The sequence below is a fragment of the Sus scrofa genome, chromosome 12 (assembly GCF_000003025.6).
Source record: "Sus scrofa isolate TJ Tabasco breed Duroc chromosome 12, Sscrofa11.1, whole genome shotgun sequence".
NCBI classification, from domain to species: domain Eukaryota; kingdom Metazoa; phylum Chordata; class Mammalia; order Artiodactyla; family Suidae; genus Sus; species Sus scrofa.
Genome location: NC_010454.4, coordinates 26563611 through 26635368, shown reverse-complemented (window position 1 = coordinate 26635368; position 71758 = coordinate 26563611). Strand labels below are relative to the sequence as shown.

General features: G+C 45.9%; 1 protein-coding gene and 1 long non-coding RNA gene across 7 annotated transcripts; one reads left to right on the top strand and one right to left on the bottom strand.

Annotated features, from left to right (window-relative positions):
* On the top strand, window positions 12428-48323 carry LOC100515340. Of its 4 annotated transcripts, none has more exons than XR_002337176.1 (4): window positions 12428-12559; window positions 15199-15427; window positions 27562-31933; window positions 48305-48323. It is a non-coding gene; the product is annotated as an uncharacterized LOC100515340 (long non-coding RNA). The 4 variants fall into 4 exon arrangements; XR_002337175.1 differs by lacking the exon at window positions 48305-48323 and adding an exon at window positions 33807-37733; XR_002337174.1 differs by lacking the exon at window positions 48305-48323 and having other exon boundaries at window positions 27562-27754; window positions 28148-31145.
* LOC100514982 (leucine-rich repeat-containing protein 37A2) lies at window positions 28127-51213 on the bottom strand. 3 transcript variants are annotated; one of them, XR_002337173.1, is made up of 10 exons: window positions 39951-40349; window positions 39307-39381; window positions 35841-35956; window positions 32226-34030; window positions 31558-31662; window positions 31251-31300; window positions 29584-29638; window positions 29357-29496; window positions 28819-28988; window positions 28127-28514 (listed from the first exon to the last, which is right to left on the bottom strand). XR_002337173.1 is itself a non-coding variant. In XM_021067160.1 (10 exons), the coding sequence occupies exons 1-10, from the start codon at window positions 51158-51160 to the stop codon at window positions 28886-28888; spliced, it is 2541 nt and encodes an 846-aa protein (XP_020922819.1). In that variant the 5' UTR covers window positions 51161-51213; the 3' UTR covers window positions 28805-28885. The 3 variants fall into 3 exon arrangements, 2 of the variants coding, with proteins under 2 accessions (XP_020922818.1, XP_020922819.1); XM_021067160.1 differs by lacking the exon at window positions 28127-28514 and adding an exon at window positions 51141-51213 and having other exon boundaries at window positions 28805-28988; window positions 39951-40022; XM_021067159.1 differs by lacking the exon at window positions 28127-28514 and having other exon boundaries at window positions 28798-28988.

Sequence of the window (71758 nt, the reverse complement as noted above, 5' to 3'; positions counted from 1 at the left end):
TCCAAGCCACGGCTGCAACCTACACCACAGCTCACCGCAACACCGGACAGTTAACTCTCTGAGCAAAGGTAGGGATGGAACCCGCAACCTCATGGTTCCTAGTCGGATTCGTTAACCACTGTGCCACGACGGGAACTCCCATTTTTGTATCCTTTAGAGTAAAGGTCTTAGTCTTAACAGATTTTTTTTTGGTGCATGTGTGGTCTTTTTAGGGCCGTGCCCACGGCATGTGGAAGTTCCCAGGCTAGGGGTCCAATCAGAGCTGCAGCCTATGCCACAGCCACAGCAAAGTGGGATCCAAGCCATGTCTGTGACCACAGCTCATGACAATGCCAGATCCTTAACCCAGCAAGTGGGGCCAAAGATCGAACCCACATCCTTACGGATACTAGTAGGGTTCGTTTCCACTGAGCCACAATGGGAACTCCAGATTTTTTTTTTTAAATTGCAGTATATGTTGAATTTCCTTTTTTTTAAAATTTCATTTAGGATTTTTACATCTGTTTTATGACAGAGATGGACCTATGCCAGAGGCTGCAAACTGGTGACTCATGGGAGTTAAGCGATCAGCACAAGGTTTTGAAGCATTTGATTTTGACTTTTTATTTTATTTTATTTTTTTGCTGTGCCAGTAGCATGGGCCAGGGACTGAACCCACACCACAGCAGTGACCTGAGCCACAGCAGTGACAATGCAGGATACTTAACCCTCTAGGCCACTAGGCGACTCTGATTCTGAATTCTTGAATAAAGGGTGCACATGCTCTAGGTCCTACAGCTCCCACTTTTTCCTGAAATTTCACACACCAACCAACTTCACCCATTTATATTACTTTCTGGCTCTTAGAGACACTTGAGTTTGCAACCCCTGGTTTATCACTTTCTTTTCTTTTCTTTTCTTTTTTCTTTTTAGGGCCGCACTCTCGGCATATGGAGTCTCCCAGGCTAGAGGTCCAATTGGAGCTGTAGCTGCCAGCCACAGCCACAGCCATAGCCACGGCCACGCAGGATCCAAGCCATGTCTGTGACCTACCCCACAGCTCATGGCAACGCCAGATCCTTTACCCACTGAGCAAGGCCAGGAGTCGAACCTGAAACCTCATGTTCCTAGGCAGATTCATTTCCACTGTGCCATGACAGAACTCCTAAAATTGGTTTTTAAAATGCACATGGTGTTTTAAAAAACAAACAAACAATAGAACTGAGGATATAAAAAGAAAAATAAAATCTTTCTCCCCCGTCCGTTCCTTGTTCCAAGGTTGCGTGTGTGTGGGTGTGGGTGTGGGTGTTCCAGAAATTTTCTGAACTTTTTTTACTTTGAGAATTCCACCACCACGGTGTGTCTAAATGTGGTCTTCATTCCATTAACTTTGCTCAGGATTCAGAACATACTCTCATTTCCAACTGAGTTCTTTGTGTGGACCAAAAATTTCCCTCCTCTCATGTCTTTGATTATTGCTTTTGGTGTATCTATTCTTTTCTCTCCGGAATTCCCATCATCCCCAGGTTATACCCCCTGTGTCTGACTGCCTGTCTCTTTCCTTTTCATCTCTTTACCGTTTTACCCTTGACCATGTTAATTCTATTTTCTCCAGTGTCTTGGCTGCTATTTACAGCCTGTATCATGGGTTTTAACCCAGCTATTGTGGTTTCTGTCTCCCTGCTAAACTTCCTGCTCTTATTTTTCTGCCTTATTATGATGATCATTTCTAGTTTCTAGATCTTTTCCGGAGGCCCCTGGAATCTTATTGAGAATTCAAGTCAGACATTCAGATGTTTTGTTTTTTTTTAAAAAAACTTGTGTTGCCATAAATATTTTTTGTTTTCCCCCTGGGAGGTGGTTTGCTCAGAACCTTTAACCTTTAGGGGTTGTTTAGCTTTTGAGCTGCAGAATCTTCCCAGATCTGAAGAGGAATGTCTGTCTGCCCAGCAAGGCGGTGAGGGGGGAAATCTTGATTTCTCTGGTTTCATTCCTCCATATGGGGATGAGGTCAGGAGTGGGGGTGGGGGGCAATGTCTGCCCCCCATTCTCAGAGGAATCTGATTGGTGAATGTGGCTGCTCCTTAGAGTGTTTGCTCTTTGCTGGCAATAATTGGCTTGGCCCTGCATGGGGCAGTGTATCAGGGCCTGATGGCAAAATGAATCTAGTTCAGGTGGCAAGGACTAGGGAGCCCATTTGCCTAAGGAGTGGATGTCACATTCTCCAGTCCCCTTTGTTAGTGAGAACCCTGACTGTTTCACACCCATTTGCCTAATTCCTGTCACTTTTCTTCAGATGATCTTGCGCTCAGGAGGGGAAGAAAGGGAATAGCATTTTTTGGCCTATCCAACAATGACTCAGGTTATATAAAAGAGCAGCTGTCTGAATCTTCCCCAGAGGGTCATTAAGACTCAGATCAAAGGAATGGAGGCGTTCCTGTTGTGGCTCAGCAGTAACAAACCCGACTAGTATCCATAAGGATACGGTTCGATCCCTGGCCTCGGTCAGTGGGTTAAAAGAATCCAGCATTGCTGTGGCTGTGGTGTATGCTGGTGGTTACAGCTCCAATTTGACTCTTATCCTGGGAACTTCCACATGCCAAGGGTGCAGCCCTAAAAAGACCAAAAAAAAAAAAAAAAAAAGGATCGGGGGAAAATTGACAGGAGACACAGCAGGAATGGACATTTCAGATGTGTGATGCCCTGGAGGAGTGGGAGAAAGCAGGAGCTGAGCTCCCACTGCTAGAGATTTAGTGCTTCCTACATGGATGCACTTTTAGAAAAGGGGGGAAAATGGACTTACTTTTAAATTCTCCAGAAGACATAACCTCTGCAAATAAGTTCATAAAAGGCCTTTGGGAATTCCTGGCAAGGTTCTGGCATGCTTCTCTGCTTCATGGAGCCACCAGCTGCTTCTCAGGGGTTCTGGATGGCTGAGCCCAGGAGTGGCCGGCCAGGCACCCAGGGAGCACTTGGGGTGGTGCAAAAGCTGCTGGGGTGCACTCTCACCCCATCATTCCTGAGCCACCCTGGCTTCCAGCCCTTGCCCGCTGAGCGCAGGGGACTCCCCAGGCAGCCAGCATCTCTTATTTGTCCCAAACACATGGCCCCTGCCTGATAGGGTAGCAGGCTGCCTTCTCGCAATGATGCCTTCTGTTTCCGCAGTCTTGCAGAAAGTCCTCAAGTTTCCTTGTTGTGGATGGCTAGTGTCCAGTGCTGTGCAAGCCTTCCACTTTGCTGATGGCTATTTCAGGGGTTTTCAGTTCATTCTCACCCCAAGAATGATGTCGGGAGAGCCCTATGCCAGCCACCATCCTCCAGGAATTCCCAGCTAGGTACCACTCACTCTTGCACAATTCTTTGGTCTACCAGAACACTTGAAAACAAGAAACTTAATTTTTCCTCTACTCTAACTCCATATTCCAGGCTTTTTGGATCTTTTTCTCCCAGTTACCATGACACAATTTTCTGATGATTAAAGGCACTGAAGATGAAGACTTCTACATGAAAATGGTGTTGGATGGAGTTCCCGCTGTGGCTCAGCAAGTTAGGAACCCAACTAGTATCCATGAGGATGCCAGTTCAATCCCTGGACCTGCTCAGTGGGTTAGGATCTGCCATTGCTCTGGCTGTGGGGTAGGCTGGCCGCTGCAGCTCCAGTTTGACTCCTAGCCTGGGAACCTCCTTATGCCATGGGTGCAGCCCTAAAAAGACAAAATAAAAAATAATTTATTTATAAAAAATAATTAAAAAAAATAAAAAATTATCATAGACAGGCTAAAAGAGCTAAAGCAATTTTCAGGTCATTGAGCCTCCCCCATGTTTCTGCACCAGAGGAGATAATGCAGGCAAATCTGCTTCCCAACAGCAAAGCCCAGGGCAGGACTGTAACAGGGTGTAGGGGTGTCATGGTGGCCTGGAGGCCTTGTGAAAGCTTGATGGCAGGACCTGAAAACACTGACTTTTTTCTTTTTTTTTTTCTTGTCTTTTTGAGGGCCACAGCCATGGCATATGGAGGTTCCCAGGCTAGGGGTCTAATTGGAACTGTAGCCGCAGACCTAAGCCACAGCCACAGCAACGCAGGATCCTTAACCCACTGATCAAGGCCGCAAGGGATCGAACCCGCAACCTCATGGTTCCTAGTTGGATTCGTTTCTGCTGCGCCACGACGGAAACTCTAAAACACCGCCTTTTGAAGAGTGGAAGCAGTTGTGCTAAACACTTGAGTTCACATTTGTGCCAAGGGGATTGTTATTCTGAGCAAAACACCAAGAGGAGATACGATTTACATGGATGAATAGCAAGTTCCCACTTGTCCTGCTGCGGGTGCCCCTTGAGTCACTGACCACTTCATGCCTGAAAATGAAGTGAGTGATCTGCTTCCAAAAGTTAATGAGGTGCATGTCTGCATGTAACAGGACCTTGGTCTGCAGACTCACAGCTTTTCAGAAAGGATTTCAGGTGTTCTGTTGTGGCTCAGCAGTGAGGAACCCATGAAGATATGGGTTCGATCCCCGGCCTAACTCAGTGGGTCAAGGATCCGGCATTGCCGTGAGCTGTGGTGTAGGTTTGCAGCTGTGGCTCTGATTCGAACTTCCTGGGAACTTCCATATGCCATGGATACAGCCCTGAAAAGCAAAAAAACAAAGAACGAAGGAAAGAAGGAAAGAAAGGAAGGAAGGAAGGAAGGAAGGAAGGAAGGAAGAGGAGTTCCCTTCGTGGTGCAGTGGTTAACGAATCCGACTAGGAACCATGAGGTTGCGGGTTCGGTCCCTGCCCTTGCTCAGTGGGTTAACGATCCAGCATTGCCGTGAGCTGTGGTGTAGGTTGCAGACATGGCTCGGATCCCGAGGTGCTGTGGCTGTGGTGTAGGCCGGTGGCTACAGCTCCGATTCGACCCCTAGGCTGGGAGCCTCCATATGCCATGGGAGCGGCCCAAGAAATGGCAAAAAGACCAAAATAAATAAATAAATAAAAAGAAAGAAAGAAAGAAAGAAAGAAAAAGAAAGAAAGAAAAAAGAGAAAGGGTTTCAACATGTCTGTGTCTATGCATGTGTGTGTGTGTGTGTGCGTGCGTGTATGTGTGTGTGTGTTTCACACACCCACAGATCAGGGCATCCAGGCTCTGAGGAAGATCATAGGCTTAGCACTATATTTATGCTGATTGGCTGGAAGGAAACTGGTTTGGATTTGACAGGGCTTGACTTTGGCTGGCCCACTGATGCCCTCACGGAGCAGTCTTCAGTGCTAATGACCATCCCTAGGAAGCATCCTGATGTTGGAGAATCTGTGTGGGTTGGCTGGGCCTAAGGGCTAGACCACACCCTGTGGCATTCCCCCCCTGAGGTGGTCAACAGTTCCACCGTGAGGCAGGCTGGGAAGAGCCAGATCCCGTCACAGTACCTCAGAGGACAGGGCTCAGCTGAGAGGGGGACCTCTCCTCCCTGGGGTTGGTGGTGGCTGGACTGGGACTCCAAGTAAGGATTTTAGTTGAGTACTAACATTCTGAAAGTTGGGATACAGCAGGGAAGAGAACAAAGCCCTTGCTCGAATGGGCCTTATAATCGCCTGAAGGGATACATGGTACACAAGCAAAAATAAACAGACAAGGAGTTCCCATTGTGGCTAGGTTGGCTAAGAACCCAACATTGTCTCTGTGAGGATGTAGGTTCAATCCCTAGCCTTGATCAGTGGATTAAGGATCGGCGTTGCCACAACCTGTGGCACAGGTCGAAGATGCAGCAGGGATCTGCTGTTGCTGCAGCTGTGGCTGTGGCAGAGGCTGGCAGCTGTAGCTCCAATTCAATCACTGGCTTGGAAACTTCCATAGGCAACAGGTATGGCCCTAAAAAGAGAAAAAAAAAAAGAAAAAAAAAGAGTAAAATTGACTCAAATAATAGCAAGTGTTATGAGGACCATAAAACAGGCAGAGGTGACAATGAGGGGCTGGATGGCTATTGCAAATGCTGGGTTCAGAGAAAGGCTCCTGGAGTGACATTAGGAAAGGCAGTAAAGGAGCTCCTGTCATGGCACAGTGGTTAACGAATCTGACTAGGAACCATGAGGTTGCGGGTACGATCCCTGGCCTTGCTCAGTGGGATAAGGATCCAGTGTTGCCTCGAGCTGTGGTGTAGGTCGCAGACGCGTTGCTGTGGTTCTGGCGTAGGCTGGCAGCTGCTGCTCCAATTAGACCCCTAGCCTGGGAACCTTCATAGGCCACAGGTGCGGCCCTAAAAAAGACAAAAAAGAAAGGGAGTAAAGATCAGAAGAGGCCAACCAGGCAACAAATATCCTGAAGTAGGAGTTCCCGTCGTGGCGCAGTGGAAATGAATCCGACTAGGTTGCAGGTTCGATCCCTGGCCTTGCTCAGTGGGTTAAGGATCCGGCATTGCCGTGAGCTGTGGTGTAGGTTGCAGACGTGGCTTGGATCCCACGTTGCTGTGGCTGTGGTGTAGGCTGGCAGCTACAGCTCCGATTAGACCTCTAGCCTGGGAACCACCATACGCAGCGGGAGCGGCCCAAGAAATGGCAAAAAGACAAAAAAAAAAAAAAAAAAAATATCCTGAGGTAAATGTCCTGCAGAGGGAGTGAGCCGGCATTCTTGGAACAGAATGAAGGTCTCAGGGGGCTGCAGGTTGATGAGCAAGGAGAGGAAATGATGCAGGAATGATGGTCAAGGCCAGGCCATGCACCTGAAAGCAGCTGCCCTGTCCACGGCAGCCAGCGGGGGGTGGTCCAAGACATGGTAGAGGCCCTGGATAAAGGGCCCAGGGTCAGCAAGAGGCAGTCGAAAGTGGTTCTCTCTCTTTGCCTTTCCTCTTCTCCCCTCAAATATCCAGTCAAGTGTTTAGTAGTGGGAACCTAGTCTCCTGCTATTGTGTAGAACTCCACGAAGAGTCTGGGCCAGGGCTGGGGATGAGGAGGGCTGGCCTGAGGGCGTCTGGGGACAGACTGAGAGAGAACAGGCAGTGGGTGACTTCAGAGAGCAGAACAGCAATAGGGGCAGAAGGCCAAGGGAGACGACGAGGGGCGCAGGATGGCATAAGGACAGCGGTCACCATCCCCCATGGATCCCTGGTGTACATGGGAGGCTGGACTTCCAATAGTTGAGTGGGAGGGCGACTGGAGCCCCGGTGACTTGGGCCTAATGTGTGGCACAGGCTGCTGAGGTCCGGGCATGCTGATAACACAGCTATGACCACAGCATCCTCCCAGAGCTGGGTGTCCTGGCTGAGGCCAGCTGAGCTGTAAAACTGGTGGATTGGTGGACTGGTGGACTGGGCTCTCTTTGACATGATACGCACGGGGACAGGGCCTTTCCTGCTGAGGGAGGAGCAGAAGGATTTCTTAGATTCACTTTTTTTTTTTTTCCATTCATTCTCCAAAATTTTGTCTTGTTTTGTTTTCCCTTTTTAGGGCTGCTCCTGCAGCATATGGAAGTTCCCAGGCCAGGGGTCGAATTGGAGCTACAGCCACCAGCCTACACCACAGCCACAGCAATGCCAGATCCGAGCCATGTCTGTGACCTACACCACAGCTCATGGCAACGGTGGTTCCTTAACCCATTGAGCGAGGCCGGGGATTGAACCTGCATCCTCATGGATGCTGGTTGGGTTCGTTACTGCTGAGCCACAAGGGGAACTCCTGCAAAGTTTCTTGAGCATCATTATGTGCTGGGTACTCTTCTGGGTGAATGAAATGGCAAAAATAACCCCTTCCTCATGCAGCATGCTTATATGCACATGTGCACACGCACCCGCACACACACACGCACACATGCACACACACATGAAAATCCAGGACTAGGCTGGAGCCTCCATATGCCATGGGAGCGGCCCAAGAAATGCAAAAAGACCAAAATAATAAATAAATAAAAAGAAAGAAGAAAAGAAAGAAAGAAAAAGAAAGAAAGAAAAAGAGAAAGGGTTTCAACATGTCTGTGTCTATGCATGTGTGTGTGTGTGTGTGCGTGCTGTATGTGTGTGTGTGTTTCACACACCCACAGATCAGGGCATCCAGGCTCTGAGGAAGATCATAGGCTTAGCACTATATTTATGCTGATTGGCTGGAAGGAAACTGGTTTGGATTTGACAGGGCTTGACTTTGGCTGGCCACTGATGCCTCACGGAGCAGTCTTCAGTGCTAATGACCATCCCTAGAAGCATCCTGATGTTGGAGAATCTGTGTGGTTTGGCTGGGCCTAAGGGCTAGACACACCTCTGTTGTGCATATAGGAGTTCCCCTTGTGGCTCAGCAGTAACGAACCCAACCAGCATCCATGAGGATGCAGGTTCAATCCCCAGCCTCGCTCAATGGGTTAAGGAACCACCGTTGCCATGAGCTGTGGTGTAGGTCACAGACATGGCTCGGATCTGGCATTGCTGTGGCTGTGGTGTAGGCTGGTGGCTGTAGCTCCAATTCGACCCCTGGCCTGGGAACTTCCATATGCTGCAGGAGCAGCCCTAAAAAGGGAAAACAAAACAAGACAAAATTTTGGAGAATGAATGGAAAAAAAAAAAAAAAGTGAATCTAAGAAATCCTCCTGCTCCTCCCTCAGCACGAAAGGCCCTGTCCCCGTGCGTATCATGTCAAAGAGAGCCCAGTCCACCAGTCCACCAATCCACCAGTTTTACAGCTCAGCTGGCCTCAGCCAGGACACCCAGCTCTGGGAGGATGCTGTGGTCATAGCTGTGTTATCAGCATGCCCGGACCTCAGCAGCCTGTGCCACACATTAGGCCCAAGTCACCGGGGCTCCAGTCGCCCTCCCACTCAACTATTGGAAGTCCAGCCTCCCATGTACACCAGGGATCCATGGGGGATGGTGACCGCTGTCCTTATGCCATCCTGCGCCCCTCGTCGCCTCCCTTGGCCTTCTGCCCCTATTGCTGTTCTGCTCTCTGAAGTCACCCACTGTGGGGAGCTGAGAAAATACAAGAAGCCAAGGAAGGGAGCTTGCCTGAACAGTGCAATTCCAAGGGCAGTCTCCTAATAAAAAAAAGGAGGCCTGCCTGAACGGTGCAGTTCCGAGGACAAGCTCCTAATCAGGAAAAGGGGCCTGTCTGAACGGTAGGTACCATTCCGAGGGCAGGTTCCTAAACAAGGGGATGACTGCCTGCACGGCACAATTACAAGGACAGGCCCAAGAAGACAATAAGGCTCGCCTGCTGACATAGGTGGAAAACTAAATTTCCCAGGAAATAATTTCCATTTTGTTCCATGGATAACTTAGTCTTTTCTGTTATCCACTTGCTATTCAGTTTTTCTCAGTCCTTCCTGATTATGTACTTATTATTCTTATTTCCCATTCCTATTGTCCTATGGTGATTTGTGACTTATCAAAATTCCAACAACAGTATAATAAAAATTTCATCCTGAAGGACTTTTCCCCTATTTAAATCCAACTTAGTTAAAACATAGTGTTTATCTATTAAGTAGTTATATAGCAACTTTAGAGTTAGGATTTTAATGAGGTCCATAGAAGTTAGCCATATCTTATCCAAAAAACCTAGCTGTGAGTTTTGGCTTTGATTTTAAAAGCTTTCTAGTGATAGCTAGTTTAATTAAGGTGGTTTATATTTACTCACACTGTCTCCCTGCCATAACGCTTTGAAGATAAACACCAGTCTACAAACAAAGTTTGTAAATGCTAAATTCTTGTGTTTTATGGCCTCTTCAAAGTACTCACTAAGTTTAGTTAAGATAGAGATCTTATACCTTAGAAATCTATACATAGAACTTCCATATGACCCCGCAATCCCACTCTTGGGCATCTATCCGAACAAAACTCTACTTAAAAGAGACACGTGCACCCGCATGTTCATTGCAGCACTATTCACAATAGCCAAGACATGGAAACAACCCAAATGTCCATCGACAGAGGATTGGATTCGGAAGATGTGGTATATATACACAATGGAATACTACTCAGCCATAAGAAAGAATGACATAATGCCATTTGCAGCAACATGGATGCAACTAGAGAATCTCATCCTGAGTGAAATGAGCCAGAAAGACAAAGACAAATATCATATGATATCACTTATAACTGGCATCTAATATCCAGCACAAATGAACATCTCTTCAGAAAAGAAAATCATGGACTTGGAGAAGAGACTTGTGGCTGCCTGATGGTAGGGGGAGGGAGTGGGAGGGATCGGGAGCTTGGGCTTATCAGACACAACTTAGAATAGATTTACAAGGAGATCCTGCTGAATAGCATTGAGAACTATGTCTAGATACTCAAGTTGCAACAGAACAAAGGGTGGGGGAAAAATCTAATTGCAATGTATACATGTAAGGATAACCTGACCCCCTTGCTGTACAGTGGGAAAAAAAAAAAAAAAGATAGAGATCTTAAAACAGGATGCATAGCTGCTATACCATGTAATAGTTAACCAATGTACTTTTAACACTGTAATGTAATCTATAGTGAAAAACTGCCTATATAATCAACCACTGTTGCCAATAAAGTTTGAGCAGTCCAGCGCCCTGAAAGAAGGGACAAAGAGGCTGTCTCCGTAATTGTACATTCGCCGACACGCGTCCCTCTCCGATCGGGAAGTGCACGCTCCCTGGCGCCGGAGCTGGCCTCCAGCAACCCACTGCCTGCTCTGTCTCAGTCTGTCCCCAGACGCCCTCAAGCCAGCCCTCCTCATCCCCAGCCCTGGCCCAGACTCTTCGTGGAGTTCTACACAATAGCAGGAGACTAGGTTCCCACTACTAAACACTTGACTGGATATTTGAGGGGAGAAGAGGAAAGGCAAAGAGAGAGAACCACTTTCGACTGCCTCTCGCTGACCCTGGGCCCTTTATCCAGGGCCTCTACCATGTCTTGGACCACCCCCCGCTGGCTGCCGTGGACAGGGCAGCTGCTTTCAGGTGCATGGCCTGGCCTTGACCATCATTCCTGCATCATTTCCTCTCCTTGCTCATCAACCCGCAGCCCCCTGAGACCTTCATTCTGTTCCAAGAATGCCAGCTCACTCCCGGCTGCGGGACTTTTACTTCAGGATATTTGTTGCCTGGCTGCCTTCTTCTGACCTTTACTAGCTTTCTCTCTCTCTCTCTTTTTTTTTTTTTTTTTTTGTTATTTTTAGGGCCGCACCTTTGGCCTATGGAGGTTCCCAGGCCAGGGGTCTAATTGAAGCTGCAGCTGCCAGCCTGCACCAGAACCACAGCAACGCGTCTGCAACCTACACCACAGCTCGCGGCAACACCGGATCCTTAACCACTGAATGAGACCAGGGATTGAAACTGCAATCTCATGGTTCCTAGTTGGATTCGTTTTTGCTGCACCACGACAGGAACTCTGATAATTAAAACAATTTAAATGAACGGGAGCTATTTAGCTAGAGATGGGCTGGGGCCCTGCACAGACTTACAGAATTGGAGAATCTTATTTACAATTTTTTTAAAAATTTAAACAATATTTAAATTAAGGGGTATCCTTTTGAATGGCAAACGTTTGAATGGCAAACCACAATAAAAAAAAATAACTCATAAAAAATAACTCATAAAAAATCTTCCCCCAAAATAGGAGAGATAGGATCCTATTTCCATGTTCAATGACATATCTCAGCACGTTCCACAAATGCAGAACCATATGAATAAAAGGTACTACCAAGGAATTTAAGTTATGAAAAACTAATCCAACATTCAATTTCCATAAATGCAATCTCTAACCAGATCTGAATAACAAGGACTGTGATACTACCGAATGCTATCTCTAGAGCATTTTCTATCCTAAAAATATGGTCTTTAATATAAACCAAAATCAGAAGAAAAGAAAAAAAATCACAGTGTAGCAACAACAAGATTTGGGTCAATCAAGAGTAGGAACTGACAGCCTTCAGGAGAAGTGAGCTATTAATTAAATTTTTCTGACGATTTTAGTCCAGTGGCGGATCCTTTCAAATTGCTCCAAGAGATCCTGTTGGTACCGCTCCTTCACCTGCCAGCCCATCATACCACATGTTAGATCTTTTTTCGTACCCGCCCTGACTCTCCAACTCAACAGTAAACACCTATGTGCACGGGCTCACTCCCCACCAGCTCTACCGATATGGACCAGAGGTGGCAAGTACTGAACAAAGTATTCCAAGCTGCAGATGTGACTTTCTCTTCACCCAGTCTACCCAGCAGGTAGTCACTGCCTCGAAAATCTGACCTGGGCATCCCGCCCGAGATTTAACGCTTCCGACCTGCCCCCGCCCGCCCGGACAGCGCCCAGGTGAAGGACTGAGTCTCCCTCCTGGCGGACGTCTGAGGGCCCAGCCCGCCTAGGGATGGGGCGGGGGAAGGCCTCACCCAGCCTGGCTTGGTCCCCGCCCGTGCCCGACGCGGCCCTCACCTGTGCGTTTGCTGCTCCAGCAGCTCCACGTTGCCGGCTCCGCCAGGTGGCGCTCCGACTGCCTCCGAACACGTCTTCACGGCCCCACTTCCGGCTTCCGGTTGCAGGACCCTCCCTCCGCTAACGGCCGGCCAGGGTGGCCCTAACGGCCCGGGTGGCCCTAACGCAAGCCCTACTGGTGGTGGCTGCGAGAAACGCAAAGGGGAAGGAGAAAAGAGGCCTGAAGAAGGGTAAGTGAAGTTAAATGCTGTGCCTTAGACAGGGGACGAGGATATATGGATTTGGGCAGGAGGCTGTTTGCGGCATCGAGTCAGTCACTGGCAAGGGCAGTCATAGGGTTGTGATCTGTGTCCCGCTGACGGAGAGCGCGTCTCTGCTGGAGCGAGGTTAGGAGGGTTCCTGCTTGACTTTACATGATGCTTTTATTTATTCATTTATTTTATTTTTGTCTTTCTGCCTTCTCTAGGGCGGCTCCCCAAGCATATGGAGGTTCCCAGGCTAGGGGTCTCATCAGAGCTGTAGCCGCCAGCCTACGCCACAGCCACAGCAACACGGGATCCGAGCCACGTCTGCAACCTACACCACAGCTCACGGCAACGCCGGATCCTTAACCCACTGAGCGAGGCCGGGGACCGAACCCGCAACCTCATGGTTCCTAGTCGGATTTGTTAACCACTGAGCCACGACGGGAACTCCAACGTGATACTTTTAGTTGTGTGGCTGGAGATTTTGCTCTTCACTGAAGCCCCTGGCGCAAGCATCTCCTATCTCGCCCCCCCCCCATTTATCCGTCTAAGAAGCCCAGAATGAACAGTTACCCGGTATCATATGTTAGGACATGAGGGATTTGGACACTTGGGACTCCCACTAGACATTATCCGTTTATCCCGTAGCCGTTTAATCCCAGGTTTATCTGCAGTTCCTCCCAAAGGAGGAGATGGCCCTCTTCCTTTGATGCTTCTATTTTCCTGTGTCCTGGTCCCACCCAGTTTTGTGTCCCAAGAGACTGTCCACCCATGTACATTCTTTCCCTAACATTTATTTTCCCATTCTAGTATTTATTAACGAGCACCTACGCTTAGAGGCACAGATACTGGGGGGAGGAATACAAGTAAGACATAGCCCATTGGAGTCCCCCTTGTGTCTCAGTGGGTTAGGAACCCAATTAGGGAGTTCCCTTCATGGCTCAGTGGTTAACAAATCCGACTAGGAACCATGAGGTTGCGGGTTCGATCCCCGCCCGGCCTTGCTCAGTGGGTTAAGGATCCAGCGTTGCCATGAGCTGTGGTGTAGGTCGCAGATGTGGCTCGGATCCCACGTTGCTGTGGCTGTGGCGTAGGCTGGCGGCTGCAGCTCCGATTCGACCCCTAGCCTGGGAACCTCCATATGCTGCAGGAGTGGCCCAAGAAATGGCAAAAAGACAAAAAACAAAAAAAAAAGCAAAACACCAGTTATTATCCAGGAAGATGTGGGTTCGATCCCTGGCCTCACTCAGTGGGTTAAGAATCTGGCGTTGCTACAAGCTGTGATAATAGGTGGCAGATATGGCTCAGATCTGGTGTCGCTGTGGCTGTGGTGTAGGCCAGTAGCTGCAGCTCAGACTCGACCCCTAGCCTGACAACTTCGATGTGCTGCGGGTGCGGCTCTAAAAAGAAAAAGAAAAGAAAGGCAGAGCCCTCAAATCTCTCATGTCTCATAGTCTCTTGAAAAGGCTATATTGTAAGGTAGAATAAGTGCTACAATTGATACAAAGTCCTGGTTTTCTGGAGAAGAGCAGGAAGGTTTCAAGGACTAAATAGCGTGTGAAAAGGGCCTTCAAAAATCAATAGAGTTTAGGAGTTGCCTGGTGGCCTAACAGGTTAAGGATCCGGTATTGTCAGTGCTGTGGCACAGGTTCCGTTTCTGGCCTGGGAACTTCCACATTGAGCAGAAGAAAGAATTGTAAAAGCCAGTGGGCAGAGTGATGGTCTCAAGTGGGGAAAATGTGCATGACTATTTCTAGAGGACTGCCTGTTGAGGGGCCGGGGTGACCACCCTTAAGAGACTGAGGTAGGGGAGTTCCTGCTGTGGCGCAGTGGGTTAAGAATCTGACTGTGGCAGTTGGAGTCATCGCAGAGGCTTCAGTTCTATCCCAAGCCTGGTGCAGTGAGTTAAAGGATCTGGTGTTGCCATAGCTTCAGTGTAGATCGGAGCTGTGGCTCTGATTCAGTCACTGGCCTGGGAACGTTCCAATGCCATGGGTGTGGCCATAAAAAAGAGAGAGAGAGTGATGGAGTAGGGAACCCCACACACAGGGCAATGTATGCTGCCACCCACACCATACTGGTGTGCTAGAGCCTGGAGGCAGCCTTGTGGTCAAAACATAGGCTGTCAAGAGCCATGGCATGGCCCCACACAGGTGGCTCAACCCCAAGGGCGAATGCTCAAAATCCTGAACTCATCCTATAGGCAGTGAGAATAAGAAGTACCCCAAACCCATGAGTCAGTACCATTCTGGTGGCCACAAAAGCAATACCAGGCTGGCCAGTGAAAGCAATCTGCCTGTCAGATTGCCCTGGACAATTCATAGGCATGAGCCCTGAAGCTTTTGGGGTCACCTGGTCCAGCCTGTGCAGGGAATGAAGAGTTGGGGAGTACCCTGAAGAGGAGAAGCAGACTATAATGATGCCAGCCACCTAAGGGGGACTTAGCAAAACATTAAGATAACACTCCAAAGTGCGGGACCCCGTGAGGCCCAGGACCTGGGTCAGGGACTTTGCCTGCCTAGGTCTTAGGAAGACCTTGTGTGGTAGAATAAAGATGGTTTCATATTCTTTGCTACTGCTCCCATTGAAAGGTGGAGTCTCATTCCATTCCTCTTTCATCTTAGTGACTTGCTTGACCAACAGAACGTAGCACGAGTGAAATTCTAAGATTTCCAAGGCCAGGTCATAAGAAGTCTTGCAGCTTCCACCCAGCCCTTTGAAGAACTCACTCTGGTGATCCTGAGTCACCTTGGAAGAAGTCTGACTCCCTTCAGGTCATCATGCTAGAGAGGCCACACGTGTGCCAGTCAACATGCCAGCTGAGCCCAGTCTTCCAGCCGAGGCACCATACTGGTAAGTGAAGCCATCTTGTACCCGCAATACTAGCCTATCCATCAGCTGACACCCACCAAGGGACCTCTGTAGACTCCACATGGAACAGAAGAATTGCCCAGCTGGGCTTATTCCTGAATTCCTGTCCAGCAAACAAAGAGTCATAGAGTAGAGAGGATGATGTCTTGAGCCACTGACTTTTCAGGTAGTTCATTCTGCAGCAGTAGATACCCGACCTCAAAAAGTTCATCAGCTAGTTGAAGGGGCAGGGTACAGAGATTATGAAAACGTGACAATGCAGAGACAATGGATGAATGTGTAATGAGTAGTAAAGACAGTCAGGTTCTGTCATAATGTAGGGAAGGAAGAGATCCCTTTCACTTGGATAATGAAGGCAGACACTCCAGAAGAGGTGAGCTTTCCACGGACCCTGGAAGTACAGGGATTAAGATGGACGGAGGCACAGGGAGTTCTTGGCAAGCAGAGAGGTGACGTTCAGAAGCCATCGGCAGTCCCAGGCAGTCCGTGTGGTTCCTTTTGGCTAGAGCAGAGGGTTTCCGCAGTAGAGCAAGACGCTGTGGGCAGGAAAGATGCTTTGCCTCCATCCTGGGCAACATCTGGAGGGCTTTGAGTCGTGGGTGATGGAATCAAGTGATATTTCTGGGAAATCAATATGATGACTTGATGCCCTTTCCTTTTGTTTGCACTTCAAGCGGTGCCCCCACAGTTCGGCAGTTCCAGGATTTGGTAAATTAATTCATCATCAGCCTGTTTGTTCTCTTTGTGATAGGATACTCTGAAGAGTATTTTTTGTGGACTTAGACCACTAAATTTTATTTATTTGTTTTTAATTGAAGTGCAGTTGATTTATAATGTGGTGTTAGGTTCAGGTGAACAGCAATATATATGTGTATGTATGTATATATTCTTTTTTCAGATTCTTTCCCATTATAGGTTCTTATAAGGTACTGAGTGTAGTTCCCTGTGCGCTACAATAGGTTTCATCTGAAGGGTATTTTTGACGTATCCATTTTGATGAAACTTAGTTCTTATCTCTGAAACCATTCACCTGTTGTGTTTCTCTAGTCAGGTCAACCAGGTTGAACCCAACAATTCCGTTATCTCTTCTGCCAAACCATCACTGCCCCCTGTGCTCCCCCTGCCCTGGTCTCTGCCCCCTCCCAGGGCACCTCCTAATCCTGTTGGCTCCGAAGCCCCCCCTTGCCCCTATTGTCTATCCCACCTGCACAAGTGGAGCCAGCTGGGACTCTATCTCACTTCCACTGCCAAACCCTGAGGGCCTGTGGAGAGGAGCTCATCATTCCTCAGCCACTCCCTCCCTTTTCCAGTCCTCTTCAGTGTGGCTTTGAAAGATCTTTTGAACACAGAGAGTTGATGTCATATATATGTTGAGCCTTTTTTTCTTTTTTTTTTTTTGGTCTCTTTTAGGGCCACACTGCGGCATACGGAGGTTCCCAGGCCAGGGGTCTAACCGGAACTACAGCTGCCAGCCTACACCACAGCCACAGTAATGCCAGATCCAAGCCGCATCTGCGACCTACACCACAGCTCAGGGCAACGCCGGATCCTTAACTCACTGAGCGAGGCCAGGGATCGAACCCACAACCTCATGGTTTCTAGTCGGATTCGTTTCTGCTGTGCCACGATGGGAAGTCCGTGTGTTCAGGCTTTCGATAGCTCCCTGGTGCCTAAAGAACACGGTGACAAAGTCTGATCTTGGCAGACAGAGCCCTCTTCACTGGCCATATGTCTGGCCACCTCCCCCATCCTAACTAGAGTAATTATATTCTTCTCACAAGGGCTTTTGTGTCCTCTGGCCTTTGCATGCATTGTTCCCTGTGCTTCAAACACCCTTCCTTCTGCCTCAAGCCTGACTAACTCATTCAAGTCTCATCTCTGGTTACACCCCCTTGGGCCCCTGACACCCAGGCTGATTGGAACTCAGCCCTGGTGCCCCTTCTCAGTGCTTATCACAAGTAGCCCCAGTCTCTGTCCACCAGCCCGGGAGCAGGAGATGTGTCTTTCATCCCTGTATCTTCCTAGCATCCAGCTCAGAGGTTGGTACGAGTTAGGTGCTTATTACATATCTATTGCCTTGAAATGGACTCCATCTAGTCACACCCCCCAAAGTATTCCACCTGCCTGCCAGTTCGGAAGCCCAGCTATTTGAAAGTTGACTGTTTTTTCTTGACTAGGAAGGGCCGCACTTGTGGCATATGGAAGTTCCCAGACTAGAGGTTAAGGTGAAGCTGCAGCTGCTGGCCAATGCCACGGCAACACCAGATCCGAGCCACGTCTGTGACCTACGCTGTGGCTTGCGGCAACGCCAGCTCCTTAACCCACTGAGCAAGGCCCGGGATTGAACCCGCATTCTCACAGACCTTATGTCAGCTGCTTAACCCACTCAGCCACAGTGCAAACGCCTGAGAAAGTTGACTTGTAGCTATTATAAACTGCCTGCATCAGGAGAGCCATTTGTGCCGAAAGCCTCGTCACTTGGAATCTGAGCAGAGGGCAAAACAAAATTGCCTCCTCTTCGAGCACCTTCACGACAGTTTCTCATTCTGTGCTCACAACCACCTGACTGGAGGCAGGACAGGCGGCAGCACCCCGGTTTTCTGCACAGTGTACTGAGCTGCAGAGACACGCTTGCCCGCGCTGACCGCGGCAGAGGGGAGCTAAGTCCAGGCTGCAGTCTCACACCCCCTCCGGCAGCTGCTCTGTCATCCTGTCTTTTTGACTCCAAGAGGGTCTTGCCCAGATAAGTACAACACCTCTGATGGCTTCTGTTTCGGACAGCCACAAAACCCTGGTCACCTCCTGTCCCCAAAGCCAGAAACGTAATCCCACTGCCTCTGATTTTCTCCCCAGCCCCTTCAGTTAAAGCTGAGCAGACAGAAATTATGACATCTCTGAATTCAGAGGCTGCAATGAGCTGAGAAAAACAAGCATCTGTGGCTCCTTCCAGGACCCACCAGGTGGAGGAGATGTTGCCCAGGGAGGGGGGTGGCGGGGGGGGGATGGTGAGGGGGAGGTGGGGAGGAGGCACCAAGGAAACTGCCCTCCCCCCACCGCAGAGAGTCCATTGTAAATTGTCTCCTATAGCCAGAACAGCCAGGAGCAAGGTCAGGGGAGCAGAGTTTGGTCTGAGGAGAGCCAGTGTATTGTCAACAGGTGATAAGTGGGGTGGAAAGCCCCACTTATCACTGACTAATGTGTCCCCAGGTCCTCGGGAAGCTGGACCCCCACCAGTAGCCCTGAGTGCAAAGGAATTCCCGATGAACCCCATGGGAATTAGATCAGGAGCAGAGCCAGGGCAAAGCTCTGGCTTTTCCCCTTGCTAAGTGAGCCCCATGGTCATTAAGCCTTTGTGGGGCTCAGCAGAGTTTCTAGGGAGCCCTGAGCCAGATGGGAGAAGTGTCTCCTGGGGTCCCCTGGAGCAGGGCCTGCATGTGGGCATCCTTGGAAGGAGAGGGGTCTGGAGGAAGGCAGAGGCAGTGGGAGGCCGGAGGCAGTTGCAGGAGCAGCTTACTTTCCTGCTTAATCATGGAGGTGGGGAGGCTTGAGGGTCAGCACATGGAGCAGTGGGTTGGCTAAATTTGTTTACGTTTATTCTAGCTGATGTACAGTGTTCTGTCATTTTCTGCTGTCCAGCAAAGTGACCCAGTCATACATATACATATATATACACACACACACACACATTTTTTTTTTCTCACATTCTCTCCATCACGTTCCATCACAAGTGCCTTAATGTAGACTTCAGGGACTGACCAAGGGCTCCATCTCTCTGGACCCTAATGATCTCATTCATTCCCTACAAACCCCTTGTGTGCAGGTGTCTTATAGCTGAGAAACCAGAGATTAAGTCAAGTGTCCAAAGTAAACAGTGTCAGTGGCCCGCTGGGAACTGAACTCAGGCCTGGCTAATCCCAGCCTGGGCACTTCAGGTCAGTTGGACCAGATGCCCCACATCGGTGTTTGAGTGTGAACGCTTCCAAGGGATGCTTGGATGAAGTGAGTTCAGCTTTTCTCTGTATATACATCACCCCTCCAGGGGGCCTTCCGTGGTCATCTCTGTCTCCTTTGGGGCCCCAATTTTCCTGGGCCCCTGAGCATGGCATAGTAGCAAGAGTTCAGAGTGTGATACAGAGAGTGTGGGTTTGTTTTTCCAACTTGTGCCCTTTCACCAAATCGGTTAATTCCTCCGAGCCTCAGTTTCTTTATCTATTAGGTGGGGACACTAGTAGTATCTTCTCTCAGTATTTCACCAGGTTGAAGGAGGATTAAATGAGAAGGGCTCTGCCCATGATTTGAAGGCTAATTATATTCACAGTGATTGTCGTGGGACCTCCTGAGTGAATTTCTTGCCTCCAGTGTTCACCCCCTCGACCTCCTGTCTCTCAGGAATATTGCCTTCAGATTCACCTGCCTAAACCTCACGCAGCGCATGTCTCCTGCTCAGGAGCCATCCGTGGCTCCCTGCTACTGCCTCCTTGGCTGGGAACTCACCTTTCCAGGACTAGCTCACCTACCACTCCCAAACCTGGGGCCTCCACTCCCCCACCCCACCATGGGTTTGAGTCACGGATGCTACTTGGGGTGTCCAAACACACTGTTGTGTTCTCATACCTGTGGGCCTGTGCTGGCTCCTTGAAGAGATCGGTCCCTTCTCCCAAGCTGGCTCGGATCCACAACCCCTCCTCCAGCTGGCTTCCTGACCACCTGTCCTGTTGCACCCTCACTGCCCTTCTGTCTTCATCATTCTCTGTGCCTTGGCATTCACCTCCTGGGGGAGATGGCTTCCCAGGGATAATCAGTCTCCTCTTTAGATCATAAACTTCTTGAGGACCAGGACTTGCTTATGTCTTTCAGTGAATCTCCTCAACTAATGTAGGCTAGAGGGGCAGTGGCCTTAAAGGGATGTCCTCAGGAATCTATCCATCTACGGGGCAGGAGAGAGGGGCTTACCCTACCACGTGAGCCCCTTGAGCAGAGCTACTTTGAGGATCTGGCTTACTGGAGGGCTCAGTGTACACCCATGCATTGACTCAAGCCATGGCAGGCCAGTGTGGAGGGGGCAATTGTTTTTGGCAGGTGGCAACTCTGTGGGGCCGGCAAAGAGTACCAACCTAGAAGCCCTCGATGCTATAGCCCTGTAGGTCTTGCCCCAAGCATACAGGAGTCCCTGTGACATCTCCTTTCATCTCTACCATTCGATGAGTCCTCAGGGTTTCAGGTATGGGGTGGGAGTCAGGAGTATGGAGGAATTTTCCTTCCATGCCCTTGATAACCAATGAACTGATAGCATTCAGCGTGCTCATCTTCCTAGAGAAAAGCTGAGGATCCAAAGAGGTGTGTGCCCTGCCCACATCAGGCAGAGTTCAAAGCCCAGCTGGGGTTGGAACCTGCGTCTCCTGACTCCAGTCCAGTGCTCAGCTCTGTACCTCACTCTGCCCCTTGGGTGACACGCACAGGTCAAGGTCCTGCAGACAGGGATTCCTCAAGGGGCCAGGCACCCAGCACCCCCCCGCCATCAAAATTGCCTTTAACCTGCCAAGAGATGGAGCAGCCCCACCCAGACTGAAAAGTTTCCAAGAAGGAATCTCTAAGACGCCTCCAAAGCCCCGAAACCTGCCACACCTTGGTGCATCCTGTTTTTTTTCTCCACTTGAAATGAAGATGCTGTCACTATAGCCCAAGCCATGTGGCTGCCCTGTCCAAAATGCTATCTGCTAACCACATGTGGCTATTGAGTACTGAAAGGGTGGCTTGTGCGAAGTGGCTTTTGCTGCAAGTGTAAGACACCCACTGACTTCCAAAAACTTAATACAGCAAACTGCAAAATACATCAGTACTTCTTTTACATTGACTCATGTTGAAACAAAGGTTTAGATGTCAGGCTTAAATGAAATGTATCATTAAAATGAGGAGTCCTCTTATAGCACAGTAGGTTAAGGACCCAGGCAGGAGCCACATCTCCCCAGAGGTCCATGGCTGAACTCAGCGCAGTCCCAGAGAGGTCCTCACAGCCCCCACATCCCATGGGCAAAACCCCTACTCAACAGACACCATGTTGGCCTTGAATGATCAAGCCGGGAATCCTCAGTAGCCAAGGCTTTCTCGCCTGACATTCAGGGCCTCTGGGAGACGAGCTGCATTCATGGCGATAATGTTGCAGCTTTGAAAGGGAAGCGCCCCAAAGCCCCTAGGCCTGGGGCTAGAGGAGCCCTCTGAGGAGAGGGCCAGACAGCAGGCATCCCTCAGAGGTCTCCGTCCCGCTGTAGGCCCTGGGGCCAACATGTCCCAACACCGACAGGCTTTCTCGCACAAGCCAGACCTCAACAGAGGGAGGGGGTGCGCCAGGAGGGTCGGGAGCTCATCCATCAAGAACCATCAAGAACCATCAAACAGCAAGGCCACAGGCTGTTTCAGGGGGCCTTCTGCACCCCCACCCCACCCTCCAAACCTTAGCCTCCTGGAATCAAGCACATTCCACTGGTGGGGGATTAGGGGGTCGGCAACCCAGGCTGGGCTGCCCCCCCTGCCACCCCAGTCACACAGTGCAGCGACCCATCTCCTATACGCCCCACCCCACCCCCAGCTGGAGCTGTGGTTAAGGGGCCCAGGGCAAAATAGAAATTGGCAGGGCCGCTTCGTCTGCCTCTGCTTTTCAGAAAATAGCACACACATGGGGACACAATCTTGACTGTCTTGTCTTTTTTGAAGTCAGAAGAGCTGGATTGCACAGAGGATCTCCACAGCTTTGTTTACACCAAGAGCTGGGGCTGGGCAGTGGGAGGGATCCCTGAAATGAAAGCAGAGGACCCCCCGTCCTGCCCACCCAGCCTGACACCTGCACCTGGCTCGGTCTCCTGAAGCTGACCAGGGGTCAGCCGGCCTCAGGTGCCCTGAGTGCTCACAGCCAGGTCCTCCCTGCCAGGTGGGACAAGAGTGTGGACTTCCCTTCTCTCCTTCCCACGCAAGGGAGCCCTGGCTGGGGGTCTGCTGTCCTGACTACAGCAGGGCCAAGAAACACCCCAAGCCTTGGCCATTGCTCCTGGAGGCATCAGAAAGGCCTGCATTGGACTCCTAACTTAGCCCCATTTCCTTAATTGCCATTCTCCTCATGCATTCTTGGTAGAGTGGAAAGCCAGCTGGCCTTCCTATCAGAGAGATGTGGGTTGGGCCAGTGGCTACCTGTGCATCCTTGGAGACTTGACTACTCTGATCTTTCTTTTCCTTACGAACTTCTTCTACAAGGATTCAGTGCAATCCAGGAATTGAAAAGACCTGGCGCAATACACAGTGGATGCTGCCATTAGATGGAATTCCTCCTTCTCCCTCCTGCCCTCCCACTTCTCTCGGTACTTTCACAAGGTAGCCCTGATCACACTAACCGCCCTAACTACAGTGGAGCTAAGGCAAAGTTATAGGCAGGGCTCCCAAGTGGTGGGCTCCTGGCAGGACCCCGTAACAGAGCCTAGTACCCTTGTGGTGCTCAGGCAATGTGCTTATGTTTATATCTTGGGGAGGTAGGGTTGCATATTAGTTCCGAGCATAACTTTGCAGCCTCAGTTCAAATCTGGACTCTGCCATTTACTGGCTGGGCAACCTCAGGCTAGATACTTAACTTCTCTGTGCCTCAACCTCCTCATTAGTAAAATGGGCATAATGATGGCACTTTGCTCTTAGGGTTGTCGTGGGGTTTAAAGAAGGTGATAATTCCAAAGGGCAAATGATACATGCTACAGGAGTGTTTTTGGTTTTGTTTTGGTTTGGTTTTGGTCTTTTCTAGGGCCACACTCATGGCATATGGAAGTTCCCAGACTAGGAGTCTAAATGGAGCTGTAGCCACTGCCCTACACCAGAGCCAGAGCAATGCAGGATGCGAGCTGTGTTTGCAGCCGACACCACAGCTCATGGCAACACCGGATCCTTAACCCACTGAACAAGGCCAGGGATCGAACCCTCAACCCCATGGTTCCTAGTCGGATTCGCTACCCACTGCGCCACAACGGGAACTCCTACAGGAGTGTTTTAACAGGTGAAATTTATTGACCACCTTTCCTGACCAGAGATGCTCACCATCCACCTGCTGGCCCCGACCCAGGCCTCGTCCTGCTAGGTCAGGGAAGTCCTTTCTGACCCTGTGTCTATTTCCTTATAAGATGGGTAGGCAGCCAAGCTCCTGAAGAGGCCGGGTGAAGGACTTGGCTTGGCGGCTGCTCCTTGCCTCCCACCCCGCCATCAGCGCTGGTCAGGACCAGCAGCTCCTTACCCGCACTGGCTTTCTCGTGAGTGGGAGCTGGGCTGGGGTGGGCTAGCTGCCTCTCACGGCTCAGGGAGGGCCTGACAGGCCAGGAAAGCGTCTGTAACCGCCCCATGGTGAGCGCAAAGGACCCCAAGGAGGCATGAATGCCTCATCCCCAGGGGAGGGGCAGAGTTCTAGGCAAGAGGCTCTTTCTGAGATCTTTGTGAGAAAGATGATGGGTTCTCTGGCAGCCCCAGGCATAGTTCAGGTCTGTGTTCACATGGAGGCTTCATGCAGGTCTCCTGAGTCTGAGACTTTATGCTTCTTCAGTGACCTCTGATCAGGATAAAATGCAAACTAGAAGAGCAGATGCTACAACAAAAAAGATGCTGTGAGAGAAGGTGAGCACTGTGAATCTGTCCACCTGGTCCATCTGCTGAGCATCCACAATAAGCCAGGCTTGGCCATGGGTGCTAGTGAGCTAGAAGCGAGGAAGCCAAGGCCCTTACTTTCAAATTGTTTTCCAGTGAGGAAATGAACATTGGTTAGAAGAACCTGGGAGCCCTGCTGAACTGGCTTAAATAACAAGGGACACTTATTTCACATGGCAAGAAGGCCAGCGGGAGAGGCTCTGGGATTAGTCAATTTAGAGACTCAGTGGTATTATTGAGAGCCTGGATTTTCTTTTTTCTTTCTTTCTTTTTTTTTTTTTATTTCTGCCTGACTACCCTCCACGTGCCAGCCAGCTCACCTCATGGTATCAAAGTGGCTGCCACATATCCAGGTATTGCAGGCCAATACTGTAGACAACTGAAGCATGAGAGGACGTTTCTTCCTTTGTCTCTTTTTGAGAGAGAGGAGATCGTTCGCACAAGCCCACAAGAAATTGCCTTCAACTCTCACTGGCTGGTGTTTTTATCACCTGCCCATGCTCACATTAATCTCTGAAGGGACTGACCACATGTGGCTTAGGTGAATCCGGGTTTACCCCTGAGGTGGTGATCCCTTCCCTAGGGAGGATGGCTGTCTTATTAGAACTGGGGTTCTCCTTACCAAGGAGGAGGAGGAGTTGGCTACACACGGTGCGTGTTGGCAACCAGAGGGAAATGCCCAGCATTCTGTGTTTCTTCCCCCAACTCAGGAGCAGCTCAGTAAATCCATCCCTGCCTTTCTCAGCCCCCTGCGGTATTTGTTTGTCCCTCAAGACCGACAGCTTGGCCACAAACTGCTCTTTTTTTGTTGTTAAAAGTTGGCCATGTGAAAACCTCCTGCCATAGCGTTCTCTCTCAGTCTTACAACACACACAAGTGCATGTGTGCGTGCCCGCGCGCGCGCACACACACACACACACACACAGTCCAGATGTCCACTGAATTGCTCTAAATCCAACATCTATAGAAGGAAAATCCCTATTCTGGTGCGTTGCCACCTCCCCAGTACAGACACCATCCGTGTGTAACATGATTTGCAGAAGTAGGCATCTCTGAGCCTCCATTACCTCACAAACAATTCCCAGCCCAAGACTGGGCTGGATCTAAAGCAAATGGAAAACGAGACCCAATCCCATGTGCTCCACTGGCCCATCCAGGAGGAAGATGCTGACGAGGCAGTTTTCAGGGAGGGGAGGCTGCTTATCCAGTCAGGTCCATAGCAGGCACCAGAAGGAATCTCAGTGATAAAAAAAACTTTGCTCCACTGAGGCCAGAGACTGTGTGTGGCAGCCGGATATTGTGGAGAAAACCAAGAGATTTGTTGCAAATAATCAACCCTAAGCTCACTGCCATAAGCACAAAGAGATTCTAGATATAGTCCTTAAGATTCTGCTATTCCCTTCCCCATCAAAAGAAGTGCAGCCAAGTGCACTAGAGGCAAAAACCAAGACGCGGAGTTCCCACTGTGGTACAGTGGGTTAAGAATCCGACTGTAGCAGCTCTGGTTGCTACCAAGGCATGGGTTCAAACCCCAGGCCGGCCCAGTTGGTTAAAGTATGACATTGCGGCAGCAGTGGCTCGGATTCGATCTCTGGCCCAGGAACTTTCATATGACGTGGGTGCAGCCATTAAAAAAAAAAAAAAGCAAAAAAAAACCTAAAAAACTAGTCCCTAACACCGACCTGCTCACTTTATCTTACAGGGCCTGTGCCTACCTTGGGGGCTTTCCTTGACTCAGATCTCAGTAAGGAGCTGGGGTCTGAGCCAGCTTGTCCATTGGTAAGGTGGAGACAGAGGCAGTCCTAGGCAGTTCTGTTTTGTACCACCTGACCCTGGGCACCCCTCTCCCTTCCAGGCTATAGCCGAAGGTGTGGCCCAACTCAGCAGGAGACTGCTCATGCACAGGCTGGCTAGGTGAAGTCTCTGGGCTCTGGCTCAAACACTGCCCAGTCCAGGACTAGGTGGGCAAAACAGAATCTCACTCCTGGGAATGTGAATTCAGAAATAGGGTAGGGTAGAACTGGAGACTAATAAAGAGTTGTGGGAGTTCCCGTCGTGGCTCAGTGGTTAGCAAATCCGACGAGGAACCATGGGGTTGCAGGTCTGGTCCCTGGCCTCGCTCAGTGGGTTGAGGATCTGGCGTTGCTGTGAGCTGTGGTGTAGGTTGCAGACACCGCTGGGATCCCACATTGCTGTGGCTCTGGTGTAGGCTGGCGGCTACAGTTCCGATAGGACCCCTAACCTGGGAACCTCCATATGCTGTGGGAGCGGCCCTAGAAAAGGCAAAACGACAAAAAAAAAAAAAAAACAAAACAAAAAATTTGTGCAAATCTGAGGTAGTGGGATATAAAAAAATAGCATCTAAGCCTCACTTTCTGTACCACCTTTGAAAGAATGGAAATACCCCTTGGGGTATAGCTGGAGCTACCTGGGGTCCTGGCCCACACTTTGGTAAGCCCCACAGTGCAAGGATCTTGCTCCTTGGTTTCTCTTCAGCTCCCTGTCTTTGTGTCCACCTCTTCCTGAAGTCAACCCCCCCTCCCCAGGACAGAGTTTGAGCAGCATGGGGACTTTCTGCTCTTGTGACCTAATCGGGCAGCCAAAGCACCTAGTATTGTCCCTGGCCCACAGCAGGTGCTCGATGAACAGTCACTGCCATCATTTTCCCCCTCATTACTGTCATCACTGTTACTGACTCTTAGGCGGCAACCGCAGCTTACATTTCTCTGCATCCCTACACTCAGGGCACTGTGATGGTTTGCAGGTTTGGCGTCTAACTGTCCTGGGCTACAATCCTCGAAATGTTGGATGTGTGGCTTTGGGCACTTGCACAGGTTCCCTCTGTTTTTCAACCCTGTTCCCTGTCTGTCAAATGAGGACGACAACATATGCTGCCATGGGTTGTTGGGCTAAATAAGACCGTGAAATGCCTAACCCAGGGCTTGGCACCAAGTAAGCGAATAGTAAGTATTGGCTGCTGCTGCTTCCTAGTATCACTACTACTTACTTGTGCACTTCATTTATGTTTTGGCTGCGCCCATGGCACGCAGGGCTTCCCAGGCCAGGGATGGAACCTGCACCACAGCAGTGACTCGAGCTACGGCAGTGACAACACCAGATCCTTAACCTACTGAGCCACCAGGGAACTCCAGTTGTACGCTTTCAACACAGTACATTTTTCTTAATGGCCACACCCACAGCAGATGGAAGATCCTGGACCAGGGATGGAATCCGAGCCACTTGTGCAACCGACACCACAGCCGCTGCAAACCCCAGATCCTTAACCTAAACCCACTGCACTGGGCCAGGGATTGAACTTGTGTTGCCCCAGACACAACGCTGGATTCTTAACCTGCTGCACCACAGTGGGAACTCCAAACACACTCAGTATTTGTGGGCTCACTGAAATTCAGATGACCCAGAGAAAAACACTTGTTTTTCATTCTCAGGAAGAAGCTTTGGGAGGCAACTTGGCAGGCCTGGAGAGAAGAGACGTCTCTCCCACAGCATCAGCAAACTAACACATCAGAAGAGGGACTGATGGGCTGTCCGCTTTGCCCAGAACCCCACCCAGCTGCTAGAACCTGCTGGCTGTCTCCCGGGCCCTCCGCTCCTCCGGGGACCCTGTGCTGTTGTCCTGCGGTTTGCGCCATTCCTTACCTCACGTTACTAAACCAATAGCACTATTTGTGGTCATTTTTGGCAGATTACCACATCTTGTTCATTGAGAATGTCTTTTACTCCCTAATGTATTTACCTCTCGTGGACTTAATGTGACTGAATAATGACCGTCTTTGCAGGAGCAGAAGAGCCTTTGCAACTACTGGCATTACATAAACACTTGGAATCTTGCAGCCGTGGGCCTGTGCTGGGTGAGGGAGGAAGTGGGAAGGTTTGGTGCTGGGCTGAGCGGCACATGGCAGACCCTCAGCGGGGTCAGGAGAGGCCAGGGAGGCCCTTGTGAGGCCTGAGGAGAGCCGTCTTGGGCAGTGGCTGCTCTCACACCTCCTCCTCTTTTTTTTTTTTGCTTGTTAGGGCCTGTAAACATGCTGTAAACAACTGGTACTTGAGGAACCAGGAGAGAGAGAGCACCAGGACACGCTGTTACGTAACTGAACCCTCGACGCCCCTTGAGAATGACATGTTTGCAAGTTCCCAGGGACTGATGCTACTGGGGCAACGAGGGAGAGAAGCCCCGCTTCATCCTCCCCTTCCTCCTCCTCGGCCCACATTTCCTCCTGTGGAAATACTGGCTACCACGAGGGGTTCTAGCTTCAGCGCTGCGTTTTCTTGCCTGTGGCCCTTGTGACTGGCATAGAAATAATTCAGCTGTTTCCATTTTAATTCCTCACCACATGGCCAGAATTGCTTATCAATGTATATTTTAAAAGGACAAAAAAAATATTTTAGGAGTTCCTGTTGTGGCGCAGTGGTTAACGAATCCGACTAGGAACTATGAGGTTGCGGGTTCGGTCCCTGCCATTGCTCAGTGGGTTGACGATCCGGCGTTGCCGTGAGCTGTGATGTAGGTTGCAGACCTGGCTTGGATCCCGAGTTGCTGTGGCTCTGGCGTAGGCCGGTGGCTACAGCTCCGATTTGACCCCTATCCTGGGAACCTCAATATGCCGCGGTAGCGGCCCAAGAAATAGCAACAACAACAACAACAACAACAAAGACAAAAAAAAGACCAAAAAAAAAAAAATAATAATATTTTAAAAGCAATTCCCAGAATCGAGGGTTATACTCTGCAGGTGGCCTGAGCCAGGACGGGGCTCACTCGGGAGGACCCTCAGGTGCCGTGTCAGTCTCCTCCCCCAGGTCTTCCACATCCGATTCTATGGTCAGAATCACATCTGCCGGGGCTTCACTGACCTCCCTGGAATGACAAGAATAATGCCAAGGCTTTTACTCTCCGAAGCAGCACGTAAACTTTTCATTATTTCCTTATTTTACTTTTGCTTTTGAGGGCCGCGCTAGTGGCACATGGAAGTTCCCAGGCTAGGGGTCAAATCAGAGCTGCAGCTGCTGGCCTACCCCACAGCCACAGCAACACCAGGCCTGAGCCTCATCTGTGACCTACACCACAGCTCACGGCAGTGCTGGATCCTTAACCCGCTGAGCGGGGCTGGGGATGGAACCCAAGTCCTCATGGATACTGGTCAGGTTCATACCCCACGGAACCATAAGAGGAACTCCTGTGTCCTCATTTTAGACAAGAACTTCAAACTGTCCCCAGTCATTTACCCTGCACCCTTGTGGAAGATCTCTTCCTCATCAGAAGACTCCTTATCGTGCAGCTTCTCTGCCATGTTTTTCTTGCGCGTAGCACTGAGAGGTCTGTACGTATCCCGAAGCCAGAGTGGCCGCCTTCTCCAGAAAAACCCCTGCCTCGGCAACACAGAAAGGGAAATGTTAAGTCTGCATCTCCCCTGCTTTCTCCGGCCACGGGACGTTATGCTCCCGAAATTTACCTCGCTCTCGCTTTCTCCTGAGCGTCTCTTACGCAGCAGAAATCCGAAAAAGCCCCTTGGAGGAAAACACACACAGTGAGTGACCCATGCGCTCTCCATCTCCCTTCCCGTGTGCTCGCTCTGGTCCTATTAGGATGAAATGGATAACTCAGTCCATGATCACAACAAGCACAATCACCCCAGATCTGGGATCGGAAAAATAATGCCGTGCAGGCTGGCCTTCCAGAAGTTCTCCATGTCTGTCCAAAACGGCCCTCCCGTTGTGTCTCTGGGGAGCCTTTGGCCTGTGGCTTAGCACGGAGCATGGGTGGGACTTTCAGCCCCACTCAGCTTTGTGGCCCTCCCCCAAGTGCCCCTGTGCAGCGCAAACACTGCCCCAATCAGGCGGGGCAGAAGAGCATTAACCCTCTAGAAGCATTTTACATGAGTCCCCTTCAGACCTAGCATCTCGTGTGGCATTTGCTGGGCGGTAGGGGAGAAGGTGATTCTCTTTTCCTAGGTGCTTTACTCCAGAAGTTGAATCCCACCAAGTAAACACCCGAGTCCAACCAGTAAAGTTATCTAGCTTGCTGACTTTGGTTTTTTGGTTTGTTTTGTTGCTTTTTAGGGCCAAATCTGCGACATATGGAAGTTCCCAGGCTAGGGGTCAAATTGGAGCTGCAGCTGCCGGCCTACACCACAGCCACAGCAAAGCAGGATCCAAGCCACGTCTGTGACCTACACCACGGCTCACAGCAACGCTGGACCCTTAACTCACTGAGTGAGGCCAGGGATCGAACCCGTGTCCTCGTGGTTACTAGCTGGATTCGTTTCCCCCGAGCCAAGACAGGAGCTCCCAGCTTGCCAACTTTCATACTGCAGGCTGTCACTGAATTCTGAGATCAGTTAAAGGCCAGGACTAGCCACAAAAAATCTTCTTGTTGAACGCAAAGAGAATAGAAAAAAAAGTCAGAGTGTACGCTAAGTTTGTTTTAGAAATGACTGACGTCCATATAGTATGTGTATACTGACTTGTGATAGGAAATGGGGCTCACAGCCCAGGCTTGGAGGGACGTCCCCAGTGGAAAGGGCCCGTCTTCTTTTTGATGCTCACTAGCAGTAAGGCAACGGGGCAAGACATTTTCCCTTGCTCTTTCTCCACTTCCTTATTAGAAAAGGCAGAAACAAACTACTGTCTCAAGTTTCTTCCAGTTCAAATTCTATGAGGTTTGGGTAAAGGGAATAGAGAATGGGGGCCGGAAGGCCAGCAGGACGAAAAGGGAAGTTTTCCTGCCACTTTATCGGAAGGAGTCATACTCTACATTTCATCCGCTTTGAGTGAGTCTAGCCCCCAAACTCCCAAAACCATGCGGCCTTCCCTACCCCAGAGCCTCCACGAAGGCCTCTCCTGGTCTGATGCCCACCACCAGCAGGAACAGGTACCACCCAAACTGCTGCCCCTCCACCCTTGTCCCTTAAAGGACTAGAGAAAGCAGATGAAGCTGCACCACTCTCATTCGAACTCAGCTTTGGCTGGGAGCTAATTTTGCTGGTAAATAAAGCATTTAGGTAAAGACACAGTCTTCCCGCCTTCAGCCGTTTCTTCACTGTAAAATGAGGAGACCAAAAGAGATGAGTTCTAAGTTCTCTAGTTCCAAAAAACACTGTTTTAAAAGACCAGTGTTTACCTTCTGCGTCCTACTTTCCCTTCCCGTAATGTTCTCCTTCGGGAATAAACCTGTTTGGGAAGAAAACATGACCACGATTAGCCATCACAACCATTTTCTCCCAATCTTTATTCATTCCTTTTTATTTTATCTTGAGTTCGACTCTACAGAGATCTCCTTTAAAAGTCCTGGGAATGTACTTTCAGTAAAAGAACCACATGTATTTCAGTCCTCATGACTAAGGAGGGGGTTCGAGCAGTAGTAAGCGGAAAGGTGGCTGTGATTTTCAGTTTGCGGGTTCTGAATCTGAATGAATTGTTGTCCTTACCTCGATGAGACATAAAATTACAATCAAAAGCATCAGCACTACAGCCACAGATATTGCCAAGATGAGTTTGTTATTATACCCATATCCTGGAACATCTTTTGTGAGCTAAAAAAAAATAAAGAACAATGTTTTAAAAAACAAGGGGAGAGAAAGGATACAAGCTAACTATTTTTAAACCTATTCTAAACAATAGCTAACCATTCCCTTTTTTTTTGACCGAGCATGCATGCAGAAGTTCCGGGCCAGGGACCAAATCTGCCCCACAGGAGTGACCCAAGCCATAGCAATGACAGCTCTGGATCCTTCACCCGCTGCACCGCAAGGGAACTCCAGTAGCTAGTTCTTCTTAAACTATTCTAAAACCCCATTCTTTCAGGTAAGCAGCTTATAGTTCTTAAGAAGAGAGCAAATCTAAAATGCTATTACGCTTATGGTCAGCACCTCCTTCTACCACTTATGTATCTTGCATCTTAGGCCCTCTTCTCCTCTACCCTAGGAATAGTGGCACATGCCCTGAATGAGCAAAGAGGGAGAGCACTGGCTTAGCCAGTTTTAGGGCTGAGACAAGATACAGACTAGGAGCCCCTGGTCTTCCTGCGTGGGCACTTTATGGGCCTGTCCTAAGCGGATGAAAAGTCCAGCTCCCATGTGTCAGGCATTGTCTTCACCTCACTCGACTCCTTCTGTTCCCCCTGGGCTTCTGTGTTCTCGTTGATGTAGTTCTCGGTTTTCCACTGGTCCGTATCCCATTCTGCCTTGGACGCCTTGGCTTCTTGCTGCTCACTGAGAAGCTTCATCAGGAGGCCTGTCCTGGAGATGAGCTTGGCACAGGCCAGCTGCACTTGGGGCTCGGAGCAGTCCATCTTCAACGTCCGGATAACATGAGAAATGAGCCGCCTCACGTCATTGTTGGGGATGAGGGACTGAAGCTGCTGGTTCAGCTGAGCTTCAAACTGACTCCCCGGGGAGGAAACTCCTGGGGAAATGAAGCTTGTGGGCGTAGAGGCCACGTCGGTGCCCACATTGTGGTGCTCCCATTGGATTGCGCTGGTGTGTTGACCAGTGGGCATGACGTTGTCTGCAGTCGTGGCAGAATATTCTGTAGGAAGTGTCCCCTGGGCAGTGGGTCCAGGGATAGGTCCCGACAAAGTAGTTGTTCCTGAAGTAGGAAGTTCTTCAAAAACAACTTGCGGAGTATCTTTTTCTGAGATAATGTGTTCTGTAGAAGGTTCTGAAGGAGAAAAGGATTCTGGAGAAGGCTGTTCCTGAAGAGTCAGTTCTCCTGAAGGTGAGGAAGCCTCTTGTGAAGGGGAGTTTATGAGGCTCCTCACGGCAGAGGACAGAGGCCTCAATGCAAGCAGCAGTCTGTAGCTTGAGCCTTTGTCTCTGAAGGCCTGTCTGTTTTGGGGCTCAGGTGTTCTGTGAAGCACAGGAGAGTGAGAAGGATGGAAGGAGTCTATTTTTCTGGGATATGAGATTGTCTCAGAAGCCTTCCTATTCTTGACTCTCGCATTGGCATCTACCAGAACAAAAAGTGTGTCCGACAGGTCCTCTGATGTCTTTTTGACCGTTGCTGGGGCTTTTGGATGGATAGAGGCAGCAGGCCTGCCCCTCGAGTACTGTTTCAGGAAAGAAGAGACTTCTGCTTTATGTTCCCTTCCGAATGAAGGCTCTTTTTGCAAGGAGTCTGCCACTCGCTTCCTGGGCCTCTGCACCACCCACAGCTGTTCCAGTTCCCTGGCGGAGGGCCCCCCGAGCTTGCTTCCTTTGGTAGTGGTCTCTACAAATGGCTGGGCGGTCTCTTTTCTCCTGATGCTCTGCCTTCTCATTGCTCTGAAGTGCCTTTTCTTTATGCCCCTCGGGCCCTTGAGGACCCTGTTCACCTTCAGCGGCCTTTTGTCTACGCTCTCAATCTCCTCGAGGCTCTCTGCCTGTGTTCGGGCGGTTTCCAATTTCTTTCGAAGGATCTGGCGTCTCAGTTTTGGACTTAAAATGTTGGAATATATAAGCATGGCAGTTTTTTCTTTCTTCATAACTTCATCAATTTTTTCTTGAATTTCTGCATCTAACAAATTTTCCAGAAAACGGAGTTGCCTCAATTTATTTGTATAACCTGACGTGCCGGATTCAGGGTTAACAGGAGGGTTCCCGGTGTGGGTTTTCAAGTGGCCCGGTGGGATGTCTGCCTCTGCTACATTTGAAAACAGAAGCTGGATGAATGGCAGTAATGTTGATTCTACATCTTCTAGATTTCCCTCTGAGAAATACGGCAGGATGTAATTGAGTGCACTGATAACATCACTTTCGTCACTAAAGTCCAACTGCTCATTCATGAAGCTCGACAAGCTGACACCACTCTTGTCTGAGGACGGCCTCTCTGGTTCAATCATCAGCTCGGTGCTGGTGTTCTTCTTCCGGGCTTGTAACACCTTCATGAACGATCCTTCTACATCCCCTAGAGATGTCTCTTTATCTGTCAAAAGAGAAGAGACTGGTTTTGATCCTTGAAGGCTGATGGCACGGCTCTTGTCCACAGCCCTGTATCCCAGTCAGACACCTTAGGCATCAGCAAACCTCTGAGTGCCACTTAGAGAGCAGACAAAGAAACCCAAACTTAGACCTATGATTGGCAACAACCAAAGGTGCAAAAGGTAGCCTCCGAAAAAGCGGCTCTTTATTCAGAGAATTCCATAACGTGAAATACAGCAACTATATATTTAGGATTATTCCCCTGGTCCCAGGACCCCAGAAAAGCCGAGGCTGGAAGACAAACACTCCCCGACTCAGCCGGGCCCTGCGGGTCTACTGCGACTCCTCCCTCAGGCTCACACACCCCATCCTGTCCTGCCTCAGAAACAGAGGGGCTGCCTCCCCCCACCTCTTCAGTGTGCTTGTGTTCTGGCTGCTATCACAGATGACCACGACCACACCTGCAGCTCCCAGGTCCTCGCCTGGACTTGTCTTTCTCCATCTGCCCACCGAGTCCTTTGCTCGGCCCCTGCTTCCATATATCCCAGCCCTCACGACAGAAGGTTCTACCCAGAAAAAAACACTATGTCCACCCTGGTTCTTTGCTAAAATTTGGGCAGGGATCTGGGGTGCAGGTTAAGAGATTTTCCAGGCTGTATGCCAATGTGGAAGGTTAATATGTGAGGCCCTAGAAGGCAAAAGGGAAAAAGCAACTTCTGTCAGAAGCCTACTCTGCTTTCATTTCACTTTGAATATTTCCAGCTCTGCTTGTGGAACCATCCAAAGCTTCTGACTAGGTGAAGGTAATGTGTACCACTGTGTAGCTGGGCTTCTCCTCCAGAAGGATTAAAAGCATTTGGGGTGGGGGTGGTGAGGGTCAGGGGAGGAGGTAAAGAGTCACAAGAAAGGAGCAGCACAGATCGGGAGAGAGCCCAAAACCGGGGACAGGAGGTCTGAGCACTAGGCCACGACACTTAACGCCTCTGATCTTGCTTTTCCTCACCTGTAAAAGGAGATTAAAAATGCCTTTTCTGCCCACTTCTGGAGGAGAAGGGAGTAATACCATTGGTCAAAAATTTTTTTTTGAAAAATAAGCAACCTCGACTTTATATAAATAGCAAAGTGTTACCTATAATGTGTTCTAGATCATTGATAGAGACACGTATTCAAGCCATCTGGGCAGGAAAGCAGGTTTTGGAAGTTCTCAAGTTAGTGTCCATAAATCTACTATATAGAAAAATAGTTGAAAGCACCTAAGTGTTTTGTGGCTAGAGAAGCTTGAGATTTAGAGCAAGTTCAGAGCTGGACAGTCTAAGAATAAAATAGCTCTCCTACCCATTAGAAGGGCTAGATCACAGCTTCTGGTTATGGAACCAAAAATTCTCAGATTCCAAATAAAACATAAAACAGCATCACTTGTACTCTTTTATACAATTGCAAGAAAAAAAACAAAATAAGAATACATTTACACTCGTTGTGTAAGACAAAGGGTACTTGAGACTTAACGTACATAAAATCAGTGTACAGACTGGGATGCACTAGAGGAATAAGTTCTCAGTTGCAGGGAGCACCGAATATAATATGTTAATTCCCTTCCCCTCTGCATTCCTTTCTCTTGCTCCTGTATGTGGATCTGTCACATTATTAAGCTAAGGTAGCTGAGCTATTATTAGCTTAATAATGTAACCAAGAATCTAGGGAGTTGGAACTCTGAATGAATAAAAAGAAGGCAATTACATCATTAATTTAACAATTTATCATAATTGATGAAAAACAAACATGAAAAAGGTTATCATCAGGCGATTCGGACTCACCACAACGTGTGCTGTTTTTCAGGCATCTGTCACAATGCAGCTTGACTGTCTTGCAGACAACTTCAATGTTACTTTTAAATTGGCAGAGGCAGCAAGCCATATGGCTAGGCAAGATCCTGTAAATGGAAATGCAGAGAATTAAATCTGTGGTAGAGGAGTTATTTGAGTAGGTAGGAGAGGCAGGCCACAGCCACCACAGGGCGGTGCCAAAAGGAGTTCTTGGGGCAGAAGAACTGGAGAACTGGAGAGGGACTAGTTGGTCAATTGCTGCTCTTGGCTGTTGTAAATTATGGAGGAGGACGGAGGTTCCCAACAGAAGGATAAGGATGGCAGCAGAGAGAGCGTGCCTAGAGAAAAAGGTGATACGTATTAGAGTAGGGTGACACTGGCCTGTAGTTTAATTCAGAAGTATCTCCTCCCAACCCAACAGCTCACTTGGAGTTGTGGAAAGTAACAAAGTGTCTTTTCTATCAAAGGAAATCTTGGTTACTCCATTTTGCTCTGGCTGGGCCTCCGCTGAATCAACCCTGCGAGACCCCCTTCCTCTTTACCTATTTTCCCAGTAACAATTTGTTCCAAATTAGCCAACCGGGAAGAATGTGCGCCCTGACCCGACCCATGGGAAGGGGACAGGCACATCACCTGCGTTAGGGATAAATAGGGGAGGGTCCTTTGTTCGGCGCGCACACTTTTTGGAGTGCCCGCGCCCTTCTGCAGAAGTAAAGAGCCTTGTCGAGATTTCTCCTTGTCCACGTGTCTCACTTTCCAACACTGACGACCTGAGCCAGAGTTATTGTAATTTCCAACAGAGTTGACAGAACACACGAAGAGGGCAGACTTCTAAGAAAAGTCTGAACAAGTCCCCAACGTCTGGAGTCCCTTTCTCAATTCCTAGTTGTGAGTCGTAAAGATATTAGAAATTACTAATCAACACGTGGCTAAACAATAACAGAGATTGTATTGGCCAAATCTGGACAATCTGAACATTCAAAAGAAGAATATGAGCATTACAATAAGGTATAACATAACTAATTCGAAGAAGAGCACATGAGTCCCTAATGATTCTTATAAAGAAAAGAGGGAGAGCTCTTCTCTACAGAGTAATATTAGCTAATAAATGCATAAGGAATGATAGCGTCATCTTGGGAATTCCCGCTGCGGTACAGCGGGTTAAGGATCTGGTTGTCTCTGTGGAGGCGCCGGTTTGATTCCTGGCCGAGTGCAATGGTAAAGGATCTGGAATCGCCACAGCTGTAGCAGCTCTGGCTCAGATCTGATCCCTGGCCCAGGAGCTTCCATATGCTGTGGGGGCAGCCAAAAAAAGGGAAAGTGTCATGTTGCAACTACCAATGTAATACCTGATTCCAACAGAGATTATCATGGATGCACAGCTGGGTGACGAGTCGTTTGACAGTAGGATCCTCACTGATCCCAAAGCATCACCCGGATTATTTATTAACTACCAAGGGGGAAAATAACTTTACAATGAAGAGACATGGAACATATCACCTTAAGCAAATGATCAAACATAGCACTGGGCCACCGAAACTGAGCAAGTAGGAAGGATACAATGTCTATGAAGTAGTCATCCCCAAAATGTTTACTTTGAATCTAATGAAGAAACAAACAAATCCAGATTGTAGGGCAATTTACAAGACAACTGGCTTGGACTCTTCAAAAATGCCAATTTCATAAAAGACCAAAAAAAGAAAAAAGAAAAACAGTAGAGAAATACTCTCAATTAAAAGAGACAAAGATATGACATGAGATGCCTAATCTTTGATTGGACCCTGTAGCAAAACAAAACAGACTTAAAGAATGTCATTGGTGGGGTTCCCGCTGTGGGACAATGCGATTAGGTGGCGTCCTGGGAGCGCACTGGGATGCAGGTTTGATCCCCAGCCTGGCCCAGTGGGTTAAGGATCCACAGCTGTGGCTTAGGTTGCCACTGCAGCTCAGATCTGATCTGGCCTGGGAACTCCATATGCTACGGAGTGGCCAAAAATATGAAACAACAGTTTTTCAAGAAACTGCATCTCAGGCAGTAAGGTTCAGTGACCCCCAAGTGATGGAACATAAGGGAGTGAGCCCTATGATTGCCCCGTTTACTTCTTTGAGAGAGTTTCCCGGTCATAGGACAGGGAAGAGAAACCCAAGCAGAGACTGATGGACTCCCTGACTGAGGAAATGGAGCTGAGAGTCCGGGAAAACCAAGGTGAACGGCTTCACAAAGCAGAGTACTAGAGAGAAAAGAAATGCACAGACAAAGAACTCTGGAGATAGGCAGAGGGATCTCTTGAGTAGTCAACAAAGTGTTGGGCAGTGCAGGTGTGTGAGGACGTACTTGAGGCCAGGAAAATAACCACATGAAAGGAGTAATAATAATAAATGGCTTTCGCACTATCACACAGCATTGGAAACAGCACCTGTTCCTACAAGCCAGACAGGAAAACCTTATGATACGCAGGAAGGACTTGTCTCCGCAGCTGCAAATAATGAGCTCCAGACTAAGGGCTACTTGTGGTCATACCTAACAAATCTTAAAAACTAGACCGAGGGAGTTCCCGTCGTGGTGCAGCGGAAATTAACCTGACTAGTATCCATGAGGATGAGCTTTCAATCCCTGACCTCGCTCGAGTGGGTCAGGGTGCGGCATTGCCATGAGCTGTGGTATAGGTCACGACACGGCTTGGATCCGGCATTGCTGTGGCTGTGGTGTGGGCTGGCAGCTGTAGCTCTGGTTCAACCCCTAGCCTGAGAACTTCCATGTGCCACAGGTGCAGCCTTAAAAAGCAAAAACAACAACAACAAAAAACCCTAGACCTAAAAGATAAAACAAAGCTCAGGTATTTTATAAGAATATACGAATATATAGCACACAATAAACCACGATTCACAATGTCTGGAATTTGAGAAAAATCACCAAGCATGCAAAGCAGCAGGAAAATAGGACCCACAGTGAGGCGAAAAAGGAATCAAAACCAACCCATAATCTATGCAGATGTTAGAATTAGCACAAAAGAACATTTAAAATTGTATTTACATAGGAAACAAGTTATTATGACTGTATTTCATATGTTCAAAAAATCCAGGCGGAAGTCTGAAAATGTAAAGTAGAAGCACAGAAGATGTAAAACACACCCAAATTGAGCTTCTAGAGATTAAAAACAATTTCTAAATGAAAAAGATACAGGACGGTGTTAAGGGCACATTAGACACTGCAGAAGAAAGGGTCAGTAAACCTTAAGGCATAGAAACTATCCACAATGAAACACAAAGGGTAACAAAACAACAGAAATCACATAAAGGCTGGGAGGGGAGAAATGGAAGTACATTCGTTTAAGTTTCCTACACTAGTCAGGAATTTTATTGATGAAAATTATACATGAGTAAATCTGACTTCGGAAAATAATAAAACAAACCTAAAAAAACTAAGGGAAAACAAATGTCAGAAAAATCAACTCACAGTTTCTCCAATTCAAGGGTCATCATGAGGATACTTTCAACTGTTGTAAGTGACACTTGCGTCGTTCCCAGGTCTCTGAAGGAAAAGCCCAAACATGCATGATATAAACACAAAGACAAAAATCCTAGCCTTAAAAAAAGATGCTTAACATGGAATTACTTCCATTCTGGCTTCCTACTTGCCATCGACGATAATGCCCTTTGGAGCTCTTGTTGAAGAAATTTAAATTTACTTGCATCATCAAATTAATGGCCTTGGTGCTGAACAGTATAATCTTTTTTTATTATTTTTTTTGTCTTTTTAGGGCCACAGGTGTGGCATATGGAAGTTCCTAGGCTGAGGGTCGAATCAGAGCGGGAGCTGCCGGCCCACACCACAGCCACAGCAACTAGTGATCCGAGGCGTGTCTGCGGCCTACACCACAGCTCACGGCAACACCGGATCCCCAACCCACTAAGCGAGGCCAGAGATCAAACCCAGGTCCTCATGGATACTAGCCAGGTTCATTACCACTGAGCCAGGACAGGAACTCACACCAGCTAAAATTTAAATTGTCACTTTTTAGGCAAAAATACTCAATCTCTGATGAAAGTGCAAAAGAGCAGAAATCATCTCATGAGCCATGAGACTGCTGGGATACTTACAAATATCTTAATGCTGGTAATTTATAAAGATATGAATCTTCAACCGTTGTCAAAGGATTACGGCTGAGAACTCTGAAAAATGGAATGGAATTAAAATTATCTGCATTTTCAGTTACTTCCATGAAAGTCTATATTCATTTTTTTGGTATGGAACTTGAAGGAAAAAATCATTTTCCATCTTTACTTATAAATCACCCTTCGAATCCATAAAGCACTCTTTCTTTGGAAACTACCCAAGTATCCAGGAGATAAAGACAAGCGAAAGAGAAAGAAATAGAAAAAGAAAAGGCCGATAGCAAAGAAAAAATATTCCAAAGAACTTTTTAGTTCAAAGACCCTAGAAGTGACTACGCTGGCAGGAAGCCCTTGCTCTGTAAGAAATGCTTTTTTTTTTTTTTTTTTTTTAATCATTTTGGGCTGTCCTGCGGCATATGGAGTTCCTGGGCCAGGGATCAGATCTGAGTTTCAGTCATGACCTGAGCCACAGCTGCGGGATCCTTAACCCACTGTCAGGTGGAGATCAAATCTGCCACCCAGCACTCCCACGAGGCCACCAATCCCATTGCGCCTCAGCAGGAACTTTAAGAAATGCCATTTTTTAGTGTCCTCCATAATTCAAACTGTTTTTCATCTCTAGAAATTTTTTTACATTTCATGGTTTAAACTACATAGCTGAAGACAAAAATAGGAGCCAAAGAGGAGGAGAGAAATGCAAGAGAAACTGGTAAAAGCCATACTCCCATCACATAATCCCATATGTATTCTTTTTTCTTCTTTCTTCTTTTTATAAAAGCTGTACCCATGGCACATGGAAGTTCCCAGGCTAGGGGTCGAATTGGAGCTCTAACTGCTGGCCTCCACCACAGCCACGGCAACACCGGATCCAAGCCACATCTATGACCTACACCACAGCTCACTGCAACGCCAGACCCTTAACCCACGGAGCAAGGCCAGGGATTGCACCCACATCCTCATGGATACTACTAGGGTTGGTTACCGCTGAGCCACTCTGGGAACTCCTCCCATGGGTATTCCTGTACCACAGCCTTTGTTACTGTGTGTGTCATCGCTTGTTTATCTGCCAGTCTCCTGGAATGCTAGCTCCTTGACAGCACGAACCACACTTTAGTGTCATTGCTGTCTCTGTGTTAGTCATGGCGCCTAATATTTACTAGGTATTTAATCAGTATTTGATGAATAAATCAATAACATTTGTTTATATATCAATAAAATGAACACATTCATTTTTGGAATACATCTTTATTCCAAAATGCTGGAATAGATTTTCTTCTCAACTCTTTAAAATAAATAAGCAAAACCAAACCAAAACAAACAAAACAAAAACCCCAGAACAGGAAGAAAGAAAATAAAAATGGAGTTCCCGTCGTGGCGCAGTGGTTAACGAATCCGACTAGAAACCATGAGGTTTCGGGTTTGATCCCTGGCCTTGCTCAGTGGGTTGGGGATCCGGCGTTGCCATGAGCTGTGGTGTAGGTCACAGACACGGCTCGGGTCCCGAGTTGCTGTGGCTCTGGTGTAGGACGGGGGCTACAGCTCCGATTCGACCCCTAGCCTGGGAACCTCCATATGCCGTGGGAGCGGCCTAAGAAAGAGCAAAAAGACAAAAAAAAAAAAAGAGAGAGAGAGAAAGTAAAAATCTTTCTTAGGTTAACTTTATTCAAAAATCATTCGTGTATTTTTGCAGAATATTGTAAAGATAATGATCATAACTAATGCTTTGGGGGTTGCCAGGCACCTGTGATTAGCATTTAACATTTAATTCTCACAGTAACCTTATGGGATAGATATTATTATTACCCCATTGTACAAATGAGGCAACTGAGGCACAGAGAGGTTAGATAACTTGTCCTAACCTCATCAAGCTCAGAAGAGGGACAGCTGGAATTTGAACTCAGTTCTGACTCTAAAGCCTGTGTCTAACCTGTATGAAAAAAAAGGGGGGTTAAAATGTGTTATCTTCACCTTAATGTTGAGAGTACTACATATAGAAAATACCTTTTCAGACTTCATCAACCCGTGAGAATTATATTTTCTCCTTTCATTTTCCCTCATCATCTCCCATGATTAAAACATTAGCCTGTGGTCATTGAGACTTGAGATATTTTTTATTCATTCATTCATTCATTGCTTTCTTAGGGCTGCACCCTTGGCATTTGGAAGGTCCCAGGCCAGGGGTCAAATTGGAGCAGCCTCTGCCAGCCTACGCCACAGCCGCAGAAACACAGAATCCTTAAACACACTGAGCAAGGCCAGGGATCAAAGCCTCATCCTCATGGATACTGGTCAGATTCCTAACCCGCTGAGACACAAAAGGAACTCCTTAGAGATTTTAAACCACGTGGCAGGCAAATCATTAAAAAAAGCTGGAGTAATAACATCCGAAAATTCATCCCTCCATAAAAACAACAACAACAACAAAGTTGACAAAAGTGGTCAGAGACACCTTATTGCAGAACTCTGGAAATTCAGCCAACAGGCTTGCAGCAAACTGGGGAGCACTTTAGTTGAGGAAAACAAATTAATTTCTGTAAGAACAATGAGATGTGTTGCCTTAACTTGTCTTAGACCTCTGCCCTCCATGCCAGTGGTGGCCTGGAAAAAGAGCCCACGTTCCCAGTACCAGAGGGAGCAGCATGGAGCTTGAGTTCCCTCAAAGACTCATTCCCAAGGCTCTGTCATTGTTGGGCATGTCTGGTGGTTCCCTGGAAGACCTCACTTGAAAGGCTTGCCTCTGACCCCACTGAGAGCTGCCTAGTGCTAAAAGCCTCCCCTCGCGTGGCATTTTCGGAAAATATTTGCAGGTCAATGTTTTAACAGGGCAGTTGCATGAAGGAGTAGATAACAGCTTGGGGCAAAAAACTGAATAACTAATTTAACTATTAGCTTTAAGAAATGAGTTCAGCAAGGCTGCAGGATATAAGATCGAGATGCAAAAAGTAGCTGTATTTCTATACCCCAGTAATACAGAATCTAAAAATGAAACTGAGAAAACAATTCCATGTATAACAGCATCAAAAAGAACCAAATGCTTAGGAAAAAACTTTAACCAGAGAAGTGCAAGACTCACACGGCAAAGTGCAACACACTGTTGAAAGAAGTTGAAGATCCAAATAAGTGAAAGACGTCATGTTCACGGATCAGAAGACAGACAGTATCATTAAATTTTTACTCCTTCCCAAGCTGATCTATATTTGCAGGGAAAGGCCTACCCAAATCCCAGCTGACTTCATTCCAGAAATTGCCAAGCTGATTCTAAAATCCACATGGCAATTGAAGGGACCCGGAATAACCAAAACCATGTTGGTAAAGAGCAAAGTAGGAGGCCTCACACGTCCTGGTTTCCAAACCCAGGTCAAAGCTACTGCAATCACAGGGTGGGACTGGAATGAGAACATACATGGAAATCAAGGGAACGGACTTGACAACACAGAAACAAATCCTCATATTTACGGTCTATTGATTTTCAACAAGGTGCCAAAGTAATTCAGTGTGGAAAGAAGAGTCCTAATTGGTGCTGGGACAACTGTACATCCACACACAAAATAACGAGGCTGGACTCCTACACTGGACATTATGGACGAAAATGAACTCAAAATGGATCAAATAGCCAAATGTAAGAGCTAAAGCTACAAAATTCTTCGAAGAAAACACAGGAGTAAATATGTATGATCTTACATGAGGCAACAGTTTCTTACAACCACCCAACCAAAGGAAAACAGAGATAAACTGGACTTCATAAAAATTAAAAATGTTTGTCTTCAAAGGACACTATCAAGAAAGTGAAAAACGACTCACGTATGGGAGAAAATATTTGCAAATGATATATCTGATAAAGGTCTAGTATCCAGAACTTCCAGAATACATCAAGAAATCTTACAGCTCAATGATAAGATAACTAATTTCCTTCTTTTGCTTTTTAGGGCTGAACCCATGGCACATGGAAATTCCCAGGCTAGGGGTCGAATTGGAGCTATGGCTACCAGCCTACGCCACAGCAATGTGGGATCCAAGCCACATCTACGACCTACACCACAGCTCATGGCAATGCTGGATCCTTAACCCACTGAGCAAGGTCAGGGATTGAACCCAAATCCACACACTAGTCGGATTCATTTCTGCTGCACCACAACAGGAACTCCAAAGATAACTAATTTTAAAATGGGCACAGTGGGGTTCCCTAGTGCCTCAGCACGTTAAGCATCCATTGTTGTCACGGCTGTGGCTCCAGCTGATGCTGAGGCACAGGTTCTATCTCTTGCCTGGGAACTTCCACTCACTGTGGATGTGGCCAAAAAACACAGGTAAAAATTTAACAAGTAAAATGGGTAGGAGTCCATTGTGGCACGGTGGACATGAGTTGGAATCGTATCCATGAGGATGCAGGTTCGATTTCTGACCTTGCTCGGTGGGTCAAGGATCTGGCGTTTCCGTGAGCTGTGGTGTAGGTTGCAGATGCGGCTTAGATCCTGCATTGTTGTGGCTGTGGTTGGCAGCTGCAGATTAGACCCCTAGCCTGGGAAATTCCACATGCCGCAGGTGCGGCCCTAAAACACACACACACACACACACACACACAAAGTAAAATGGGCAGAAAATTTGAAAAGACATTTCTCCAAAGAAGATATACTAATGGCCAGTAAGAACATGAAAACTTCTCAGTGTATTAAAATCATTAGGGAAATATAAATCAAAGCCACAACGAGATAGTCGCTAAGTACTCACTACAATAGCTATAGTCACACAGTAACAAATGCTGGCAAGTATATGGAGAAACTGGAACCCTCGACATTGCTGTGTGCAACTATATGCCAATAAAACGGAAAACCTAGAAGAAATGGACAAATTCCTAGAAAAGTACAATCTTCCAAGACTGAACCAAGATGAAAAAGAAAAGATGAATAGACCCATCACAAGTACTGAAATGGAAACTGTGATTTAAAACCTTCCAACAAACAAAAGTCCAGGACCGGATGGCTTCACAGGGGAATTCTATCAAACATTTAGAGAAGAGCTAACACCTCTCCTTCTGAAACTATTCCAAAAAATTGCAGAGCAAGGAGCACTCCCAAACTCATTCTCTGAGGCCACCATCACCCTGATACTAAAACCAGACAAAGATACCACACACAAAAAAGAAAACTACAGGCCAATTTCACTCATCAACAGAGATGCAAACATCCTCAACAGAGTATCAGCAAACCAAATCCAACAATACATTAAAAGGACTGTACATCATGATCCCGTGGGATTTCTCCCAGGGATTCAAGGATTCTTCAATATCCACAAATCCATCAGTGTGATACACCACATTGACAAACTGAAGAATTAAAAACCACATGATCCTCTCAATAGATGCGGAAAAAGCCTTTGACAAAATCCAACACCCGTTGCTGATAAAAACCCTCCAGAAAGTGGGCAGAGAGGGAACTTACCTCAACATAATAGAGGCCATATATGACAAACCCAGAGCTAACAGCATTCTCAATGGTGAAAAGCTGAAAGAATTCCCGCTGAGATCAGGAATGAGACAAGAATGTCCACGCTCGCCACTACGCTTCAACATAGTTTTGGAAGTCCTAGCCACGGCAATCGGAGAAGTAAAAGAAATAAAAGGAATCCAAATTGGAAAGGAAGAAGTAAAACGATCACTATTCGCAGGTGACATGATACTATACCTAGAGAATCCTAAAGACTCTGCCAGAAAACTGTTAGAGCTCATCCGTGAATTTCGCAAAGTCTCAGGATACAAAATTAATACACAGAAATCGACTGCATTTCTACAGACTACAAAAGATCAGAAGGAGAAATCAGGGAAGCAATTCTGTTTACCATCACATCAAAAAGAATAAAACGCTTAGGAATAAACCTACCTAAAGAGACAAAAGCGGAGTTCCTGTTGTGGCACAGCGGAAAACGAATCCAACTAGGAACCATGAGGTTGTGGGTTTGATCCCTGGCCTCGCTCAGCAGGTTAAGGATGCGGCGTTGCCAAGATCTGTGGTGTAGGTCTCAGACGCGGCTCGGATCTGGCATTGCTATGGCTCTGGCGTAGGCCAGCGGCAACTGCTCTGATTAGACCCCCAGCCGGGGAACTTCCATATGCCACAGGTGTGGCCCTAAAAAAGATAAAAAGACAAAAACTATAAGACACTGATGAAAGAAATTAAAGATGGCACATGGAGATGGAAAGACATACCATGCTCTTGGAGTGGAAGAGTCAATTTTATCCAAATGACTACACTACCCAAGGCAATCTACAGATTCAATGCAATCCCTATCAGATTACCAAGGACATTTTTCACAGAACTCAAACAAAATATTTTAGTTTCTTTGGAAGCACAAAAGACCCAGAATAGCCAAAGACATCCTGAAAAAGAAAAATGGAGTCAGAGGAATCAGGGTCCCGGATTCCAGACCATACTACAAAGCTACAGTCATCAAAACCGTATGGTACTGGCACAAAGACAGTCATATATATCAGCGGAGCAGGATAGAAAGCCCAGAAATAAACTCCCGGACCCACAGTCAACTAATCTATGACAAAGGAGGCAAAAATACACAATGGAGAAAAGACAGCCCGTTCAATAAGTGGCACCAGGAAAACTGGACCGCCACATGGAAAAGAATGCAATTAGAACACTTCCTAACACCATACACAAAAACAAACTCAAAATGGATTAAAGACCTAAATATAAGACCAGGTACCATCAAACGCTTAGAGGGAAACGCAGGCCAAACACTCTCCAACATAAACAACAGCAACATCTTCTCAGATCCACCTCCTACAGTAATGACAATAAAAACAAAAATAAACAAATGGGACTTAATTAAATGTAAAGATGTCTGCACAGCAAAGGAAACCCTAAGCAAAACGAAAAGACAACCCACAGAATGGGAGAACATATTTGCAAATGAAGCAACTGACAAGGGATTAATCTCCAAAATTTATAAACACCTCCTACAGCTCAATACCAAAAAAACAAACAACCCCCATTAAAAATGGGCAGAAGATTGAAACAGACAATTCGCCAAAGAAGACATACGGATGGCCAGAAAAACACATGAAAACATCTTCAGCATCACTCATTATTAGAGAAATGCAAATCAAAACCACTATGAGGTACCACCTTACACCAGCCAGAATGGCCATCATCCAAAAGTCTACGAACAAGAAGTGCTGGAGAGGTTGTAGAGAAAAAGGAACCCTGTCACACTGTTGGTGGGAATGTAAATTGATGCCGCCACTGTGGAAAACAGTATGGAGATTCCTCAGAAAACTACAAAGAGAACTACTATTTGACCCAGCAATCCCACTCCTGGGCATTGATCCACAGAAAACCATGACTCGCAAAGACACATGTACTCCAATGTTCATTGCAGCACTATATACAATAGCCAAGACATGGAAACAACCTAAATGTCCATCAACAGAGGAGCAGATCAAGAAGATATGGTACATATACACAGTGGAATATTACTCAGCCATTAAAAGCAAAGAAATACCAGCATTTTTAGCAACATGGATGGACCTAGAAATGATCATGCTAAGCAAAGTCAGTCAGACAGAGAGACACCAACATCATATGCTGTCACTTACATGTGGAATCTAAAAAAGGGATACAATGACCTTCTTTGCAGAACAGATACTGACTCAAGGACTTTGAAAAGTTTACAGATTCCAAAGAATACAGTTTGGGGGGTGGGGGGATACACAGAGGGTTTGGGATGGAAATGCTATAGAATTTGGTTGTGATGAATGTTGTACAACTATAAATGTAATAAAATTCATTGAGTTTTATATATAGATATACATAAATATACATATATACATATATATATAGTAAATCAATGACACTTCAAGAAAAAATTAATAAAAGGAAAAAAAATCGCTAGGACCCCTCCGAAGACCTTAGAAGGGACCGATGTAGGTGAGGAGCCCTGAACCTTAAGCTTCATTCAATGCACGATAAATCAACCTCAGCTGAGGCCCCTTTCCAAACTTATTTAATGCAGGGTAAAAACAAAGTTTCAACTTCTAAACACCCAGTCTTCTTTCATTAGAGGTAATAAAATGACATAACCGGAGGGGTGAAACCTTCCCTTGGTGGCTTGCCTTTGGAAAGACTTTAGCAATCAAGTTTACACCTCACAATGGCAACTGCTTCCTGAAGCAAATGAGCTTTGTCTATTGGAAAAATTTAGCCCAACCACAGCTCACACCGAACTATATTATGACAACCACTTGAACGTAACTCGGAATGAGCTTTAGAACTATGGTGTCATGTTCAACACCAGATAGCTCTGATTTTTCATTACCTTTTTCTGTGCTTTAGGATGAACACAGGCGTTCCCGTTGTGGCTCAGTGGAAATGAATCTGACCAGTATCCATGAAGATGTGGGTTCGATCCCTGGCCCTGCTCCACGGACTAAGGATCTGGCAGTGCTGTGAGCTGCGGTGTGGGTCACAGAGGTGGCTTGGATCTGGCATTGCTGTGGCTGCGGTGTAGGCCAGCAGTTGGAGCTCCCATTCAACCCCTAGCCTGGGAACATCCATGTGCCACAGGTGTGGCCCTAAAAAGGAGGGGAAAACAAACAAGATGAACTCAGAGATTCAAGAGGAACCAGTGGGTGCCTCTTCCATAGGCATCTTTTCCAGTTCTCTACTTCCCATTCCCACTACCCATTCTCCACCTCCTCCCCCCCCCCCACCTGTTACCCGGCTGCATGGCTTTCATGGTTTCCCATCCACATCCATCTTTCTCCCTCCGGTGTGGAAGGTTCTCAGGGACAAAGTCCCTGTCCTACTCTTCTTCACACCCCCAGTACTTATCACAGTGCTGACACACGGTGGGCATGGCGCTCAGTAAATGATTTTGAAGGAATCCATGAACTTTCATCAACTGTGATTCCACCATTTATTTCCCTGTGCTGCCTGCGTTACCATAGTGACACTCTCCTATAAGGGAGAGTCTCGGTGTTATAAAATGTTCAGAAAATGTGGTGAGTTTAAGACCCTGTATTGCTGCTGTTACTAAAACCTCCTGGTAGAGGGCCCTAATGAGTCTGCTCTCAGATGGGTCAGTTAAAAAAACAAACAAAAAACAGGAGTTCCCATTGCAGTGCAGTGGAAATGAATTCGACTAGGAACTGTGAGGTTGCAGGGGTTCCATCACCAGTCTCGCTCAGTGGGTTAAGATCCAGGGTTGCCAAGAGCCGTGGTGTAGGTCACAGACACGGCTCAGATCTGGCATTGCAGTGGCTACAGAGTAGGCCAGCAGCTATAGCTCCATCCGATTAGACCCATAGCCTGGAAAAATCCATATGCCACAGGCGCGGCCCTAAAAAAGACAAACAGCCAAACAAACAAAAAAACCACTGACCCTGCTGCTCATTCCCCAAGCAGGTGTCAGCAAATTAATGAGGGGATGAGGGAGGCCACCACAGACAGGCAGCTGCAGGAACTGTTCCTCTAGCTCCAGGCACACCCTCAAGACCATCATTACCCTGAAGGGAACCATGTGAAGCTGGATGTCTGAATTCAGGGAAGGGACTCTTTTCCAAAGCCAGGTTTAGAAGACGCTCTTCACCTTAGGTCTAAAATCCACATGCAGGCCACTGAACGTACCCACTCTGATTCCCTTGAGTCACAGAGAAATCACAGAATTTTTCTAGCTGCAGGAGTATAAAACCCACATCTCCTGCTGAAGAGTAGTCAGGAAAGAAAGCATATAGAATTGTATGTGCTTGTATGTATGTGTTTTCTTGATGTTTTCCACACCACAGCTGAACACAAACCGCATCTTTGGCCATACTTCAAGGTTCCTATTGGCCACAGATAATTCACCTTAGAGGTGTATTCTTGCTGAACAATAATGTTCTGGGCGGTTGGGGAGCGAAGTGCCCGTGGTGGGCGTTCAGGAATTCCTTCTGCTTTGCTACTTAAAGAAGCTCATGGTTGAGGAAGCGGCTAATGGTTGAGGAAGAACTTTATGCTAAACTTGGTTCTTTGCACCTCTGTGCTGCACATAGTTTAAGCAGCTAGGAACTCTGCACAGGAGCAGGAAGCAAAGGTCATTCAGAAGGGGAATTTGGGAGTTCCCGCTGTGGCCCAGTGGTTAACAAATCCGACTAGGAACCATGAGGTTGTTGGATCAATCCCTGGCCTTGCTCAGTGGGTTGACGATCCGGCGTTGCCGTGAGCGGACTCGGCTCGGATCCCGCGTTGCTGTGGCTCTGGCGTAGGCTGGCAGCTACAGCTCCGATTAGACCTCTAGCCTGGGAACCTCCATATGCCGCGGAGTGGCCCAAGAAATGGCAAAAAAGACAAAAAAAAAAAAAGGCAATTTCATGGGACCGGCCACATACTGGAGCAGCATCAATGGGATTCCATGACCAATGCTAATAATTTGGATGATCTGCTTGGTGCCTTTTGCTGCCCCTGCCAAACACCAGTACGATGGAGAGTAGAGCACTTCACCTCTGAGTTAGACAAGGCTCCTGGCCTCTTTGTACCTTCGTTTCCTCATTTGGAAAATATATACATAATGGACCTCAAAGATGTACTTTCCAGAATTCATACTGGGCTTACGCCCAACTCACCAATAACTGCCTGATTTCTTTTTCCCTTTTTTTTTTTTTGGTCCACCCCAGGGCATATGGAGTTCCCAGGCCAGGGATCAGATACGAGCCGCAGTTGTGACTTAGGCAGCAGCGGCAGTAAGGAAGGATCCTTAACCCACTGTGCTGGGCCGGGCTCAAACCTACATCCCAATGCTCCTCCGATGCCGCCAATCCCACTGCTCCACAGCAGGAACACCTGTCTTAGGTTTTGTTTTTTTGTTTTTGTCTTTTTTCTTTTTGTTGTTGTTGTTGTTGTTGTTGTTGCTATTTCTTGGGCCTCCCGCAGCATATGGAGGTTCCCAGGCTAGGGGTTGAATCGGAGCTGTAGCCACCGGCCTATGCCAGAGCCACAGCAACTCGGGATCCGAGCCGCGTCTGCAACCTACACCACAGCTCACGGCAACGCCGGATCGTTAACCCACTGAGCAAGGGGCAGGGACCGAACCCGCAACTCATGGTTCCTAGTCGGATTCGTTAACCACTGCGCCACGACGGAACTCCCCTGTCTTAGGTTTTATATGCATGTATTCATCTTCTATTTCACTTACAACTTGTGTAAAAACTGCATTCCGTGCCAGGCTGAAACGTTCCAAAGCTCACTTCTGATTAAATTGCAACCAAGATTTATCAGACACAAGCACAAGAAGCAAAACATTTATTCTTTCAGAACATTTAACATTGCCAGTAATTCTAATCTATATATGATGACACATAACCTCAAACACCCTCCACATTTAGAAACCTCACTGTGGAAGGCATTTGCTTAGGATTCTATATGCGGTGCCTTAGATACCAACCAGCAAATGTTCAATAAACATGTGTGTCAAGTGATTCTTATTCTTCCAGAAAGGGCAGCGCTCTTGACATTCGGGCCGGATGATTCTTCGTTGGGGCTCTCCCGTATACTGCAGGATGTTTAGCGGCACCCCTGGCCTCTGTCCACTGGATGCCAGGAGCGTATCTACAGTTCTGACAACCAAACAAGCTCCAGACATGGCCAGAGGTCACCGGCGTGCAACATCACCCTGGTTCCTGGGGAGAACCGCTGCTCTATCATGATTCACTCCCATATGCATAATCATTCTCCTGAATCTTTGCTAGAGACAAAAAAGATTTCCTTCTAATTTTTGCAGTTAAACTTTTAATGTTTCAAAATGAGTAACACATTCATTTCATTAAACAAATAACTTTTACAAAATTCCAATTAATATCATAATATGAAGTTTCTGGTGTTGTAACTTACACATATCTGTCATTCAAAAGGGACGCTGTCATGTCATAGTCTCTGCTATATAGCTTACTTGTTCTTATTGCGATAAGCTAACCGGAAAAGCAAAAGGAAAAGAGGGCCTCAGTTAGCTGTTAAGACATCCAATCGAAGTGAGTGATTTGTGAGTATATCCGTGAGGAGATACCAGAGATTAGAAGTACAAATATAGACATATAGCTCAAGGCAGCTTTGCCTCTAACTCATTAAACTCTTGTGCTGTTTATTGGTTGAATCCCTCTTAGAGGCCCACGCTTCACCCTATAGAATCTGCTCGCCTCTCTGTGAATATGTGGCTTTCCACACTTGTCCTCGCATTCATCAAACAAAAAATACACTCACTCGGACCTCTGAGTTATATCTGGAGGTAAGTCTCTATCCATTTTCGTCGTAGTGTCTAGTGATTCAAGTAAGTTGCTTAATTTAGCTGCTACTCTTTCAGGGGGTTGCCTTGCACGTCTTCCTGAGAAAATTACTGCCTCACAGAAACGCTTATTTCCTTGTCAATTGTGCTTCTTTCTTCCCTTATATTAAGGAATATTCTAACATTTACCTGGCCTTGCATTGTATGCTCTCAGCTCTCGCTCTCTCTGCTTCTTCGAGCCTAATCTCACACATAGTGACCCCGTAAGTATATGCTCACAATAATCTACACGTTATTTCAGAGTGACTGTCTTCGCCTAACGTCACAAATGCGTGCTCTTTCTCGCGCAGAATATCATCTCCCTTCACTCTGTCACTCTCGCGCTCTCTTCTCAACGCAAGTCGCGCTATCAAACAGACACGCACAATGTCTTTTTTTGACCTTTGGTTAGCTCCTAATGTGGCGTTCGTATATTGAGTCCACAGGACATGGCCAGCCTATCTGGGTGTTGCTGCTATGAGATCTCTGGCCTTGAGACTTCCTGCTGCAAGTTTCTAGTACTTTGCACCCCTAGTTCTGGGCTTAACTGTTGGGCTTTTCCCTCATGAACCTCATATGCCGGATAAACATTACATATTTGTGGTAGGTGCGACATACGCAGAGAATATAATTGGTTGCTTCAGATTCACTGCCTTATAGTGCGTCGCAAAGTAGTTACCTTCTCTCGCTCAAGTTGACTCTAGAAAGGAGGGAGAGCATGAGAGGAAACCAGTGAATGAACTCCTAGATAGATACGTACCTCCCAAGCTAGTTACATACACACTGAGAGATGAGAAGTAAAGTAGGCTCTCAGCTTAGTCGGTCTCCATATTCTATAGCAAATGCCTCTGCTACACAATTCGCCTACATTATAACTATACACAAGTGGTTCTCAAATATCACATCATATTAGTATGGAACGTCACTAGACACACATTACTACATTGGTTGGATATATCTCATAGGACAACAAGAACCGCAAAGAATACATGTACCTGATGGTAGGAATAAAGAAAAGCATTAGTCGCTCTCTGTAAACAAGACACTTTCAATGATATGCCTCGCTCTTTGGCTGACTATAGAGACGTGTGAATAAGTACTGTTTAATCGAAGGCTCTGCTGTCTATGGTAATTTAGGGCTGGTTAGCCTTGTGGGTATTGGACCCTCAAAACCCCAGAGGTATCTGGCTCCTAATTCCTACTCTTCTCCTACTTGGTGATCTCTTAAAATAGTAGCTTCATATAGTTAAATTGTATTACGCTGATGTTTGCCTTTCTCCCAGCTGGTAATTGTGTCTCAAGCTTTGGTTCTTATGCGTCTCCAAGATTGTCTTGTATATTGATATCTCTCAGCAATGGCCTCTTTGTCCAATTATATAACTGCACTGTTTATCGTAGATCTCTCTCACCCGAATCTCAAATTTGAAAGTGTTAATCACTCCTTCTGTCTGCTCTCTCCAATATCAACTTAGCTCTCTACGTACGCATGATCCATCTTCATTCTCTGTGTCTTCCTATATACTCTCTTTTTTTTTTTTTCTTCATCTTTTGCGCCTTTTCAGGGTCCGCCCCCACGGCTACTTACAGTAGTAACAGTACGTTCTATCACACTTAGGGAAAACTTTTATTTTGTAGAAGAGTTACTTAATTCTCTCTAGAGAGAGAGTATGTTTAATGTCTCATGGACTTATTATTTTACAAGTAATGAGGCAAGCTTTGTATGTGGCCTTCCACAATACTAAATTATATAAAAATATTTTAAATAGTCGACCTTCCACCGTAATGCGTATCCTGTGCAAACGTACCTAGACTCTTCTGGACAAAGTGACATGGAGACACGATAAGGAGACAAAGCCACGCAAGCGATCTCTCTATGCAGCGATACGGCGCGCGATATTTTTCTCCTTTCTTGGGAACTCACGGACCCTGGGAAAAACACCTTCGCACAGTCTTCTTCTGAAGAAACATGAAGTATGAGGAGATTGCTATTTTGCGAGCAATCTAAAAGATGTAGACAGACCGAGGCTACTCTCATGTGTTATATGTTCGCCTCTAGTTTCTATTGGTTTTCAGTGTATGTACACTAAGAGCGCGCACAATTCGCAGAACTCCTCCCTTTTATACCTTCTTTTTAAGTAGCCCATATGTAGTATCTGCATCTTTTGCCCTACTGAGCCTCGTAATCAGAACAGTATAGAGTGAAATATTGGATCATGCGTATCTCTCTGTTCTTTGTGTCGCAATCTATTTTTTGGCGTGCAACTTGCGGGCGCTAGCCAATGAGCATCTCTTCCCACGGTGATGCTTAGTGGGTGCTAACTGTGGGCTGCAGCTGTGTCAGCACCTACTATCTCTACAGCCACAGGGCAAAGTTCAGATGTCGCATAAGTCCACGTTATTTCATGACAACATACATATCTTACAGCTCTATAGGACGAACCTGCCTCGCCCGCATCTCTTGGACAACTTTATCCGCGCGAGTAAGGCGAGTGAGCTTATCAGATACCTGTTCTATCTTAGTGGTTACACATTCAAGATGTGTCCTTTCTGCCGTGCGCTCGATCGCTAAGCTCGAACTCTGCTGTGTGTGTCTCGATTTCTCGAACACACACTTGGGATTTGCTTGCATTATATAATATGTGCTCTATTAGACGTGCGTGGAATATTGTAGCAACATAAACTGAATACCTGGAGGATGAGAAAGTACGTGAGAAAATGTGCAGGAGGGAAATGAATCTGTTTTATATGAAAAAGGGGTGTGATAAAGCTGTGTTTATAATATAATGTTACCAGGGTGCAAAGTATAGTAAATATATAGGAGGTAGAAATGACTTGTTTTTTATGAAAGAGCGCATGATGACTATTTCAAGTATACTCTTCATTGTGTTCCCACGTCTTTCTCTCTTGTGTTCCTTACAGAGCTATACTAGTCATCTCATCCGGTGCTTGTGTCTGTTGAGTTTTGACATCTCCATGTGTGTGTGTTTTCTAGGGCTCTGTGAGTTTGACTATGATGGAATCCTGTCTTCCCCCTTATGTATGTACCAACGAGGCACCGTGCTTGAAGTACTTGTAATTAGCGTCTATAATTATGAGATTTCTTCTATGGCATCTTGTATTTTCTTTGAATGAAATAAGAACACTTTGGAGTGCATTAAATCATGAAAGTACAGTTCAGCTTTGAAGGCATTTCACAGTAGAGTAATGAAGGCCTATATCCATGAAGCGCCTATTCTACTCAGAGATCCTGTATGTATCATTCCATAAATGCCTGATATTGAAACTGGGTCTATGGCGCAGAATAGGGCGAGGCACATCGTATCACACATACGCGATAAGCCATCTCAGAAAGTGGTTGTTTCCTTGTGTATGCCCTTAAGGCTCCATAAAAGGTTTGATCTTTAAAGAAACTCATTTTCCGTGAACCGGAGCTATAACACAGGCAGTCTTTGTGATTATACTGGCCAATTCAAACTCTCAACTAAGCAACTTATCTCTGTGTCACATCAGAACTCTGCAAAGAAACCTAGTTGTAAAGAGTAAGTTTGCCAATTTTTAAAGCGCCTCTCGCACTTAACTCATAATGAGTCTACACATAGAATCATATGCACCACTTGTTCTATGAGTGGTAGAGGAGAAAAATACGTAAACTAATGAGACAACTGAAGCTTTTTTGAATCCAACAGCTAACACCCTGTGGTATATCCTCTTTACCTCTTTAAATAAACCTAAATACGCATACATAGGGTATGTTCTTCCTCTCGTCTAGGAAAGAGGCATAAGTAGTATAACCACTCATTTTTCATGTAGATGGATATACGATCGCAGGGAGGATCGTTTCTGAATATGTTGCATTTAGAATACAAACACTGGTATCACTCTGCTTACTTTACCAATCATCTCTGGAAACATTTAAAATTTTTGGTTAGTGATAATTCCTGTATTTGAATCTCCCAACCAGTTCTGTTCCTATAGGTAAATTCTTATATTATACAGTGATTATTCGTACAGATAGGCGTTTATTCGATAATATACACACCATTAGTGTTTAAATATTTTAAAAGTTAATTTTAGAGTTAAGAAAATATATCAGCATAATATATATAATGATATCTCGTGATCATTGTTGCTGATTAATTCAATCAAATGCCAACGATTTTTCTCCTTTTTGTAATAAAAATATGAATAAATCGTAAATTTTAAGATGACCCTCATGATGTTGTAAGTAGATCTTATATCCCTAAGAGAGAAGAAGAATTATAAACTCCACATTAATATTTTTTCAGAACTGTTAGTTCTACTTTATCAACCTGGATAGATTCTTTTAAACGCTATTCTCTTATTTAATGAGTGCCATAGGGATGCCATTTAACATTATAAAAAGGTATATTTTGCCTTTTCAAATACAGTTTTGTTGAAGTTTTTTAATTTCTCTTTTTTCCTCTCTCTCCTGTTTATAGCTATAATTTTCGCTAGGGGCTCTTTACAAAAAATCATTCCCACATTCACCATCATTTTTGCGCACCTCATCTCTAAAAATCAAACTATCCACACGTCGAGAACCATGGAGACTACCGTATAATATATGTACTCATGGATTCCAACTCATCAACTGCAAAATATAGTGTGGAAGTGGAAAGTAGATAGAGGTACTATCTAAGGTCAACTGAATGCGTTCTATAATAATGTGCTTCAAATGTATTCATTTTCTCCTACCTTCATTAACTACAGAAGGTAGTTGATTCATATGCAATTATTGACTTTATAACTAGTATAGGTATACTACATCTTCGTTTCAGATTTTATTAAATATAATTTAGTAATGACGGGAGATTTGATAAGTTAAGAACGCATACGCGGCTAGGAGAGCCTACAAGTCTATATATCATTGTCGCATAAGGAAAATTTTTTTACTTTTTCTTTGATAGTATTACACGTTGTCGCCGATAAATACATTAAAGCTTGAGAGATCAGTCAACATTTTATCATAACAGCAATATTACAGACCTGTTCATAGTATAAGATATCATAATGAAGAGAATAATATATACTCAGAAGAAAAATAACTAATTAACATTAATCATGAGAAATACCTCGCGAAAAGGTGAGACATGCAATGCCTGTTCAATTATAGATTGTGTGCCAATATGAGTTAATTACTTAGCAAAAGCAATCTACTCTCTTTGATGTATAGTTGTTTCCTGGGAAAAAGTGATAAATATATTGGATTTATAATATAAGTGAATCATATGATGCAAAACAAACCTATTACTTTATAAATTATCATTTTTAGGTTTACTTACTATTTACTTAGACGATCTTAACGCCCAGATGTGGGGTAAGACAACATCTGGCAGTGCGAAGAAGCACACTCCTTAACTTATCATTCAATGAACTTCTTAGATATTTTAATATATTATTAATCTATTATATTTTTTTTAGATCTCGTTTGTTAAGTTGGCTTGTACATATCTCCGTGTTGGTTTGGGAACTTGTATTGCCTTATGTATGCTTGGTGCAGACGCTGCCGCCTTACTGCTGCCAGGCTCGCTGCAATATCAGATCCTTTAACCCGCCGCACCCTTGTATGTAGGGCCAGGGTATTCCCAGGCTAAGGGACCGCTCCTCTCGCCAATCCGGTATAGAGACCTAGAGCGCTCTAGCGCCACACATCTGCTACGCACTGTGTTACCCCTGCTCTCCGAACACAGCAAGCCGCGGGAAGGAGAATCCGAGTCGCCCGCGCTCCAATTGTCACTTTCAATGATTTTTTAACTCGACCTATTTCCGCCTCTCTAATATTATCGAGCTCATCTCACACGGTGGATTCCTGTGCAATTTTACTCCATCTGGATGACAGCGCAGGAAGAGCTGGAACACTCCATACCCACCTTTGCTATATTCCCTTTCTTCTCATGTTATCCTCCATGCTCTCGCCTAGCCATAACGTATTCTTTAGAGTTTAATAATTTAGGATGGTGATCTCGTGTTATAGATCTTAATTCTCAATTTTCTTTGCAAAGCTCTTTGCCGTAACCACGCAAGCATCGTGGAAGTTCTCGGGCCAGGGATCGAAGCGCCAGCACCAATCCGGCAAAAGTGTAAAATTTTATATCAAGCATAGTTTTGTAGAACATAGGATCACTCGTTCACTGCTCAGGCCACCATGGAACTTACTGCTCTGTTTCTATTGTAACACCAATTTAGTGGGCGCCTCTCATAATTTGATGTCACTATCATCTCCTCCCTCACTTCTCGTTCGTGCTTGCTCTCTCTCTTACAACCAGACACAGACACCATACAACGACCTCCAGCTTTCCCAGATTCCACTGTTACTTTGGTCAGTTAACTGTGATCTACTCTTTCTTATGAGATTAACGAAAGTCTCATGATAAGTGGAATGCTCTGAGATGACTATAATAACGAAATAGTATGCATGTAACGAGGCATCGCACTTCCACACATCATCTATCACAAAAACTCACTCTAATTTAAGAAGTGCCGCCCTCACAGGACTCTCGTGGAAGGTAATTTTTGTGAATAATTGCAGAGCTCCTTTGATTTTTCTATCACTTAATAATCTTGCTGGATTCTCTCTGTTAGTTTTGTTATATGCCGCTATGATTATATTGTAGCGTGGCCACACCGGGCACGTGCTCTATACGTGTCAAGAGGTTGCCATAGGAATAGTAAGCATCTTTGCGCCGAACAAATGTATGGAGAGGACAATAACAGGCCTACCACCACCACGAGGAGCACAGACCGCACGCAACGTGGGCACTCTGAGCAGTGTCTGTGGAGTAGATCGCAGCGTTCCCGCAGGCCGCTCACTAGCGACACACCGGATCCTTAACCCTACGGCGAGTTCGCGCCGATGGTGACGCAAATTTCACACGAATGACCGCATGCACACCTTGCACTGGAGGGTTCCTGGTCATTGGTATTCCGTTTCTGCTAGAATGGGCCGAGGCGATGGCGCAGGACTATGTGTCTCTCCTGCGTATATATTATTGGTTATATAGATGCACTATAGAAAGCAATGTGCGGCTGTTCGCCATGCTCTGCGAGCCCCTTAGCGATCAGGCCATATCAGACCTCTAGAAGTCACACTCAGAGTGACATTGTGGCGTATTATCCCGTGGTTGCTGCCACCTACTTGGAGTCAGAAGTGGATAGACACACCTAGAAAAGATCCTACAAGAACATTTGCTCTTCGCGTTAATAGTCATTAAATACACACATCATGTGACATATTGTATAACAACCACTCATGTCAATAGATTTAACATGTGATTGACAATATCATCTCTGCTCAAATGCACATCTTTTCACTATTGTTTGTAATAAGGCTTCTTATTAATTTATACTCTCAACACGGAATAGAATTTTTCTAAAAAACATTTTTTTTTTATCTTATTTTTAGTTCATATAGTTATAACACTGCACATCGCTTCATTACAATAGTTTTCTCGCGCAATACGCAGGTCTACCTTTCGACCGATGCAAATTTCATAAAAGCCATCCTCGGTCAGTTTTCGCCTATAGACAAAATAACCGATGACAATTTCTTAGTTCTTGCATAACCATGCTCAACAGATATTCGACATTGACGCACCTTCCCAATTTTAGTCGACATGTATTCTCATTATACTCATAGGTCATAGAATAAGGGCTCTACTAGGGGTAGTCTGAGTCGAATACATTGCAGTTCATGAGGTCCTAACCAATCTTTGTGTGCTCGGAAATCAAATTAATCTCGTTTAGTCTCTCAACAAATTACAATCTCTATAGCTCAATGAGCAGACTCCTCCTTCATGTGGCACTCGCATCGCAATAATATTAGCTAATAAAATACAATCAGCTTACGATGCAGACATGTGTGAAACTAATACATTAGGATCCCAGTAGAGAAATATCACGATATTAGCTCTGCTCTGCAAACTCCAACATTTCTGGCATTCTATTATAGTTTATTTTTATTCTTTTATTTTGTATCGAACACTCCTAGACTACACTGATTCCTATGATTTCTGATTTGATGCGCAACTCAAGATTATAAGAATTACCGGATTGTGCATGGGAACTATGAGACCCACTAGGAAAAAAAACACACAGTGTGAGCTATTGTTTGCAAGTATCAACAAGTGGATGCCTAGTGAGTGTTGTGCATTAAAGACAAGATAATGGTAGCGGCTCTAAGCGATGTTTCACAATAAGCTTCACATGGTTTGGTAATTTCATATGTTGCTCCCTTTCCAGCCATTATTATAAATAAGAACAAGAGAGATACTAAAGACTAGCCCATCTTGCTCAAAGTTATTCAGCAATGGAGACTCATGCTACTTCTGTCGGGTCTTCTAATCTATAAAACGGAACACGGTCCACGCACACAGAGAAAGACAGAGATGGTTGTGAGGAGGTAAATGAACCAGAGCCACTATGGGCTTTAGGACCCTGGATTAACCTCAGTGATCATCCTTCTCCAAACTCTGGTAATACTCGCCAATGCCAGCTTACTCGCGCCACAATGAAACCTCTACTATTACTTTTACCTCTAGAAACAGACAACTCGTACTGCCGAGACGTGCTCTGACGAATGGGTACGTATTTATCACGTGTTCTCTTGGTGTTGCCACATATAGGCGGCAAGTGAAAGAGACCGAAGAGAGTTAACCTTAGGAAGCTTACTACCTGGTTTTCAGTGAATGCTAGGGTGTCCCGTGTCCTTACCCCACTGCATCGACCACGCAAGACTCTCGCTCCTCCGTGTGAATCCTACTGTATGAGTACTTCCTGACACCTCGATCGCATTGAGAATTCCTGCCATTTGTCTTCTCATCCTTGCCTGGCAGTTTACTAATAGTCTCTTAGACCTACTCTCGCAGAACTCTATTACATCGTTGCGCTCTTTGTAGTATGTGTCGAAGCGTATTATTAGCTCGTGAATATGAGCATTGAATGATTTAATTGTGGTAGTATTTTACCATTGATTATCGTTATATATGTTTGTGCTGTGACTCCCTAGCGCGTGGACACTGCTGTATGTGTCTCGCCAGTGGCATCGCGAGTTATAAGAAAGATTGGAACGACATGCATAGTGACTTAACTTGAAAACCACTATAATATTGGAAGGCAAACAAGCTCAGATCTGAAGACACACACATGTTATCACATTACAACACAGAGTCCACTCTCGGCGGCAACGCAGATCTTTAATACCAACATAGAGACATAGAGAGAAGGGGATCGAAACCTGCATCCTAACATAGATAGCTAGAATCAGATTGAGTTAGCCATCGACGAGGACGCTTCCTATGGTCATTATTTAAGGCAGAATATTGCGTGACATATCCTACTTGTCCAATTACTCAAATTTAGGTTCCTTCTGTTAGTTCCATATTCTCTTAGACTCTGTTAGACGAATATTCTCTATCTTTTCTTATAACTATACATCTCGCAAATATAGTGTTCCCTGTCAAGCGGAGGAATTCAGCCAATACCAATGAGACACGGACCTCCAAATGCTGATTTCGCTGAGCAGTGTTGGAAATTTTGTAATAGAGGATAGTGATCCTCGCAACATTACTTGCTCGCACAAGATTACTCCACAGAACCTTATTGAAGAAATAACCTATGGTATCTGATGGGAGGCACCGAGTCCTGGGTTGCTACGGGGTGGGGATGTGCGGTATTTCTGACGAGGTTAAATTGGCAGGGACAATTGGAAGAGAGTGCGACTGTGTGTATGATCTGTAGTATTTCGCTTCTATAGTTAAGAATTACTATGGTGCAATTTTTTTGGAAAATTTAAATAACAGTGTGTACTCACATTCTGTAAAAGTGGCGAGATAAGTTCTTGGACGCATCGACGGTAGTGGCGCGGAGAACAATGCCGTCCTCTGATTTCCAGTTACCATATAGTTGAGGACATGTGATCTGTTCCAGGCTCCACTCTTCATTATTCGTGCATACTTTTTCATTTGGTGTCTGTTCTCTTGGTTAAGATTTTATACTGACCAATATATCTCCGTTACAGTAGGTGGGGTTGTGGTTGTTCTTCTCTCTTATGTGGTGTTTTCTAGTCATTCATAGGAAGAGCGGCAACTCCAATGGTTCAATATGATAAAAGTTCCGCAAGTAGCTCATGATTGTTTGAGAAAATGCAGAGCTTACATGTGAAGGACCTAGCTGCCAGCTTCAGCTCACAGCAGATCGCTCCACGCCGCTCTGAAGGCCACTGCGCCATGCGGCCTCATAGTCTCCGATGTGAGTGGCTTTCCATGTGACACATCAACACCTTAGCATTATAAGGCTATGTTTATTGCCAGGCGCCGTATTACACCTCGAAGATAAAGACGTGACAGGTAGCATTCTATAAACTCTCGAATCTCATTATACAGAAATAATTATGCTCAGTGTTTGTTATGTGGTGTAGCGCTATCTATGTGGCTGCTCGTGGACTATTACTAGTTAGATAAAAAGGCGCAGTTATATTAAAGAAAAACATCTCCTCGAGCATATCTAATATAGATAATGAGATATGCTATATTGAAGAAATATATATCGATCGGGGAATCATGAGGTGACGTAGATATAGAGGATTTCTCTTACTACTGGAAATACTGTGTACGACACGGCCAATACGTAGATAAGAACTTCTCGTTCTGTTAAGGAGTATAAAACCTTCGCATAGTGCTATATAGGAAACCTCAAAGATGCGTTACGCGAGTGTAAAAAGGTGTCATAGTGTATAGACATATTATACAACGAAGAGATCTATCTATCAATTGTCTTTTTTATAAAATTCAATTTATTTTTAAGAAATTTCGCAGATTGAGATAGATTGACAACATTAAATAAGTGATTCATAGTATGTCAACCCTGCGCTCTCTCTAAAGCTCCAACATTAACGGTTATCTAATGTTTATCCAAGTCCAAAGTTTCTGGTTTCCCTTACATGAATCTCGTCCAGACCATGATTCAACCACAATTCTAACCTATCTCCTATAACCTCTCGCTCGGCAAGAGGAAACATATACCATTAGTTATATTTAATGGATGCTCGAAAGATTTTCATCTCTTCTTCGTCCAGCTTGTTATCCTGTTTATTGAAACTAAATCTCGGCGCAGTGATGCAGATTCGCTCCGCACTAATCTGTGCAGATGTGTGACGGAAATTCATGACTAGGAACCTATAACATAGTGTGTTGTGGGAATTATCTCTATCTGTGAGCACTCTACCTGAAGTTTGAGCGAATAATAAAAAAGGAAATCCAGCATATTGTGTGACGAGCGTTGAGTTTTACCCATTGTGGCTCAGCAGGTGGTAGAACCTCGATAGGTGCATACTGTGATACTGGTGTTCAGCAGTGTGGCTTGGTAAAGGGTGTTGGTGCATGCTTCCTGACCTCTGCTCAGTTGGGGTGGGCTTTGAGGATTCATGCGATATTAAGCTTGCAGCTGCTCAGGTGCTCTGATTCGATGTCTCTTAGACGGTTCGGACAGCATTCCACCTATGTCATGGACTAGGTGCCCTGTATGCGCTCGCTTGGATAATAAGCGACATGCTACAATAGAGCATTAGCAGCTTATCCATATCATTAGAGGCGCCCCTTGCCTCATCTAACTCCTGATACGGTGTCTGAGGGCTAATAGCGCAATGCTCTCGCTCTGGCCTATACCGCCCCCTTAAAACGTTTAAACGATGTAGTGAAGGAACGACAAAACAAAAAGACACCAGAGAGATAAACAATTAGAACCATTATCTAATGCTAGATCGTTTTGGCTACTGGGCGATCACTGAATAGGTACCGATATGTAGTTGCATAATAGATCACCTTATATGTTCGACCTGTTACTGCATCTCCAGAATAACTTCTCAGGACACTATGGAGCAAGGATCTTACAACCTAAGATTTATTTAATCAATATATTTGGATGAGTCAATGCTCATATCCTTGCATTCATCTAATTTATATCCCATGGTCATCACCCTGTCCCCATGTTATACCTCCATATGTAATCAGATTAACATAGTTATGTGTCTCCATATGCATAATACTAGATTGACGAAAAACCAAATATAGTTTTCTTTAATCTTTTTCTATATTATAAGTGGTCTCATGTTTAATTAGTGTATTAAAGAGAAAGTTAACATGAGTATAAACGAAACTACATGGCCACCTGTAAGTGGACAAGCTCTATCTGCTCCAAATACACCTCTAGAAATTAAAGAGACTACTCGCATATAGGGATACAATATATACGAGAGAGTCGAAGTAGCGATGTGGTAAAGATAGGGCATTCCAATGGTGAATAAAGATGCTTTTTTGATGACCACTGCAACAGATGTGCATTACCGCACAAGAATTTCCATTCTTCGTGAGATAGATACTCTATTATGATTTCTATCTCTCTATGTTATAATATATTACTCTCACCTTCTCACTAGAAAAAAAATATTCATGTTTCACAATGATAGAATCTAAGCACACTAGAGCATGATGCTTCCATCGTGGCTCTCCGCAGTACTAAACTCATAATCTCCTCGTGATCTAGTATCCATGTGTGGTAGGTTTTGGCAAGATCACAGCTCGCGCGCTCAGTGGGTTAGAGGATAATAACACTAGATTTCTCAATTGCGATACAAGATGAGGCATTCTATGAGTGTGACAAGAAAAAGGTGCTGCTTCCTGTGCTCTTGTGTGTCTGTTTGTTGTCGGCTCTGCTGTAGCTCTGTGGTGCAATCACTAGCGCTTATCTAACTGTTCGCACGTAAGATTGCCGCATCTCTTCTAGGTCTCTTTTTTTCTCTGGAGCATTAAAAAAACTGTTGAAACTTGAATTGTCTAATTCGTCGCCCGAGTTATTCACTGTGGCCCGCGGCATAAGTAAATATAACTGTATAGGAAGTTCAACCGCCTTCTCGCAATTCTAACATTCCCAACTGGTGACATCAGTTAACAAATTCATATCCGTCCAATACACTATTCTGACATAGAAACATTCTGTTAGCAGAGAGACAGACCTCAGGCGAAACAATATCGCGATGGTCCTCGCGCAGCAATTCCAATGGACTCTCTAAGTCAGGCGAATACATACTCTATAGCTTTTGGCTCAGTGGCCTCTGACTCTCTCAAGGCGTTCGAAGGGTATTTTAACATGTGCGCGAGCATCTCAAGTCCAAATTAGCAGTGTTACCCAGTTGCAGTGATGCGAGTGAATATCGTAGACTTAGGCATTGGTGATACATGTGGTGGGGAACACAAAGTCTGCGCGCTCCACCGAATGAAGTGATCAGCAGGTAAGCAATGCCACATGACTATGTTTTACTGATCCAATGGACTGTTTGAAGTCCCAGTATTGCCTAGCAGAGTGTGGCATCTATAGAGCCACTTGCTAAGTGATATAAAAGACTATATTTGATTCTCAAAAGATCGCGAGTTAGTTTTTCTTTTCTCTTTTGATTCTCTTTTGGGGGTTGTTATTGCATTTCTTTTTCTAATTTTTATTTCTTGTTTGTTATTTTTTTTTTTTTTTTATTTTGTCTGTGGTATGGGCCTCACCTGCATAATAGAGTCATGGTTTTGGTCTATTTGATTCATCGCTTTTTATGGAATTATGATAGTTCCCTTAGTTCAAAGGAGACTGGAATTCTCACTTGATAGCGCGCAAGCCTCGCGGCAGAACCTCCCATGCCAGCTGGTGAGGCTCCTCATACTGTCCCAGATTCTCCTCTCTCATCCATACTCGGTCTTGCGTCCTGCATGGGTATTGAGAGACGTTTGCTCACTCAGACTGGAAATGTGCTGCCGCTCTTATGGACGTAGGACCCAGCCATTGCAAAGTGAGGCATTCTGCACAGCCTTTACATCCAGATGTGCTTACATAGACCTCTATACAGGAAATAATAGTCTGGAGCCACAGTCATTATCGACCCGACATGGGCAGTTCTGTGCTACCTCTCGCGGGCATATTCATAAAAGATTAGGAAAGTGAGATACACTTTCCACAGGAATCTCCAGAATAAGATTAGAGTTCAGCCTCTTGTGCATATTTCCCAACCCGCTTTGCTATTAAGGCTTGTGTGGCGAGACTATATACTACTGTGTTTGAGTGGTTAGTGTGTTCTTCCTCCTAGTGTCTAATTTCGGTCTATCGCATTGCCTCTACATTTCTCTCAACCAAAAGAGTGAATGAGTGCGTGACTGTTGCTCCTTGGTCAACTGATGCATGCTATTTCTCCTTAGACGGCCTGCTGAATATTGGAATGTTAATGCACTTGTCACTAAATACCTTCACATAGGGTGCTCATTATCTTATAATATAAAATTAGACCACTATATACACTCCTTAAAAAGAGACAAGGAACAGAGACTGACTCGTGATATAAACAGAGTGGTACTACATGAGATGGAGATCCTAATAGATTGCTTCAGGTGATGCCTTCACTCATACATCTCATTAATGCATATGTGCCATGGACGTCTAGTAGTGACTTTCTTTTGGATTCTTCGTCTGATAATATGTAATTAGTGTCGCTTTGCCCATATCAGGATGTTCTCTTGTGTGAATTCCTGCAAGAAAGGATATTTATAGATCAGACTAATCTCACATGTACCGCTTAACTTATAATATGTGTGATTATTATTTAGATAACCTGTGCCAAAGTTGTTGGAGGTTCCAAATCCAGAGAGTTTTCACTCCGAGCCAATAATGGTGTATGCAGTATTGTCCAGGCCTATCGGTTGACGGCAGGTTTACTATCAGTAAATAGTGCTTAACTACGTTGCTATTACTTCTTGCACGACTAACCACAGGCGGCCACCTCGAGATCCACCTCTAGAAGCTCGCCCGCTCGGAGACGCTCTGTGCCTCTGACTATTGATAGCCAGTCCGGATGGCCCATCGCAGATTGTGTAGAGCGTAGTCACTTAACTACGACTGAGACCATTAGCGGTCGGCTATCAGAGAGCCTCGTCGCATGCATTTAGTGTGTTGGATTTAGCCATCGCTCCGTAGATTTAGGTATGTGTCGCAAGCCGTGGCTTCGACTGTTCGACACTCCGCATGTGGTGGGCTCTCTGAATCAATTTTTTTCACATAATGTCTGATTTTGTGGGATGGCGCAAGCCATTAAAATTTAAAAAAGAAAGTAGATTATACAGTGTTACTCAAGCGAGTATATTTCTATTTATGGGCTAAATTATATGATATCCAGAAAGATCTATAGTGCACAGCCATGGAAGTCTCGCGCTTAATTCTAGACACATTAAGAGTAGGAGTGCCCTCATGTGATTTTATTGTGTCCTAGTGGTGACCCATGCCATTACATTGTGATCATTTTCCTTACATTTCATGAAAATAAAAGGCATTTATAAGTGAAGATATTTATAGCCACGAACCGTGTGGCAATGCGTGGTGCTCAGTGATGTTATAGCGACACATGCCGCCGAATTGAGCTAAGGAGCCTGTACTGTGGTTTCTGGTCAGATAGTGTGCGATCCTTTTGGTCCTCCCTCTCGCAATGTGGTCTCATGAGTCATGGCATTTCTAGTGTCATTTCTGCTCTCGTTCTATTTGCTGCCTTTATTAAGATGGTGTCACAGAGCAGCTCGAAGACTGTGCTCTACGTTCACCAGATGTCATATAGCCTGTGGACTCTTCTGGATTTCATGTTAGCACCATGGCTATTGGCTCGTCGCAAGACTTGGTCCGCGCTGGGCCTAGTGTGCGCGCAGTGACCTCGCGTATTGTAGCGCACAGGATGTGTAGACGCCTCTCATAAAAACGCGCAAACATAATGTAAATAAATAAATAATATAATAAAATACTAAATATGAGATATGTAAAGATCCTTGCTATGGTGAAGTTCCTGCAGTGAAATTCTTCTCATGGATGGTTGCACACAGTACTCTGTGTGAGAATATCACACAGCTTTACCAATACACTTTCCCTATCATTACTTTATGATTATACATCAAATAGAAACATCAAATTTTATCTATGACATATGATAAATTTCTAGGTTTATATTACCGTTTTATTTTTTTGTCTTTTTTTGGGGGGGAGGGTCATACCCGCAGCATATGGAGTTCCCAGGCCAGGGGTTGAATTGGAGCTGCAGCCGCATGCTTACACCACAGCAACAGGGGATCTGAGGTGTATCTGCGACCTACACCGCAGCTCACAATTATGCTGGATCCTCAACCCACTGAGCAGAGTCAGGAATCAAACCCTTATCCTCACAGACAGTATGATGGGTTCTTAACCTGCTGAGCCACAATGGGAACTCCAATTTTTTTTTTGTAATTTATGGATTTCCTAGATATTATATGTAGTTTTTATTGTCCATGATAGTATCTGACTTGGAGATTTTTTCAAACTTGTAAGAAAAATGAAAGTCCTTTGGCACAAGAAATAGATAATGTTAGTTTCCTCTGGGGAGTGGAGCAGGCTGGTAGACTGAGGGTGAGGGGTAAGAGAAAACTTTGGACTGTGTACTAGATACCTTTGGACTTTTGAGCCAGGTGAGCATATATGTTACATATTTTTTAAATTGAAATTTAAAAATATTTAAAAAGCATGTGTTTGGGAGTTGATACACTATGAATGAATCTCGTAAGATTTGAGGGTTTCTAAGTCAGCTTGAGGTTTATACCTTACAAACAGAGGTTCCTAACTTGGGTCACCGTTCCCCAGGGAAGGAATTCTTAACTTATGCCCAGTCCCCACATATACCTCTTTGGCAATCTATAGAAGCTGTGTTCTTGGGATAATGCTTTTCAATGTATAAGTCAGGGAGTTCCCATTGTGGCTCAGCAGTAACACACCTGACTAGTATCCATGAGGATGCAGGTTTGATCCCTGGCCTTACTCAGTGGGTTAAGGCGCTGGCATTGCCTTAAGCTATGGTGTAGGTCACAGACGCAGCTCCGAACTGGCGTTGCGGTGGCTGCGGCTGTGGCTGTGGCTGTGGCTGGCAGCTGCAGCTCTGATTCAACCGCTAGCTTGGGAACTTACATATGCCATGGGTGCCGCCCTACAAAGACAAAGAAACAAACAAACCCCCATGAACATTGGAGTTATGCTACCAGGAGTCAAAGAACTATGAGAAGTTAGGAGAGGGGCCTGGAACAGATCCTTCCCTAGGAACTTCAGAGAGGCATGTCCCTGCCAACACCTTGATCTCAGACTTCTCACTTACAGAACTGAGACAATGCATTTTTTAAAAATGTAATGATCATAACAATCCAATTTCACAGGATCTCCATCCCATAACCCAAGCACATCCCCCCACCCCCCAAACTGTCTCCTCCGGAGACCATAGGTTTTTCAATGTCTGTGAGTCAGCATCTGTGCGGCAAAGAAGTTCAGTCTGTCCTTTTTTCAAATTCCACATGTCAGTGAAAGCATTTGATGTTGGTGTCTCATTTATGGCTGACTTCACTTAGTGAGACAATGCATTTTTATAAAAAATAAATTTAATGAGTTAAAGAATATGGAAAAACAAAGGAAACCAATTATATTGAAGTGGGTTTTCAGCATATTTTTTAAATTAATGACATAGGAGCTCCTGTCGTGGCTAACCAAATCTGACTAGCATCCATGAGGATGCAGGTTCGACCCCTGGCCTTGCTCAGTGGGTTAAGGATCTGGCGTTGCCGCCGTGAGCTGTGGTGTAGGGTGCAGATGTGGCTCAGATCCTGCGTTGCCGTGACTGTGGCGTAGGCCAGCAGCTCCACTTTAACCCTAGCCTGGGAACCTCCATGTGCCATGGATGTGGCCCTAAGAAAAAAGAAAAAAAGACCAAAAAAAAAAAAAATTAATGTTATAGCAATAAATACGCTTCTCTTAACTCAAAGACCAAGATATAGTGATAGGTCTAATAACTATTGTAACTGCCAGGCAGTGATGAGAAGAAATGATATTTCAAGGCATGTGCAAGGGAAGTATTAACAGAGGAATTGAGCGGATGAGAGTCTTGCGGGGGTGGGAGGGGGAGGACGGGACACGTGTGCAATCAGGAATTAAAGGTAGTAAGCTTCCTGAGGTTAATTTGGTGTCTCTGGCATGCACATAGCATCAGGAAAAAGAGCTCACTTCGTAGAAGCTTTGCATCGTTGGGAAGTAGTAATAGTAGTGGGAGCTGCATGTGTGGGACTGTTGACGGTGCTGGACAGGGTCCTAAGCCCATTATGTGGCTCTGGTTCATTTACTCCTCACAACCACCGTGTGGGGGACGGTGTTATGATCCCCATGAAGAAGTTGAGTCTTGGCGAAATGAGGCATGTTGGCTAAGATCTCTCTTTTTATAAAGTGAAGGAGCCAACATTTGAACCAAGGCCTTGGAACCCTGAGCTCTTATGTTGAACCACTAGGCCACCATTTACTTCAAAGCCACTGTGTTTTGGGTTCATTACATGCACCGGTACATGTAACTGTTGACATATTCATTAGGATGTGTGTAAAAAAAAAAAAAAAAAAAAATGTGCAGCAAATGTGTGATACGAAATGATCTGTGATTTCTACTGGGGACCAATTCACCATGTTGCTATCTACTGTGGTTTGTTGCCTATATTCACAGTAGAAGGAAATGCTCATTTTAGTTAGAGATTTGTGAAAATCGAGATGTAATTTGATTTCCCATCCAAGTGTGGCCCTCTGAATTCAGTCGACTCAATTCCCAGACCTCTGCCATAAAAGGATAATCCACAAATGGAAATTGCATGCATATCTTTGCATGTATGCAAGAAAGTTCGGTTTTCTAGGGAAAAGGACCATTGCTTTTATGAAATTCTCGAGAGATTCTTGTCTCAAAAGATTGAGATTTTATACATATATGTAAAATTTTCGTTGTATAAGAAGTTAAAATATAGAGAAAAGCAGGGATGCTGGTGGTATTCTTTCTTGACATGAGTGGTGTTACATGAGGATTTGTTTTATGACTATTAAACGGAACAGTTCTGTATATTTTAGGCACATTTTAACCCACTGAGTGAGGCCAGGGATTGAACCCAGGTCCTCATGGATGCTAGTTGGGTTGGCTGATCGCTGAGCCAGGATGGGAACTCCCACATTTTAGTATTTTTAAAAAATTTAGGGCATTCCCATCGTGGCCCAGCAGAAACGAATCTGACCAGGAACCATGAGGTTGTGGGTTTGGTCCCTGGCCTCACTCGGTGGGTTAAGGATCCGGTGTGTCTGTGAGCTGTGGTGTAGGTCACAGACATGGCTCAGATCCCACGTTGCTGTGGCTGTGGTGTAGGCCGGTAGCTATAGTTCTCCTTAGAGCCCTAGCCTGGGAACCTCCATATGCTGTGGGTGTGGCCCTAAAAAAAGGCAAAACAAAACAAAACAAATTTAATGTGGGAGAAAAATCAAAGGACTTCATATGCAACCTTCACAGAGTCCTGTGAGGGGCTTCCTAATAAGGTTTGGGAAGAGAAGGGAAGGGCAGCTCTGCAACATTGATGCCACTCAGATGCCACTGATAG

Coding starts and splice junctions, on each gene's coding strand:
- LOC100514982 (XM_021067159.1), bottom strand. CDS start 40,072: ATGGAAGTAACTGAAAATGCAGATAATTTTAATTCCATTCCATTTTTC. Junction 39,382..39,950: donor TTACCAGCATTAAGATATTT/GTAAGTATCCCA, acceptor CTTTTCCTTCAG/AGACCTGGGAACGACGCAAG. Junction 31,663..32,225: donor AACAGAAGGAGTCGAGTGAG/GTGAAGACAATG, acceptor ATTTTTTTTTAG/CTCACAAAAGATGTTCCAGG.